Here is a 72089-nt window from a genome sequence, read left to right as displayed (position 1 = left end):
AAATATTAAAGAAGAGGGTGCCTAATGAATGGATTACACAAGATGAAAGGAGGAAAAACAAGGGATGGGTTTCAGGGGAATTAAGGTGGAAAAGGAAGAAAATAACATTCTCCATTTCACGGGTGCTATGAGAGCTCCAGGCGCACGGCAGGCTTTGAAAGACCAAGTACCTTGGGGACATAACACGAAAGTAAACATACAGGAAACTAAAATCCTTGCACGCGAAGGGGAGAATCTGCAGATAGAAGCTGCCTCACGGGAAGAGAAAGGAGGACAAGTGTAATCTTTCGCCGAATTCACAAATAGCAAAATATGGGGTGGAAGAAGTACAACGGATGTCAAGCGAAAATTGGCTCAAGGTAAGTTCACCAGCAAAAAGAAACTAGTATTCTCAGTGGAAATGGGCTAATAAGCAAGTTAGCCATCCGTATAAGCTTCTGAGTAGAATATGAAACTATGTATCAGAGATATAACCTGTAGAAAAAGCATATCAGGCGAGAACAGCCTTTAAACATGATTCTGAAGGTAAACTTTGTTTTAAAAAAATATGAAGAAAGTGAAAGGTCAATAGTGTAGAAGGGGAAAGGAACAGTGAGTACGATAAGGAAAATAAGAGAAACATGAACTGAGCAAGCTTTTATTAAAAAAATATTTGAGTGAAAAACAGAAGGAAAAGCCCACATGGAAGAAAAAAGGACAATTTTTCCGGATACATTAAGAAACGTAGGATAACGATGCCAATAAGAGCAAATGGAAATTATTTATTGGAATGAAAGAAAAGGGCTTCAGTCACCTTATGATGCCCTAACCTTTCTATTTTCGTTGATCACTTAATCGCTTTTCTTCAACATATTTGATAATGATCAACCTGATTACCTGCATTACTTGATATCACTTTAAACACCTTTCTTCCTTATACCACTTTATTTTTTTAAATTTTAGATTACAAATACAAGTATCTTACAGTATGCAATATTGTGACAACAGTTTTTGCGATCAACCCATTTCTAATTTAAAGTACCATTTTAGAAAGTCCTTTTTGTAAACGAAACAATTTTAATGCCGTCTATGAGAAATATGTACTATTTCCCACTGAAATTGCTAGAAATTCGACGTGCACAGAATTATCATTGAATATAACCACCGAAAAAATTCATGTGTGTGATTTTAGTTTTCAGAATCTACTCAGAATTATGTAATGTTCATCATGGGAATTTGATTCGGTAAATTCCGCCAGTGAAAACTTCTACCTAAACCTTTAATGAAAACGGATTGCATAGTGCCCACGCAGCGGAGCGCTTCGAAACCTCGTATCGATCGATCCCCAAACTCCATTCATTGACTCTGTCCGAGAAGGGCCTCAGGTAAGTCACGAATTCGCCAATTTTGCCCGTTTATCGTCGCAACGGGTCAGGTTCTTCGTTTCGTGGAAGCTTGACATCGACGTCCTCTCCCAACTTCCCCCCTTATTTCTCTCCTCCTCCCTCACCACTCGCTGAGATAATTTCGTTTTCTCCGCTTTCCCCCGAACGCGAGGTAATTAGTTGCGGCGATCCGTCCCGCGAGTCATTTACCTCCATACAGGCAGAAAGGAGACGACATGGCTCCCCGCGCTATTACCGATCAAAGGGAGCGCTGTGACTCACCCCGCCATCTCCACCGGCCCGAAAGGATCCTCTTTTTTTCTTTTGCTCCGAGTACCCCCGATTTCGCTCACCCACTCCACACTACCGAACCGCCTCTCTTTTCCTCAAAGACAGAAATTCATCTTTCACAGTATAGTGCACAGCACTCCTCTCTATGGTCGTGTTTGATGATGCATCAGAATTTCCTCGTCGTTCGCTTGTAGCAAAGGACTCGCCCTCAGTTGTGCAATTAACATATTATTCTTTCCGTCGGGCAGTGTTATCTTAACAATTCATCGCCAATATTCTTCCAATGTAAGCTCGCTCGTAGTCTTTAAGGAAAGAGGATGAGTAAATTATAAGCCTTTGAGATGTGGGTATGACGAGGATTGGGGAAAATAAGCTGGATGAAGAGTACGGCATTGGTGAAGTTTTACCTATGATCGAAGAAGACGCTTGGAGAAATTCGAAGGGATGAAAAGTAGGAGGATATTGAGAAGTATATTATAATATTAAAGTCCGATATAAAAATGGAGAATAATCGGCAGACTGGGGAGAGGAAAGGAAAAGCATAGATATTATATTTCTGTGACTGCGGGATTGTATTAATGAATATTTTTCGGATGGAGATTTCATCAATGCATAAAGTTTATCCGAACAAACAATTTTCTCTGAAGTTCAGGCATAGATTAGACATTTTGCACGCATGGAATCTGACATAATGAATGCCAGATAAGACAGACATTAAAGTAATGTTTATTCGAGGAAAAACATGTGGTATTATTTCGTAATTACTGCCTGGAATTGTTATAAATGAACAACAGGACATGGGAAAACATCTAATATCACAATCAAGCGCAATTTTGAGCAAGCTACTCTAGCTAAAACAAATACAAATGTGGAAAATGATAAAAAAACCATTATAAGAAGTAAGAGGCAACAACTGTGGGTGTATGCGCATACAAAATAGAAGGAATATGCAATATGTTACCAGTAGAGGGTTGAGGTTTACACTGATTACTACAATTCGGTAAAGACAGAGAGGGAGGAGATCTATGCACTGGGACTTTGCGTTTTGGTGCCAAAAGATCGGATCACAGCTCGAGTGTTACCAGACAAAGAATAAAGATCGCGAATAAACCTGGAGTCATGGTTTTTAGCAAACTCTTGGTAAGCACTGGCCAGCCAACAATGGAAGCGTTGCGTATGAACGAACATCACGCAGAAGATGCCGTTAGACAGTAATTGCTATTTATTGATATTTTCACTCTCTTGGGATGTTTTCCTGCGCAACAATATTAATATGGTCATGAATTCATACACGAACTCACCACTAAAGTATCAAAAGAGAACCAAACAATAAATGGGACAAGACTGGTAATTTAACCAAGCATTCGAATTTTGCTACGAAAGTGTAGACAATAGACACTAGGTAGAGTGAAAATACGAGTGCTGTTCAGTCAGCAATCATTGTTTTCGTGTAGCGCGAGAAGTAGTGGAGGAAGCCTAAAGATTGATGAATTGACGCACACAGTAGATGAGTACATCTCGAACTGGAGTGTTTGTAAGGTCACACTGCTTGTCGTTTACTTACAATAACGAGTCGAAATGAACACTACAAGTTAAATTCTCGCCAAATTTGAAGTCCGTTCTTATGCTGAAGGAATTTGATAACTAGTTTAGAGATATGACGTATGTTTACATCTATTTGGCAAATATGTATAAAATAGTAAAGATGTATAGTTTTGAGATGAAAAAAATAACTTTTCTGTACCTATTCAAGTGTACTTTTGATAACATTAACGAAGGTTACTTTCTGCACAGCTCTCGTACATATTACCCATTGGATCAATATTATGAAATGGTTTTCGGAGTACATTATAATGTGACTTACAATGGTCATTTAAAATAATTTTAATTGCATCTATGACATAAGTGGTCATGTTTTCGATGTCTCTCCATCAATGCACATTTTAAGCATGGCAATAAATAATTTAAAAAGTCGAATAGTGAAAGGTATTTTGCCATTGCATACTAACATCAGGTGTATCACAGCGATACGGCACAATAAATGATTTGAGTGCTTCAGAATTCGGAACATCCGGATATGTTAATCTATTTATTTAATCCAAGTGCCATGCCATTTAAGTTCTCATATTAAAAATTCTAATGTCAGCAGAATATGAATGAAATTGGTATGGACTCCACAAGAGCACACCTAATGGATGGCGAATGTGGCAAACAATAATATTGACTCTTCTTTCTTTTTTTATTTGACTTTAATTTCCTTTGCCCACACCACCCGACCACCATGTCTCTTTTGTCTTTTAATAACGAGGGGGTGAAAATGGCGTAGAGACGAGTTTATCTTTCCCATATTCCCATCATCCCATTCCCTGTACCAGATGACCAAAGTGCCCCGCAGACCCTGTCGACTAGCTGCTGCGATAGCGGCTCTGCGGGAAACCAACTCGTCCACTTGTCTTCTTTAGACCGCGCGGGCCTATTTTCTTGCCGGGGTCATGGCATCCCACCGAGAACAAGCGACACAGGTCTATCTTGGTCAACCCCCGTTCCTCAATAAAAACTGGATAAGGAATTCACGAGCCACTGTGAAATGAATGGCGTTTAGACGAGAACAGTGGGGAGAAGCAGGTTCCATTCGCAATTCCAACAGAATCCACGCACCACGAAGAAATAAACGAAAACCTGGCATTACTTTGAAACCAAAGATGGAGAGACTTTTTGATTTGAAAACAATTGCAAATGATGAAAGTTAAAGATAATTCGAAAAATTAGTCTCTCAAATTCACACAAATTATATTCGAATTTTGATTATTCTTCAAGGATTTAAATTAGTTTTGAACGTGGTTTATTATTGGTTTAAACCAATTTAAAATTTTAACTTATACAAATATAAGCTTATAGTTCAGATACAAAGCAATAATAATTTCAGTGTTTTTGATTTTTATTAAAATTGGGTGAGATATTTTATGAGAGACGCCTATTACGCTGTTTGTAGTTGAGATAGCCGTTGTAATATATTTTACTTCCATTCATTCACATTAGATACGAGCCGGTTTTTTAGGTATAAAGTTTTTAATCTCCTTGAATGTAAATGCATTACGTAAAATATTGTGATCCAGTATTCCATAGGACAAGAATGTCTCTAAGAACGGCCAGAGAAATCTAGTCTATTTCCTCCCTATTTTTTTAAGGCTACCTATCTTCCAGTTCTAAAGAACTGCGTCCTCGGAAATCTACTTTCTAAACTATTTTTGGAGAGAGGGCACAACGTCGTTCGGGTTCTTCGGACCAGGAGACCCTCAGATCTGGAGTGCTTGTTTGCTTTAATGGGAAGGAGCTGTTGAATTATACGCTTGAGCCATATGAGTAGGTTACTCATCCCTGTGCTAGATACGAGAGGTCCTTGACTTGTTTTCCTACGGTCAGTGGTATTGACGCCTTGGAACGATTTCTTTAAGAAATGGGATGTCTGCGATTGAAGTAACATTAGGGTTATTGAGCTATTCAACACTTGAATCTATACACTGATCTTTCCTAACTTAGGATCAAACGATCTTTGGCTCAAATTCTAGGAATCTATGAAGTATTTATCTATTGATTAATTAAAAGTACGTATGGATAATGATTAATGAATTGAACGAATATTCGACGCGGAACTTGATCGTTAGCGATAGAATCATTCGATCCGAAGGTGGAAACTATGAGACAAAAGCCATCAAGCCTGGGTTTCTCCGAAGCAAAGAGAATACGAAACGATGACACGCCTTTGCCTGTTTTGATTCGAAGGGAAGGGGAAAGCAATTCTGGGCCGTCTCCTCTTTCTTGGGTTAAATTTCCTTCAAGGGCCGTGTAGTACTCCGTTAAATGTGGAAATACCAACTATTCATCTCCATTGTGGTTCCATCACTCATCTTTTTCCCCTTTCCTTTCTCTTCACTCATATTCCCTCCTTTCCTTCCTCCCCACTCACACAACCTCTCTCTCTCTCGCGTCACCCTTCTTCCTCTTTTTCTCCTTCGCTCCCTCCCGCAGCAACATCACTCAGCCGGCGGATAACTTCCTTCCCTCCTTATTCCTCCCTCCCTCTCTTCATCCCCCTTCCACCTAAGCCTCATTTCTTTTGCACGAGTGTGAAGTCCACGCTTATCCCTTACAGTCCCACCCTTCTACCTCTATGGTCAACTCTACGGCATGGAGGAAAGATTAATGGTCATGTCAAGATTATGCACTGATCGTAACGCCTCAACTGGATGCAGTTATCTCGGCAAAGGCTAATGAAAGGGGAAGGCGCTTACGTACTCTATTGTCTTTTGTGGAGTTTCAAATAAACTGAGGAATATATGAGAATGGTTAGCATAAGAGGATGGTAAATGCAGAAGACTTTAACATTTTGAGGCGCCTATTGAGGATTTAGTCGCATGAAAACCTTTAAATTCCGTTGAATTGAATACTCTTTATGCAATTGATTTGTTTCAGATTTCAGAGCTATTCAGCGAACTTTATACTTGAAATGACCATATTATCGATAAAAATTAATAAGTAATTAAATGGGTCCTGTCTAAAAGTGTTAAAAAATTCAGAGTGTGTTTAGGATTTCTATTTATAACGAAATTTACTACAGCTATTATACTATATGTTTTTCAAATGCTCAGTATTTGATATACCTTTGATCTTTGAAAACTATACCTTACTTTTAAATGCGGAAAAAATTGCCGAGGGTCGATGAAAACTTATGTAAAATTTGGAAATGTGTGGTACATGATACGGAAAAAAACACGTTAATATAAATGGATGGAGGAGTAAAAGCCTTGTCAAAGACTTAGTCATGGAGGGAACAAAAGTATGTAGGAAACAACCTTCTGAGACAATGAAAGAACAATTGGCATTTTCAATATGAAGGCAATTAAGAGGCATTGGATGTGGAAAACTCAAAAGGATTTTATTACATTTTCTATGGGGAGAAAGTTCTGCGAGTGACAATAATATCATTTGTTAAAATAAGAGAACAGATGAAATAAATTTAGGTTGATCAATCGATGTGTTGATAAAAAATCAAATGGAATAATGAAATTATAAAAGAAGTACAAAGAAAAGTAAAGAAGGAAAAAAAGAGCGCGATAAGGAGAACAAGAAACAGACGGATTGGGCAACAAATCACACACACCTCGTAGCACGCAGACCTCACACAACACTATTTAACGAGCGTAAACAAGAAGATATTAATATTCTTCTGCGTGGAAGAGAGCAGCTGAAGGTAAATTTTACAATTGAGGAGTAAAACTAGGGCAAAAGGTATTATTTGGCATACCTTGGCAGGAAAATAAGTTGGGATGGAAGAAGTTCAAGTGACAAGGGAGGGATAACTCAAGCTAAGGAATTCATGAAGAAGTGGTAACCACTATGTTCAAATAACCTATTGGTGCAAAGAAGGAAGCCGTTGGTCAAATCGTTCATATAAAGCACTACAATGTGTGGTTCAAAGACATGGAACATTTTGAAAGAGGACCAACGAAGGGTATAAATCTTTGAATCATGAGATTGGAGGAAAATGATGTAGATTAAATGGAGAGACAAAGTGAGGACCGGAAGGATACAAAATAACAGATGAGGAAAGGAGAATATGGTGAACCCTAACGGCAAAGAAGAATTAGAGGAACTACGGTATCCCATCTACTTCCATGGCCAAAAGATAGAATTCCCAAGGAATTGCACGTGGGAGTCTATCAGGTGCCGTGCTCATGCGGAAGTTCGTACATAGGCGAGACATGCCGAGCAGTGAAAAACGCTTAAAAGAGCACGAAAGGGCTACTAGGAACAAGCAGTTCATTTATCAGCCATTGCTGGACACGCTTGGCCATGAAATCAAATTTGACGAGACCAAGATAATATCCAAAGAGAGAAAATATTATCCCAGGATAATAAGAGAATCGATCGAGATACTCAAAGAAAAAGATAAAATCAACAGATAATATGGCTAGCGCCTATCATGGGGCCTGGAAAAGGATTTGGCGGGAAACCCCCGACCAATCACAGAGCAGGGAGGTAGAGGTGAAAAATATATAAACGCGGTCAAAACAACGTCCCGGCACTTCGACCTGAAAACGCTCGTTGAAACACGGGCGAAACTGTTGTCAGAAAAACAACCTATGCGGTGAAATCCCGAGAATGGAGAGCCTTTCTTCTGTACGCCGCGAAAATCTACGCTCCCATATTATTTTTTATTTATTCTTAAAATTTAATTTTATTAGTGTAATAATATTTGTACGCACGAATCCCTTTTATCGCCACTTATTTGACTAATGTATACATTATTCCCATCGAGTCTCATTCTAGGTAATGCGGGGTAAACGTACCAAAAAATATGTTTGTTTCGTTTAAGAATGATTGCTCACAGAACGGAGTAAACGCTGCAACCGAGTTCCCACAATTTTCCATGGCGGAGGTCGCCCGCTTACTCTTTTTAAAAGCTAATTGTTAATCATCCTATGAATTCTATAAAATCCTATGACTGCTAATCGTATTTGAAAGGCTCTCTCTCAGCTGTCAGTTGGTTCCTATGAACCCACGTACAAGCTCGCCTAGTTGGGGAATAAATGAGGCGAGAATGAAGCCTTATGCTAGAAATCCTTCCAAATCCCACCATTTCATTGGACGACCTGGGAGATAATTCTACTTCCTCTCGCTATTTCTAGAGGCTCCCTCCATTTGAATTGGTATTTACCTACGCCGGTCACTGCCCCCAGTGGGACTTAATCTGAAGCGGTTGGATATACAGGAGCTTTACAAATTATCGCTTATTTTTAGAAGATTTATGCAGCAAATCGAGTCTCTTGGGTGCGAGGGAAGCCCAAAGCTAAGTGCACAGTATTGCTATATCAAGCTTGATTGGCTAAAACATTTCTGGTATAGCAAAGTGTAGTTATCTCCAAAGAGCATGAAATTTACCTCCAAATAGCATAAAATTTACCTCCAAATCGATAATATCTTTGCAGTTTAGGAATGGAATGCACCTTAGAGTGTCAAGGTAATATACTCATTAAAGGTAGGTATAAGACGTCACATAACGACTACGTATCACGATATCTTACATTTTTTGACCTACATTGTTTCTTTTTTCAGTTATTTGTTACCTATTACTTTTTTCTGCTCTCTAAAAAGCACATTCTCATCCTTTATTTACCCACTCACTCACTTATCACCCTTCTAACGCGCCTTTTATTATTCCACTAACTTTTAATATTCCCTTTTCTCACTTTTTCTAATCTTCTGGAATTCCCAAATCAACCAACTCTCTTCTTCCTCCATTTTTAACAATCTCAATCGACCAATTCTCCCTCCATTTTTAAAACTTTATTCCTCGTTTTCCTCTCTGTTCAATCAACTTCCTTAATCATCTCCATACTCATTTCTCAAAAGTTTAGAATCTAGGCTTATCCTCTTGCCTCAAAGAGTAGTTTTCACACACATGCATCGCTCCGACAGTTATTAGTAAGTCACTAATCATGTCCTACAATCTTTAATTAGTATAAATGTTGTACATTTTATTCACCTCATACTGCTTTCGCTAAAACTATAAAATAAATACAAATACTAAATTACAGTCAGACACTAATAAGGACGTTATTCAACATCAAAATAATTTAACTATACTTGTTATAAATTGCAGAAGCCTCAAGAACAAATCAGCGGATCTAGAACACATAATCCAAACTCATTCCGCTGATATAGTATTAGGCACAGAGAGTTGGCTGTGCAATGATATTAATGACCAAGAAATTTTCCCAATAGATTTCAAAGTTTACCGACACGATAGAGATACAAGACCCGGAGGAGGGGTTTTCGTGGCAGTTAAAAGTCATTTTGAAAGCAGGCAAGTTTCATTTGAAAATAATAACATAGAAAGTGTTTGGTGCACCTTACTACGGACCAATCAACCCAACATAAATTTATGCTCTTTCTACAGACCTCCAGACTCAGATTTGAAAACACTTCACACCCTCAACGATCAAATTCACAAGTTTACACGTAAATATAATAACAGCATAAACATAATTGGTGGCGACTTTAACCTCCCTGGTATAGATTGGGACAGCAATATCGTTAAATCTGGGACCCGCGATCGCGAATCTTGCAATTCCATGATAAAATTGGTTCAAAGAAACTCCCTCCATCAAGCAGTACGCATGCCCACCCGTGGAAAAAACATATTGGATCTATTTCTTACAAACACGCCGGAACGTATTATTAGTGTATCAACTGATGAGGGCTTGAGTGACCATAAAGCAATTAATGTCCATTTGGACATAGCAATAAAAAAGATTGTTAAACCAAAAAGAAAAATTTATAATTACCATAAAGCAGACTTTGAATCTTTTGCCAATCAATTAAACTCTTCACTACCCGAGTTCAAAACCCGCTTAAGTCATGCCAACGTGGAAGAAACTTGGACAGAATTTGTCAATATCATGCAAAAAGGAATCGTAGATTTCATACCTATAAAATACGTTAAAGCAAATCGCGACCCCAGGTGGTACAATAAAGACGTTAGAAAAGCCCTTCGAAAGCAGAGAATGCTACACTCTAGGGTAAAGAGGGCAGGCGTGAACACATCATCTCCTGAGAATACACAATTATGGGACACATATAGATCCTCTAAAATTGAAACCAAAAAACAATTACGTAGCGCCTTACTGGAATTTAAACGCAAAGTACTTTGCGAGCACTTGGACACTGACCCCAAAGCTTTCTGGTCATATGTTAGGGAAGTAAATGGGAGTAAACAAACCGTGGCTTGCTTAAGGGATTGTAGCAATGTAATTCATACAGACAGCGAGGTTAAAGCTAACATCTTAAATTCATTCTTCCAAAGCGTTTTCTCGAATGATGTTGCCACCGCATATCTCCAAGAAACAATACATACTCCACCCATGGAAAAAATAACAGTGGACCAACAAGGAATTCTAAAATTACTTAATGAGATTAAACCCAACAAATCCCCGGGTCCCGAAAATATACCAGCTAGGGTGATAAAACATTTAGCTCCAAACATTGCCCCGTACCTTGAATTTATATTTAACAAATCCCTCACAGAGTGCAAAGTACCTAAGATTTGGAAAACCGCGCAAATAACGCCTATTTTTAAAAGTGGTGACAGGGAGGATCCCAGTAATTACAGACCTATATCTCTCACTTCTATCTGTTGTAAAATATTAGAGCACATAATTGTCAGTTCAATAATGAGACACCTTGACAACATTAACTTTTTAAGTGACAATCAACACGGATTCAGGAAAACCCGCTCCTGCGAAACCCAATTAGGATTATTTACACATGATTTACTTGTATCTGGTGAGAGAGGTAGGCAAGTGGATGCCATCTTCTTAGATTTTCAAAAGGCATTTGATAAGGTCCCACATGGTAAACTCATTCATAAATTAAAGGTCGCGGGTATAAACAAGGGCGCTATAAGTTGGGTTAAAGATTTTCTTTCAGAGCGGGAACAGAGGGTAGTCCTTGATGGCGCTAGTTCCGACAGCGTTCGAGTCACGTCGGGGGTACCTCAGGGAAGTGTGATCGGGCCGTTACTTTTCTTGATTTTTGTTAACGATTTGAACCGCGAAGTGAAAAGTAACATTAGGATGTTTGCGGATGACACGGTGATCTATCGGGAGATATCTGGGGATGAGGATCGTTTTATTCTAGCGCAGGATTTAGATTGCATTACTAAATGGTGTTCTAACTGGGGATTGACTCTAAATTATAATAAATGTTCAGTGGTAAATTTCTTTAAAAGATCAACGGGATTTGCTTACAAATTAGCTGGAGGTGACCTAGCAGTAGTTGATACGGTAAAATACCTAGGTGTCACATTCACTAAAGACTTAACTTGGGGGACTCACATACGTAAAGTCTGCGGTCAAGCAAATAAAAAATTGGGATTCATTAGACGCATTGTCGGCAAAAGTGACTCAAAGGTCAAGGAACGTTGTTACCACGCTCTTGTAAGGCCTCATTTAGAATACGCATGCAGCGTGTGGGACCCGAGTGAAAAAGGTCTCATTCGGGAAATTGAGAAGGTTCAACGCCGGGCAGCCCGTTTTGTAAAAAATTCCTACGATAAAACGCAAAGCGTTACCGAAATGCTCATGGATTTGGGGTGGGAATCATTAGAAGAGAGACGATTCAATGCAAGACTGAAATTATTAAATAAATTCAGATCCGCATGTTTCAGCACCGAGGTCTCGCAGATTATTCGTACTCCTACATACATTGGTCGCTTGGATCATGCATATAAAATTCGGGAAATAGATGCCAGGACTAGCCGACTCAAGGACTCCTTCTTCCCACGGACAATACGGGATAGCAACTGTAGGATTATAGATAGTAAAAATTCCACTTGCCACCCTCAGTGTCTAAAAAATAATTAGTTCTACTTAAATGCATGCTCCTCCACTAACCTTATGTGTTTTGTTATAATAACCCATTCTTTCCGAATGACCTCATTCGTGTTCTGTTCATCTGTTTTTAAGTTTCCCTTTCAATCCCTCGTCCCTCTCCGCGGGGGGAAATTCCTGCTACCTGCAACGTTGGGTCGAATTCCCTTCCTTTTACTGTCTCTTTGGGGGGTTGAGTGTTTTGTGGTGCATTTTCATGTGGTAGTGATGTTTCACATTCTTGCTTGTTGTGTCCTGGCTTGCGTGTTTTAGGATGGCTTTCGTGCTGTATCCTGGGGTGCAGTTTTTTGTTGTTTTGCGGTGTATGTGTTTGCATGAGTATTGGATGGAGGGAGTTTTGCATGAGTGTGTGCGCTGCTGGGGTGTAATTTTCCGTGTTGTTTTTTGCATGTGGTATTTTTCGTTTTTACGGTTGGTGACCTAACACCCCCCGCCACACGCCCTTGCGGCGGCTTGCGGGGTATTATGTAGATGTAGATAGATGAAAACACTGGAGAACTGATGTTTTCTCCTGGTTCAGGAACAAACTGAATTGAAAATGCATAATTCCTAATATAAAGGGAATAACGAGAATATAGAAGTATGGCGGCAATATAAAAAAATAATAATTTATAATTAAGAACAAATGCACTAGTATTTTATTCTATTATATTTGAAAAAATGATACTTAACGAAAGCTGGGAGAAGGGCTTTCGTCGGCAAAAGATGATTTTTACATGGGAGAAGGAAAGGATGAAGTCTCCCCGCTTATGCAAATACGCAAATGAGGATTAATAATACTTGACACGGAGTTTTGGGTTGTATGGAACAGAAACACGACCTTGATGCTAGAGGTAAGAGGATAGCCATAAATTGGTAACACTTGAGATGTGGATGGGTTCGGAGAAGAGTGGAGAAAATGAGCTCGAGAGAGAATGACGGAATGAGGATGTCCTAGATGTGTTCGGGTAGTAGAGAACAACGGGAAGACATTAAAGATCAGGAAAGACATTAAAATAGGACAAACTAAGGGTGATGGTATAACAGTACTTAATCACTATACCAAATAGGCTCTAAGGAGTCGTCGAAACCTAGTGCAGAGAACGTCCATAAACTCACCATATCAACTTCCGCGCTATTTTTTGGGTGGAACAATATTGTGATATCGTGGAACGATGTAGGCCATGTACATATGACCATGTCTCGAGTATATATCTTATGCATGCACGAGACTGTAACATCTCGTGTAAAAAAATTCCTATCCTTGATCAGGAAAATATACTAATATGCTTACGTGCTAACCTAAGTCAATGCTTTCCGGGTACCTTAAGATATTTTTCCCAATCTGTTTGTTCCACAGACCTCGAAAGGAAATTAAGCCCCGGAGTCCTTATCTGGCCAACAGATAAGGACTCCAGGGTAAATTTCCAAGGAAAATATTTTTTGATTTAAGAATTGAAATGATATTATTCTGATATAAATTCATTTCAAACCTTCTTTTCCGACAGAAGCGCATCAAATGTTCACAAAATTAAGAAGTAGGTTTATAAAAATTTGAAAAGAAAATTACCACATACTTACCCACCTGACATTGGTTAACCGAACAGATAGGGCTTATCGAGCTGGATTAAGGCATTGAATGACAGCATTGCCACTACACTAAAGTACTGTGTTGGTCCCTTCAAAGCAAAGCAGTTTTGCCATAAAATGACATCATCATCCAAGGATTTAGAGTGGAGAATTTTCTCAATCTAATCGACTGACCAACTTACCTGCCATTTTATTAGATCCGAATGTTATAATCCAATATGCGGTTTTGTATAGCATTACGATGCATTTGGCGAACATTTCTTGGCGGATTTAAAAATTGTATGTATCCTTCCATCGAATGTGCTTCCGTCTAAGATACTCAGAAGATCCAAATAATTGAGCAATTATAACGACATTTGTATATTATAAACTATGCCTCGAGGTTAGATATAAAGTTGGAAAACAAAGGTTTATCAATTTTTGCCGTTGATTCCATTTTCAGGAAAAAAACATAAAATTGCCAATCCAAAGTTGCTTTCTAATTTCAATGGCTAGAGTAATTGGATGATATTACGGAGTCTAACAAGATAATTTTTTACGATCATGCGCCGTAGTTTAAATTTTAATGGAAATATTAATAAATAGTTGAATGAAGTGGGTCGCAGTAGTCCAGAGATAGAGCATTGGACTAGTGACGGGAGGGCCCGGGTTTCCCGGGCAAGCTTCCCTGAGCACCCTCAGCTCCACCCCAGCTATGTGATTATATGGGTACCAGATCTTCCCGGGAAACGACAATCGGCACAGGGAAAGGAACGGACCACCCTGCACTGTCATGTGAATTTCACACGTGATCAGGCTTCGTACTGGGCGAACCATCACCTACCAAATCGACCTTCGGTTTGATTACTGTGTTTATTATTTTTAGTTGGACGAATTAAAGGAGTGAGTGTCATTTATAGTCCAGTAGTTGGAACAAAAAAATCAAAGGAAATTAACATTTTTCCCTTTTTTTGACAAATTTTCGTATTTACTGAACCAGAATTTGATTGGAAAATAAATAATTACGGAATTAATGAAATTATCCATGTTATTAGAACGATAGTTATCCGTTGGCGGATAATAAGGTTACTGAACCTGATGCAAACAGAAACTATTTCTTGAGAGACAGTCAATTTATTTTCTCCCTCCCTCGACTTTCACACATCACGCAAATCTTATTATTAGCTAACCGCATTACTCTGGGTAGACCCCTGGAGGAAATTAAGCTGAGTTCCTCCTTTGTCATACTATCCACTACGTTACTTTTACTAATTAAAGCTTGAATGCCTAGCTGAATCTGATTGAGGAAAATTCATTTATGTGCCGAGAGTTGGCATTAAACTCAAAGAGGGTATAGCGAAAACATTCTGAAAGACAAATTCTTTCCACTCTCGAGTCCTCTTGGCCCCAACCCCCTCAAGATTCATCCCAACGCCTTGTGTTGTTACTTTTCCGTGACGTTTTTTTTTAACATTCTAATTATTTTTCCTTTATTCTTGTAATGTCCCCGCTGAATGGCCACGAGACGAGAAATAATTTATCATGCCGCGAATTGCTATACGTTTATTTTTTGCTGAAAAGAGGAGTAAAAAAGAAAACTATTCTCTCTCAAAGACAAACACGTTCCCTTTCACTTGACTGCACTTTCAGAAAACGTGGTTCATCTTAGGACAGAGAGAAAAAAAGCAATCGCCGCAAGAAACGCCTCCTCAGTTTCTCCTTCGGAGCGATCAAAAAGTTTCCCATTCCCATGAGCCCGCGGAGCAAAGACTCGCACGCACGCACGTGCGTACTCCTTCCCTCTTTTATGCGGAGGTTCACATAAAGTAGCCGTTCCTTGAGGACTGGGAGGAGTGGAAGGAGACTCGAGCCCTGTCGGCGGCATGTGGGGGCAGAAACGGGGGATGAGGGTCCATATTTCATCTCGCGGCTGCACTCCCCCTTTCCTTTCTCCTCCCCCTTCACCTCCTAACGTCTCCGAAAAAGGCGGGAGGAGAGATGTAGCAGATACGGTCGATAATGGGGAAGATAACGGGACCAGGAGCTTTGCTTCATCTCCAAAGTCTTCCTTCCTTCGTCAACCATACTTCGAACCGTATTAAGTAGGGAGTACAACGATCAACACGAAACGAAGGGTTCGAATCCCAGATGCACTATATTTTTCCGCGGGGGTTGAATAGTGCGTCTCTGGATTATTTGAATATTTGGCTCCAGCCGCAATTTTACATATTCCCAAGTTGTCCTTATGTGGTCTATGCTTGAGTGTTTGTCTGTGTCTATCTGCGGGCATTGTATTTCTTTCTCATACCTTTCTCCAACTTTTTCTGACATATTCAAATATGTATGGTATCCATTCCTTTGTTTTCCTTTCCGTCCATTTGACCTATTCCTACCTATTCCACATATACATTCTAAAACATCCAGTACACTCTAATCATCTTGCTCCAATGACCAATTTTCCTCGATGCACAAAACCACGATCCACACCAAAGGTTCCACTTCATCTTTTCTTAACATCCCTACTCAACGTCCCTGATATCAACTTCTTCCTCCAAGGGACGGATTATTTACCTAACGCATTTCTTCTTCTGATGTCCGAACTACATGGACCATCCTACTTTAAAGACTTAAATTAACTCTCAGTATATATTGATAAAAAACCAGTGATAGTGGGCAGACATCTGCCTAGAATTTTTCATCCCGACTTTCCATCCCCCATTCCCACCTGAGCAGTCTGAGGCGTACAGGTTTCAAATGTGTCACCTATTCCTCCAATCTGCTCCTATCATTTATCATACACTCATCAATTCTACCGAACGCCTACTCGAAGTATGCAAAGCGAACAATTATATCCTAAAGAAACACAAATTGAAAAAATTAATCTCGACTTCCATCACACGCAAAAAAGACGCAGCAAAGAAATACATTTAATTACCCTTTTATCCGCAGTTAACCAGAGGTATCGAAAAAATTTTCAAGGCTGTTGACACGAAAATATCCTACACCGACAACAGCAAACTAAAACAGCTCCTGACAAAACACCTACAACTGAGAAGTCTGGTATTTACCAAATCAACTGTGGGACTTGCCAAGCTTCTTATATAGGCCAAACGCGCAGAAACATTCTTACTAGATATTAAGAACACTACGCTCACTCCAAACGCAATAAACCAGACAAATCCAGTATGGCACGGAATTTAATTGAAACAGGACACCACATGACAAAAGACAATTTAAATCTCCTAAAACAAACAACGAATAATTTACTTGATGCTTATGAGAGCATTTTGATTTTCAAAGACAGAGACAACGTCGTAAACAGCGACACAGGACCTATTTCATATTCCTCGCTTTTCTCCCTGTTAAATTTAAAATGGCCCTTAGTTCATTGTGAACCTACAGTCTCTTCAACGTTTGGGCTTCTCATCCCTTCATCTTTCCCTTTCCCAAACTGTCAATTCTCTGTTTTTGAGGTATGCCCTCCATTCTCTGTAACGTTTTTCCCCCACATCCTCAACGGTCATATTTCTGTTGGTTGCCTTTCACTTCTCCCTCCCCACTTATGTACGCCCAACGTTTGTGCTAAGCTTCCCCTTCACTTCTCCCCTCCCCCCTCTTTGCAACGGTCATTTTCGTAATAGTGCAATTCCCCCTCCCTTTTCACTACATAACCTATCTTTTCAAACTCCTCAACTATCAGCTTAGTCTATTGGCTCCCGTCCCTGTGACCCACCCCAAAACACCCTCCCCCCACATTTTACACTTAGTATACTTCGGATTACCCTTGCCCTTTCTCACTTCGATTTGTGTTGTCTTGACGATTCACCTTCAGTACGCTGAAGTGGGCTACTTCGTGGCCGAAATACGCGATTCGTATTCACCTTTCTTATCCCTTCCCTTTTTAGTCTTTACCCCATCCTTGACTTGTGGCGTTAGCCAACTAATCTCATTTGTACTTGGTTTAGAAAGGTAAACTGTTTACGGAAATTAGAGTTTTTCATTTATCCAATTACATCCTGGTTATGCCTTTCTAATAGTGAACGAATTAACGTTATGGCATCAGTCGGAAATCTCTCTGGAGTGGCTCTCAATTCTCTTAATAATAATCCTAGGTAACACCTTATCTGCGTGTATTATTGATATATTTGTTGTTTAGTTCTCACGTGTCTGCAAATCCTTCATACATTTTAGGAGTTTGCCATTAAAAACTCTTAAAGGCTCTTCCACCACATAAAGGCTGTAGTAGACGGGAAGGGATAACTTAAAAAAAGGAACACTTTCACAATTAAAGTTGAAATTAATTGCAAGCACATCAATTAAAAATTTCAGCCCAAAAGCTACTTTAAGCGCGTCCTCCGGGTTTTGGATGTATATTAGTTTAGATACAGAGGTTAGATGCGGAACAAGGCGATGGAAAATTAAATGCTGACATAAGGAAAGGAACTGGCCTTTCTATCCCGAATTTCACATGCATTAAGGCCTCGGGATGAGGTCTCCCCCACCAATAAAAAATCAAACCTCAGTTTGATTACAGTGGATGTAAGGATGGGCGTACTGGGACTACTAGAGGGGCAAATTGGCATTTAAATATTAATAATTTGAGGATCACGTATAAGTTCGGACGTGATGAACATTCGGAAAGGAAAATAATATTTTGCCGCAGTATATCAGCGAAAGGGGAAACATGATGATAATAGGGAGGCCGTTGGAGCCAAGGCTACTTCATTATTTACATACGAAGTACAACTGAAGTAGACCTGGGAATAATTTTTTGGAAGAGTCATAGATTTACTGAAGATACCTGCTGTGTATAGAAAGTATCGTTATAATGAGAATAAAAACTACATCAAAGCACATCTTTGCTCCGAACGTATATCTACAACAAATTATGAAGGACAAGTGTAAATCGTCTACCAATAAATAGCGATATTGATAAGGAGTGTCGTGAAAGAAATAAACCATAATCCCTTTTAACTGCAGTAGCCATGTTAAATAGGGCTAAGGTGGAAAGTTAGTGAAACAAATGAAAAGCTAAATGTTAGAGGGGATAGACTGATTGAAATACGTACACATAACAGGCCAAGGAAATTTGTTGAGAATCACCATGGAAGAACATACACATGAGGAATGTTAAGTGAGAGCACAGTATTTTAGCTTCGCTATATGAAGCTGAAAAATAAGTTACAAAACCAAGTCAAAGATAATAAGGGGTGATCCCGAACAAGCAGGGCTTTCAAAGGATGAAAATGAAGCTTTACGACAAAGGAATTAATTGGAGGTACCCGTAAAATGTTGACATATAGGGAAAAAAAGCGGAATTTGAAAGCTGTATAGCAGAACCTATCGATAACAGCCAAAATTATATTTAATGAAGTTAAAAGTTAAATATAAAAATGCAAATAACTAAAAAGGGCAGCATGATGATCACAAATATAATTAATAGGAAAACAAATTATGCTGAAATAGACAAGATGGAAAATTTATTGAAAATAATATCGGATGATATGTACCATTGCAAGAAAAGTAAAAAAAATTGACCTTCAAAGACTCACTTCATATAGCTACATTTTAAACATTATGCTGATTGGAATGTTAAGCTTTTAATGTTTCTGAAAAAAGAAAGATTGAACAGATAGAAGCTTCATCTGAAGAAAATTGATGATCGAAAATAATTATATGAAAGGATTTCTGAGGATGACGATGCTGTGAATGAAGCTGATAACAGCCTTATATATTGGTATTATAATCTGAAGCTATATTGGAGGATTTATGCCATAGTAAGGCCTCAAAGATTTACTGAATCCCATCAGAAACGTTAAATTTAAAACGAACGTTAGAAACAGTGACAACGAACCTATTCCTTACCCATCCATTTTCTCTATTTTAAATTACGTCTTTCAAATTCTCTTTATTTTTTGAAAGTTCCCTCTCTTGCCTCATCTCACTTCTTTTCACCTCCCCCCGCCTCCAACTTCCCTTTTATTCCCCCCCCTACAACGCCCCCAAAGGGGGACGTTTTTGGGGATGGGTTAATCATTGGTTCCTCCAATTTTTTCTTCCCCCCCTTCTTTGACTTAGTGCATATATTGAAAGTTAGTCCGTGCACCTTCTGTGGCAAGTGCCTATTTTCCTTCAGTTCGCTGAGGATGGCCACTCTGTGGCGGAAATATGTGTATCCGACGCACACTCTCTTCTGTCCCTGTTTGTTGCCATCTCTTGACGTTGCTTAATTTGAGCAATATTCTCCCAGTAGTTAGGCCCTTTTTCAATGTGCGAGTGAGTGCTTTCCTGAATTCCTGTGAGTGTGACAGCTCTGTGGCTGTCCCTCGCGCGATTTATTCCCGAAAAGAGCCACGAATAGTGTGTATGTGTTAATAAACCCAGGTATCCTTAACGGAGTTCTTTTAACTCTGTGAAGGATTCCATAGGGTTTAGTGTTAGTTACTGTAGTTGGTCACTGGCGAGGAAGTAACATTCCCGCAAACTACTACAAAAAAGTATTCTGGTTGAGAGTTTGTGGTTCGTCACTGTTGTGGAATTTCTTTTCCCAGAAAACATTACAAAAAAATGAGTTTTCTTTGCAGGACGATCGGTGCTAATTTATTACGGATATTGGAGTTGTGCTTTAATTTGTTATTTTACGAGGCCGTAGAGCTCAATTTTCCTAGATGTCATACCTTAATCAAGTAGGGATATGGCACTTTTCCACAAAATAAAACTTAATGGTGTGACGCGCGTTTCGACTCACAGAGCCAACATGAGGTACAAGACTAGAGTTACATCAGGTTATCAGGTCTTGTACCTGATGATGGCTCAATGAGTCGAAAGACGACTCGTAGAATAGAGTTTTATTTCGTGTAAAAGTTGTGTACAATAACTTTATTATAAGAACCTCTGACTCTATCAACTAATGAACTGTTTATCTTAATAATCCTTAAAATACACTAATTTAAATGATATCAGTACTCATACTGTATTACGCTAAAGCTCGGAAGGCAGAATCAGAAACCCAACCCGGAGGGTGTCTTTCTGCTGACTATGGTTTTGCAGTGCAGATAAGTGGTATACAGATGGATAACGGAGATGTGACAACATATCCTCGGGATCGAATGCTGCGATGTAATATTATCCTAAGACATCTTGTTTGGCAATAGATGAACAAACATTACTATTCCCCATAGGTCTTCGCTTCTATAGGGCGTAGTGAGGGGGTTTCAAATCGTGGATTTTTCAACAGCCAATTTACGTATATATATAATCGTTACGTATATATCTCGTATATAAATGTATCTATTTGGTTTCCTAGAAGTCCAACAGCATCCTAGAAGTTCAATAAAAAAGTCACTAACAAAATCTCGATTATACTTTTCACCAATAGAAAATAAAGTATAAAATTAAGGAATATTTAAGACATTTTTAGTTTCTTACGGAAGAGTGGATTAGTGCAAAAGTAAGTGGTGGATAAATAACGGAATAAAAGGGAAGAGTGGATGGATTTAGAGGTGACAGGGAAACTTTTGGTCTTCTCTTTAACACCCTCACCATTCTCATCACCTGTCCCCTTTGGAATCTCCTTCCTTTTCGCCCGTTTCTCCCTTATCTTTTTCTCTATATTTCCATCTCCTCCCCCTCTCCTCCCATCTGTTACTCTTCTTGTACATCTTAGCTCGCATCTCCAGCTACACCATTTCCTCCCAGTAGATTTAAGACCTTATGGCAAAGTTTCTTCCCAGCCATTTCTCCCTGGCCACATTTTCAACCTACAGTTGCCCGATTCTTCTACTGTTAGTCTCTCTCTCTCCCACGTAAAGCGGTCTTTTTTTCGGCTCCAATTTTCAGCCAGGTAAATACCTCGGCGAATCGAAACGTTTTGGTTAACTCGCTTGAGAGACGAGGCTATCGCATGCGCAAGATTTTTATCACCAGGAGATTTTTGTTCTCCATCCGATAAATGGTTGGGTTTTGCATTAGTAGAAGGAAATGCTGAAAACTAATGGAATTTTCGTGCACTGTATTACGCGTGATCTTGGATGCTAGTAAGATAAATTATATATTTTTTCATTTGTTTTAGTGCAGGTTTTTATCTACATCATTTTGGTGACTACAAGGCTTATTTGTTGAACGTACCACGTCGAAACTCTGCGGCAAAATTCAATAAGAGATTATACATCACATAAGTTATATATGGAACCAGTACCTGAATTAATTTTTATGGAGCGATTTATGTCTCACGTTGAAGTTAGATGTAACGCTATGGGTTATTGTTTACAATTATATCTTATTTAACTTTCTACGATATTAATTTTAGATCAAGATAGCTGATGCTTACTTCCTGTCACTTAATGGAAATACTTCGAAAATAATCTGCAAAATTCCAGGAGCTTAGAAATTCGATAGTTAACTCTCCTACGAATGTGAGACGTCGGTAATGGGAAGAACATAGAGAATAAAAGGTTGAAAATAGCATAGATATTTTAAACGATTTAAACGTTGAGAGAAACAAGAGATAGGACCATAAAACAAATTCAGTTAGTATTAAATCAATTAGTCATTTGAGGCACTTAGAAAGAAAAAACGGATTTGAGGAAGAGGAAAAAATATTTTTGCAAATTATGAGGTAGGATAATGAGCTGAATACAGAAATGAAAAAACCTTGGAGAGGAAGAAGCTCAGAGGAAAACCATTTGGTAACTTCGACACATGTAACGGAGAGTAAGGGTTCACAAACTAAGAAATGAAGACATCCAAGGTAAGCCGAGTAATTTGAGTATCTAATACCAATCAATCTTATTATTGAAGACTCAAGAGGGCGATAAATTTAGGTGAAAAAATGTGTACATAAAACATTGATGCATATTAAATTTTAATATTTTTATAAACGATAATGAGGTATAATTCTCTAAGATACTATATGCTGGTTGAAGCATCGAAAAAGAGTGAATTTATTTTTTTATTTCCCTAAATGTCCCGACTGATTAGTGACATAGCACCTTGAGCATAGAATACTACAAGTAAGTTTCCTGGAAATGAACCATCTATGGCCATCGCATCATGCGGACAATTAATTTTCATGCCATCATACGACCGCCTTGAAAATGGCCTTCTCGGAGTGTCTACTTCTCAGATATTCTCATTCGAGCAAGCATTTTTTACATAATGGCATGTGACGTGTATCTGATTACTTGCTCGGAAGAGGATATTTTCATAAGATATGAGAGAAGTTTCAACTCATTGCGATTTAAAAAATTAATAATTTAAATTAAGATTGGTATAAGGCATGGAAATTACATTTACGCAGGAAAAGGCACAAAAAACGGAAAGGTAGTAAAAATATTTCATATTTTTCATCGCTGCTTCTTTCTAACAACCAATGTTTACTTGCCGACCAATGTTCATTCGTAGATATTGATAATTACCCTACAATCAAGTCGGACCATAAAAAGAGTGGATCTATCGCAAATGTTGTGCTCTAAAGAGAAAAATAACCCTTCGGTTTCCTGGCATAAAGTTTAAACATCCGATTTCTATTTAGGTCACAGTTAATATGCTAATCAAGTGAATTTACGAATCAACTCCTAAGAATTTAAATTAGAGTATTCTATTTTTCTTCCACACGACGTATGCTAAGTTCCGATGGAAGTTTCCAATCCTAACCAATACTTCAAATGATACTCCACTGGATTTCACACGCATTTTAAAGAGTGGCGTTTACTAAAACCTCGAGTGAGGATTAACTGGACGCTCCATCGATGAAAATCCACATTCAGCAATCGAGAGCCAAGTACGCTCTCCGCCACCACTCAACCCGTCCGCATTCCCTCTCTCGCCCGACCGCACCGTGACCCACGCCCGGAGGGTGGGTAGCGTTGATGAGCCCTCTCAGTTAACTGCCTCACGGATATTTTGGTCCCATGTTCTCTCTCATTCCGAGGTTGGGGGATAGAATACGGACGCCGCGGGATAAGTGGTGGTCAAGGGGCGGGTCATTTGCATCGTCATCGTTGAGTGCGAAGTTTCATCGTCCTCTCACGCATTCCTCCCTTCAAGTCTCGACCGCTGAAAGCTTTTTTACTCTCTTTTCTAAAAGAGGGTAAGGTTTTTTTAACGAATTTCGCACACGTATTTTCTTCTCCCGGGAAATTTCCTCGACTATCTGGTAAAATTCTTTTCTTCAACTCTCGCCGTTTCGGAAAGCCTGACCAGAAAAAATATCAACCGCATTCCTTGGAGAGATTTCGTCGACGGAATCTCTCGATTTTATCTTTTGGCCTTAGTTTGGAATGTCTTTCAGCTAATTTCGGGGCTTTCTCGCAATGTTTTTCACAGGCTTAACCTTATATTCCTACCTTTGGTGGTTCCCGCGAGTGATTCGTCGAGACTTTTTTTCGTCGAAAAGGACGTACATATGAATTTTGATGCTTAATGCGGCTTCAAATTCAAGGAGAAACTTTCTGAGAATTTGAAACGAGGTTCTATACTTACATCATGCTTTCTATTTATTAGGTAAACTTCCAAAAATAGTTTTCCTAGTTCAGCATCTAAAATTTAATGCGTTATATCCAATGAGAGACCATTGAATTTCTACCGAAAGCCAACGAACTTTCTCTGTACCAAAATGAAATTTTATCATAATATGAATAATAAAAAAAACGAAAAAATATAGCTCAATATAATTAGAAGAAGCATTGCATTATGTGAGCAAATGGTAAGTTTCTGATAGTAGAAGTGATTAATATCTTTCATTGGGCAAGGTATTCTTTAAATATCCTTTGGTTTGCTTTAACTCCAGAAAAAATAAAACCAATAGGCTATTTAAATACAAAATTCCACAGTATTTTGGCTAAAATAACTTATATAGTGGAATATTGAAAATAATTATATCGGTTTAAGAGTAAAAGATCTTAAATTTTCGTGTTGTGAAAAATTTACAAACACCTATTTGTCACATGATGCGGATTTGTCGGGAAAGATCAGTTTAAGTACGTAATTCTGGCTGCGAATTTCGGAAGCGAACAAGACCGCTTTTAAATCTGAAATAAAACGTATTTATAGAGAACGGAATACCCCTGTACATGTAAAATGCATCATTCTTTCACCTGGGGAAAGCGACAAAAGTTAATGAACAATAATATGCTCCATCCCAGGGATCAGACTCTACACGTAATAGCGTGGGGAGTGATGTTTTCAGCGAAATTGTTGTTCCATTTTCACGAACTCACTCTCCACGTCGTCCACCACTTTGTCACTTTCTATGCTCCGCGGTAGAAGAGGAAAGCTTTCCAATGCACTTTCATCGTTCACCATTCGCACCCTCTTCAACTTTTTCACGAATTTTCTTCCCACTTTTCACTTTTTATCTCTTCCGCAACCCACTCTCGCCTGCCGTAGGCGCACGGAGGAGAGTGTTTGCGAGCTTATTTCCCCTAACGAAAAATATCTCTCGATCCATCTCGCACTTTAGAGGGAGAAGGGGGGCCTTTTCCCCCCTCCCCATACACCGTCACCCGTCTCACTCTCTTCCCAGTCCTCCTCCGACGTTCCCCGCCCGCCTGTCGCCGTTTCCCGAGGCCTTAAGCCACACGCGCGCGTCGGCCTCTCTTGCCTCCTCCTCTTCCACGTTTATCTCACATTTTCCGGGACTCATCCAATTCCTGCCTCTCTCGGCGCCCACGCAAGATTTCCCCCCTTTCACTCTATCTTTGTTTCCTTGCCGGTGAAATGAAAAGGACAGGGCAGTATTAATACAGGGCAATCAACAGGAGGCCATGCGGTTTCAGATGTCCAGGAATTTACAAATGATGTCGTAACAGTCCGTGTCTACTCACCATTGGCGCGAAGGGTATTCCCTTCCCCTTTCCAAGTTTCCCCGTAAAGTAAAATGTTTTTCGCTTTTTAGAACTGTCCGAAGATCTTGATGGAGGAATAGAAATATAAGTTCAAAGACAAGAAAATTCAAAGGTATAGCAGGCCCATCGCCAGTATCCATATATATCTCCGTCTGCATCTACGATTAAAGAGATATCAGTAAGTTAATTGTAAATATCTTCACAAGCTCTAATAAGATTATTAGAATTAATTTCATACCAAAAGGCATCAAATTGCTGCTATACTTAGAAGTGGCTATACCTAATTACCTCCGAGCCATTTGATGCTGATATGAATATTTCTGATGAAACTACTGACGATAGTCTAAGAAGTTTATTTTTTCATTCCCAGGTTAAGATTGATGGAAATAACAAATTTGTTGCAAAAAAGAAAGGAAATAATGGCAATATCAATGAACCTTATCAATGAACAAATTGTCAATGAAAGTTGTGATTTTAAGGAAACACAAAAATTGTTCCGTCTAGTATTTCTCTTCACTTAGAATATACATTTTACCTTAATGTATTCCTCGTGGTTCCTAGGCTTCAATTATCCTTTTGTTAATAAAGAATCTAAAATTGATGCAATGAGGAGATAGGAAACTAAATAGAAGGAAATTGATAAAAGGTGAGAAATGAGAACTTGAGAGTGAGGGGTGAATGTTATGTTGGCCCCCGATGCAGAGATCCACACACAATTCTACCTGCACACACGAGACCTCGCGCTTAAGGCCTATAAATGACGGGGCGCTACTACTTAATAGAGTGAATGAGGAAAGCAGGAAGGATTTATCCCCACGTTTTTGCCACGAGAAGAAATTTCCATAAAATGCATCAGCAGTTTAATATACAGTATAATTTGCGCTGGAAACGACATGTGCATTCGTGACCCATTTGAAGGGCTCCTGAATTTTCAGGAAATTCCTCCAGCGATGAAGGGGCACTGCCATCTAAATATTGTACGATGTGGTGGAATATCACAGTTAATTAGATTAAAAAGTGAAAAACTTACGCGAAACGTTTTCTATTGGAACTCATTGATCCTCATCTCACAATTTGCCTAGCAAATGCTGCAAAGGTATGATCGGAGATAAATACACATAAAAATTACTTCTTCCCACTCCATAGCTGTGAATAAACAAATTGATGAGTGAAAAATAAATGATGATTTTAATTTTAGCCTTTCAATTTATCTTCACATGTTCAACATAAATTTGTGATCCACGAGCTTTCAATGTGTCATTTGACCGAACTGGTTATCGTTGATAAGGCGAAATCGAAAAGTGCGCTAGATTTAAATATCAATAAAAACACTGTGTTAAGCGTTACTTAGTGGAAGTTTTTCATGCTAGGCTTAAATGAGAGAAGACTAACTTTGCTAACTCAACTAGAATTTTTATTTTCACGACCAATGTTTCGTCGGAATCCCCATCATCAGGTGTAACGAAACTATAGTCGCAAAAAATAAATATTCCGGTGAAATATGCCAAGTTAGTCTTCCTTAATTTACGCCTACTTATACACTGATATTTTGATAATCACTTCTTGAATTGAAATAATAAGAAAAATCAATAGACCATTTATGTTAAATCGAGCTGATCTTAATGCTCTCAAGCTTCAGGAGGGTCAGGAAATCCGCGAAGAATGCAAATAAAAGTTGCTTCAACTGCATGTATTGCAAATAGAAATGATAAATCTAATGCAAAGTAATACATTACGTAGCAAAATAAGCATAATTTTACAATCCGAGTAAAAATTCAAATAATGAGTACGAAAATAATTATAGGAGTTTGGCAAGGATGCAGTCTTTCACCAACGATATTCAGTATATTTGAAGGTCAATCAAAAATTGGAACAGAATAGAATTAATAAAAGAATAAAAAGGGGAAGAATTGAAAGCATTATGATTCGGAGATGAAATTACATAAGTAGAAAGAATAGAAGTCTTTGAAACCCATGCAACGGGTGGATTTTGAATATCAAATGAATAAAAAAATGAGAAACGAGGAAGTTACTGAAGGGTAGAGGAGGAAAAGGCAATATGTAGCTCGATAAGGGAGAGAAGGAAGAGATAGATGAAATGATCACGCTTCGAGGCTAAATGGATTTGATACTAACATAATAATTATGTCAAGAGCAAATTTAGGCCAAGTAAAGGACAATGCTAGAAACATGAGCTATGAGGGCAAAAGAAAGTTAAGTGTACAAAAGGAATAACGGAGAAGAGGTGCACACCGATATTCATATTGACGCAGTAATGATGCTGATGATTACATTTTACGATTCTGAATATTCTCTTACCGGGGGGATCGCATTATGCGAGTACATGAGAGGCGTTTCAAACTTCACATCAGGTACAATAATTTAGTATTTAACGCTTTTTTTCAAGTCGAACGAGAAAACAAACCTAAATAATAAAACACTCTCACGACTAAATTTTCAAGCTGCATTGTCAATTTACATGCACTATTTTAGATTTGTTATTGATAAGTCTTGAGCGCATTTTATGCGCATGATTTTTATCTGGATTCAAATCCTATAGGTATGATACTTTAAGCGAGTTCTTTGAAAGTACATTTTTTTATTTATAAATTACGTGGAAAATTTTTCTCGAGTTCCATTCGGAGAGTGGATGAACGCTAAAACCTTTGAAGCAACAAGCTGATTCCGTCCGTGCCTTATAAAGTATGGTTCCTCGCTGGAGTAACTCATTTTAATTCAGAATATATTCTCCAAATTTATTCTTCCGACGGGCGAATCCATTAAGTCTTTTAAGATCCTTATTTCCCACATTCTTCCTCCAATATCATTTTAAAGAAAAAATGAAGTTCAAGCACGCTCCCTACCTCCATTCCCTTCCAAACATTCCTGACGCTTATTAAACACATAAATTTAAGTCCCTGCCCGGCCTAGGCTTCCAGCTCTTTCCATTCCAATTTCTTCCCCTCTGTATCCCCGCTACGCCACCAAGTCCATTTGCCCCAGATTCTTATGATATCGCACCAAAGGTATGGAGATATCTCTTCTTGCACTGATCTAGGGTTTTTAAGTAATATTTAACGTCACCGGATCGAACTGAATCTTTAATATAGGCTCAACACTAAGCTCTCCTTATCTTAAACAAGGTCGAGTTGTGGTGTGTCTAATACCTGTGTCTTGTAGACCTTGTTCCGTTTCGTTCCACTGGCGAAAAAATGTCGGTAATGTATTCCGATGAGTGGTTGTTTTCACCCGAAAAGTATTTGAGATCATATTCCTTGCCAATTATTTAGATCTAATCCACAGTTCAAAGTAATAGAATCGAGACATTTATTTTCGCGTCTAAACCTGAAAGTTATTACCGAAATATTATCCCGGTTTTACCGATCTTTGGTTGATATGCTGTAAAATAATAATTCATCGCAACTCATCAAAGTTATTGCTTACTAATAATGGCAGGGATGGATCAAAAGAAGGCGGGGAAAGGATACCCCACCTATTGGGAAATATTTTCGGCTTTAATAAAATTCAAAATGAATATTTCTTATTATCCGACAAGACCTATGAACAATTTTTGCTTCTTAACCACGAAAATATCTACTGCAGGGTGTGTTGCGGCCTGTAAATTAGCGAGAGTACTCGTATTTTACAGGTTAACGCAATTCTTAATTTCCTATGTTTCCGATGATATATTATTTTATAGATTATAATATTAAATTATTATTATAATTAATATAGATTCACCACTGCACACGAGTCATCTATATTTAAGGATTTGTCTTGATTGGCACATTCGTAGTCATTATTACAACACATCGCTATTAATTAATATTTGATTTTAAACAATATACCGCTCAAAGAGGAAAATTTCAGTAACATGGCAAGGGTTGTAGTAGGGTGAAACAAAATTATTACCTTTCATGCTCAAATTATCCTATTCGTTAGACTTATATAAAAAACTACTGTAATCAACCCGAAGATAGATTTGGTAGGTGCTGGGGTGAGTTCACCCAATAAAAAGCCCGACGTGAAATACAAACATCAGGGTAGGGAGGGTATATCCATTCCCTGTGCCACCTATGGCTTTCCAGGAAGTTCTGGTGCTTGAGAAATGACATGGAAGAAGTAGAGGGTGCTCAGAAGTCTCAAAAGGAATCGAACTCATGCTCTCGAGTTAGTGGCCCGTTGTTCCACCAACTAAACTTCCACATCTCCAACATTCATATGGATAACTAAAAAAACTGCCTGTTTATAATAGGATCCAGGAGAACAAAATTATAATTCTTTTACATTTTGATACCTTTTTGTGAACATCACTTTTACTACGGTGATTAAGTACTGTTTCATAAGGTTTGATTAACTCAAGGAATATGATACATTTATAATATAACAAATTATTGTTAATGCGAGGTTATATTATAAACTTTTAAATATTTGTTCGGAAATAAATTTGGAATGGAATATGCCAATTTTTTTAAAGCTAGCAACTGAAATCACTGCACCTGAGTTGATGGTACATACATACATTTACCTTACCCCCAAGAAGAACAGTAGGGCGTTTGGAATTACGCGTCAGGTTACCGCTTTGGGCTCTCCTTACCTAAAATAGATAATAAATTGCCATAAATTATAGTTCCCAGAGATATAAATTTAACTATAATCAAAACGAGCTTTTACATTTTAATAAATTTATGTCTACGATCGCTGGCAATGACACTATAATGGTGAATTGATCGGAATATAAATCAAAATCATGATACAAGGGAGTACTGGGGCTCATTGAGTACGTACATTATGATCAAATTAAATACTTTCCACAGATATCTCTGAAGACGATTAAGGTTCTAGAGTCATTTATTCTAAGAAATATTGTCCATGCTCCTTAAATTGCTATACTTACATTTAAAATTGTTTGAAGCACAAATTGTAAGGATTTGAATTTTAAGTGAATATTGGGCATTAAAATTCTTGGATCAGTTCATTCTAAGAGGTCTTTCAGTTTTATACTCTTCAATAAGAATTTTAGATATTTTGACGAGAATTTTTCATGTAATTTTCGAAAACTGTAAACAAACATTTTGTTTACAACATTGTAACATACGTTTAAATCGTTTCTCAGTACATCCAAATATGTTTACAGCTGCCGATAATCTTCAAGATATTTTTGAATCCCTTCAAAGTATTCTCCCGATTATAGGTTGGTTTTGGACGGTCAATTACAACCTACCTTTTACGTACCACACAAACTTCCCCTCGTACACACTATATAATTTCCTTCTTGAGGTCTTGTTATATTTATAATATTTCATGTTCTTTTCAGAGCATTTCTCTTCCTCCTTCTACCCGCTTACCATTCCGCTTATTCTCTCATTTATCAAGATCTATTTGAATCTCATGTTGAATTTCAATACTTTTCAGTATTCCCTTGACCCACTTTTCTGCCTTGGGGAGTACCTGAGTACTCAAGAGTTTCATATTGTTACGGCCTTTCCTCAAAGAAATTTTTCTACTCACTATATTGTCGCGATCTATTTTTACCGTTAACTCCCCCCTCTCTCTATCCCTCTTACTTATAACTTTTACGGCTCGTCACTCCTGTCCTTGACGCGCACTGCCTCTCCCACGCCATTTTTCTTCGGTTGAAAAAACAGGCTCCGAAAGAAATCACTTCTCGTAAATGTTGACGATGATGTGAAGGAACCACTGCGTGAAAATATGACGGCGTAAATAAACCACAGTTGGTCATAAAAAAGATATTTCGGCCGACGAATTCCTCCAACGCCCTCCTAACGCTTAGGGAGATATTTGCATCCGAAAACTCGGTGATGCAATAGAAATGCCATGTTGAACGGCATCGTAAACACAAGTGTAGTCTTAGAACAAAACCTACTTACATTCGTAATATGTATAAGTCATGACTAGATCGATTTGCGAGTTGAGGTGGAATTCCACTAAAGGTATTCATCAAATAATTTCCGCCCAAGGCTGAGGTGTATTTCGCTTTAATCTCCGTTAATAATTTTTGTGTTTCACCAAAATGTTTTCTTTGATCTATTGAGTTTTTAATTGTTTGGAATATTGTCAAACGTATTTTTTTCGCCGTCTAGAAATATTATCAATATCGCAGCCTTTGTAAAATGAGAAAGACTTGAGTGCGAAAGAATGGGCACCTAAATGTAACGGCACTTTTTCTCGCAAAACAAACGATCACACGCATATAGGTAATTAAATTTTACCAATAGCCCTTTCTTTCACTAAAATAAATTGACACCTAGTTTTCGTATCGAAAAAGACAAAATGAATTAATTTATAATTTTAACGTAAGATAATAATTAATTAAGTGACCATCGTCTACTTTTCTCCAAAACGTAAATCATTTAAAACGTATTATTCAAAAGATATATTTGATGAAACTTATTGTCATACCATATTATTAAACATAATTTGTAGATGTTGTGGTCATAAGTCTACATATTTATAGTTAACAAAAGATAATATTCCTCCTCAACTGAATTATTGTTTTATATTTCAAATTTGACACAGTTCATTTATGTTATTTAACACAACTATATTCAAGTCGTGGTTACCATATTTATTCAGAACCTGTTAAAAATTGAAAAATGAAATTTCAATACACCTTAGTTTGTCACGCATATTAATTTACGAATAGGGAAAGGAACTGGTCCCCTTTAAAGCTTTAGTTTGCCAATCAGCCAAATGTTTGTGATCTTTCTCAGCACATTAGACGGTCAGTGTGATATGTATTAAATGAGAATAAATGTAAATATAAAAAAGGTCATGCGGTTCTCGAGAAGGAGGATAGTAAATTTAAATAGGGAGTCATAAAATAGAGCAGGCAGAACGTTTGAACTATCACAGAGAGATTTTGGATCAAAATGGTCAAAGTAGTTGAGGCATACGAAGGAAAATGCGTTAGGCAAAGGAACACCAGGAGGGGGGATTTGATGATAGGGACCCTGAATAAAGTTGTTGAGAAAAGGCTCGTTTAAACTTTGAAATGGAGAATGGTTTTATACGAAGCGGAAACATGGCCATTAAAGTAGGATGATAGGAGTAATTTAGAGGCCTTTGAAATGCAGGTGTGGAGGGGGATGGAAAAGGTGAAATGGATATAGGGGAAAACAACGGGGTAATTCTAGGCGTGGTTGGAGAGGATAGGGTGCGAGTTGGAGAAAATCCGTAGGAGGCAGGAAAGAAGAATTGAGAGTGTTTTGATTGGTAATTGGTTGTTAAAAACTGTAATAGAGGTGAGAACGTTAGCCAAGCCACAAAGATGTAGGAATAGAATAAATATGTCGGACGGAATGAAAGGAGAAGGGATGTTTGAAGAATTGAAGGGTTTAATGAAATGTCAGATGTCAGATTCTGTTTTTTTATGTCGAGGTAAAGAAATTAATTTTTTCGATTTGTATAGCGAGTGTCCGTCAAAACCCTACCTTAGCTCACTAGTATTAATAGTTTATATTTTGTCTTTGACCATATTTCAATTATCACATTTAAAAATTATCTTTCAATTGAGAAAAAATGACTTATCTGATTTTTCATGAAATCATTGACATGACTCAAAATTAATTTTTTAATTTACCTCTCATGCCAGTTTAAAAAATTTAATGTGTGGACGTCAATAAGGTATCAGCATACTGCAATATGCCATGGTATATTAAATGATCTGCTTGCTGTTACATGAAGATGCACCTACGGTAGCAACATATGGAAACTGGCAGAATACTGAGAACAATGCCGACCTTTATAGGTATTTGAATAGACAATGCTATGCAATTATAACCTCTATTATTCAAAATCGGAGAATTAGAAAAGTTTATGGAAGTTGCCAGCAAAATAATAGATGCTTATTGACTTCTTTTATCAAGAGTAAATTAATTCAACAAGCAGTTCATCCTATAAGAATACAATATAAAAATAGCTTTGCACGACAGGATGAATTAGTAGATGTGCTACGCAATATACGAACATAGAAGGAAACTAGCATTGGAGAGTGAATGGGAAGGACCAAGGGAACCAAAGGCAATGTACGTCCAACATGGACCGTAGTAGCACAGAAAAAACAAGTTAGGTGAACCCCGTTCTGTAAAACAGTTTAATATTACAAGATGAAAGGGAAATCTAACTATAAAATACAACGAATGATTGGTTAAAAATGGTCCAGGAAATCATATTAATGATTAGAAAGAATAATTTAGGGACACATGTACGCTCTGAATGAGGTACTTAATACCCGCATATCCTTGATTGAAACCGACAAGGATAAATCTGCTCTTGATTGTGGGCGTGGGTAAGGCATGGCTTATATCCTACAAATTCATATCGACGATTTAAATGCAAGTCCATCCATTCGACAGGCTAAATCTCCACAATGGAGAGAAAATTACTATTAAAGTCCGAAAGAACCCATATCCGAGGCCTGTGATGTCGGATAAATGATTAAAGCAATTGAAATGTCGCTTAGTGACATTAAAAATTGAATTATCATATAAAATTTAAAAAAGAGGAATAATAAGAGCGGAAAGGGTTGTATCATTGGAAATACTTTGAGGCAAAGCAGTTCACTGTGGAAAACAGTAGAAGGGCGACCAAGAAGCGAGTGATCAAAGATAAAAGAACAGAGTTAAATGCCAGGGTGGAAGATCTCTAGTGAGGTACGGGAAACAATAAATCGGAGACGTAAAAGTGAATAAATCAAAAGTCTTGGATAGGTTACCAGATTGGGGTTGAGTCGGTTTGTATGCGGAGCCAATTACAGGATGTCTACAGATAGTAACAAATCTAGCGAGAGGAAATAAGGGACCAGTTTCCACGAAAGTCATAATATTCAAAGTTACCAGCGACTGCCCTCACTCCATTTGCATCTAACGTCTTCGAGCCCTCCTGTGTCCTCCTGATTTTTCCATCTCCTTGCCTGTATACGTTTTTTCAACCATCTCCCGCCTGTATTCACGTCTCCTTCTTCACCAAAAAAACAAACATTAGAGACGACATCTCACCCTTCATCTCCTCCCTCCCTATTCTCTCGTTTCTCTTTCTCTCTCTCTCGCTCCCATCAAACTCCCACACGTCCATTCCATCTATCTCACGACAGCCCACGCATCACAAAACTTTTGCCACGCACACACTATCCAAATTCTTTCCCCATACATCCTCTCCATCAGCGCACCTCATCCCACTCCTCTCCCTCCTTGTTCTTTTAGTCAAAGGTAGACTCCTGAGCGAGTGCGCCTTCCCACCATGCTAGTCTTCCTGCCCGTTGAACAAGTCGAGAGCTGGGCAGAAAACAGGTAAGGAGGGCTCCCTCACCCAACCTCCGTCGTCTCTTAACCACACATTACCTCCGGGCCAATCTCCCACGCGTTTGAAACTTGCACACCTTCCGCTAATTCCCGTGAAAAACTTGACGCTATTAATCATGAGGGCATTTGTTACGGACTGAAAAATGCTGGCGGCACGACTTAGAAGCGTTTGGCAAAAAAATTATGATGCCGATGGAATTTATACGAATCCGTAGAGAAAGATTTTAATGTCTTCCGCAAAATAAATTTCAAACTAACGTCAAATTTAAAAGAAGAATGACTAGAGGAGATGAATAACCATATGTAATATTCCCAAACATGGAAACTGAAAGTTCTAAGAGATTTAGGAACAACAATAGAAATACAACTGTAGGTTTGTAGCATATTATTGGGAAGAGATTGTACTAAATTTTATTGGTAATGTCAATAAGCGACGCTGAGACAATAAGGACAATGAGAACGCTTAATTTCTAACTATAACGCTGAGGTAAAAATATATATGAATATTTCTAATAAAAGATACTAAAATCTCAATGCATTTTACCACTATTAATACACAACTATAATGAAACTCGAAAACTATTTAAGGGATTGGATCAAAATGTGAAAATGGCATACATTATTTTTTAAAGTCATGTTTAAAAATACTATTGCAAAAAATAAAATCTAAGGTGGGAATCCTACCATTTTTATATTAGAGTCTTGCTTCTTGTCCACATAATTACGCACCCTAAATTTTTACATCTAATCCTTAAGTTTCTAAATTTGTTGTTGGTCCAACTTTTTGCCAATTTTGATTGATTCAGTAAAAGCTTGATATATATAAAAATGACTAAAATAGCGTGGTTAAATACCATTTATATTTCCTCATGTATACATCTACCAAGACTAATAAGTAAAAGTAAAGAAACGTAAAATAGAAGTAAGGAAAATTACATCTATTTGGAGATTCTGATTGCTACTTATGTATCAGTTGGTCCAATTATATATTTGTCTTAGAGTCGCTTCTTTAAAAGATTTCATTGTCACTCTGCATTGAATTTCCAACAATAAATTAATGTATTTTTAGCAATATTTGGTGAATCTCCAAATGTTCTAGAAGTGGCGTGCATGAAAAGGAAGAGAAATAGAAGTATGCAGCGCAACAATTTTAAAGCGTAAAAATCATTTGCCTTGACCGGGATCCCTCCGTTCCAAGTTACTGACGCGGCTTCTCCCGCAGGTCCTTTTGAATTTGAACTCATACATATCATACAAGCCTCGTACTAAAGGCCTCCACTGGTACATTTTCATTAGTTTATTGGGTGAAGAACTAAGTACTAACATAACATGCAATTTTGAAAAATTAATTATTGCATTAGATGCTCAGGAAACTATCACTCCGAAATTATTTTTTTAATATTTAAGAACTTGATGTGGAGATAATTCCATCGACATTAAATTCACAACTGCATAATTATTTAGCTGTAAATTCGGAGTACTTAAGTAAAGGAAAAATTTCAGAAGTATAGGGAGATCAAGTAAAAAATTGGTGGCATCAAATTCAAAGATGTCTGTTTAGGAGAATTTATAATTTAATTAATTTCTATAATGAAATGTTATGAAAAGCATCATACCACCAAAATAATAAATATTGAATACCAGCAATTTTAAATACAGCTTTGAATTGAAGGGGCTTTAAGCTATTGGGAAGGCCACTATATTTGACATGTGGTGGCAAGGGTAGGGTGCAAAGGCGAAAACATACAGGTATAAAGGAAACTGATATAGATAGATAATTCCAGACATAAAGTCTTCCATAGTGGCACATCAAAGAGCAACTCTCGCTTCAAACAGTGGCCTAATATTTGAAAGCGAAGGAAGAGGAACTCAGGGGTTAGATAAGAGGAAACATATTAATTCAAAGAAATTCAATTTCAGTGTGTTTTCTAAAATACGTATAATGAGGGGGACTGTACGAAAAATCTGACACAGAATCTGGACTCACAACGTCGTGCTTTTCTATTCAAGCGATTTACCAAAGGCTTAAATGAATCAACCTCAGTATCTAAATCATGGCAACCTGGAATAAAACAAGGCTGGTCATTAAACTTCCGAGAAAAAACCAATAAATCGTCGGAGGAAGATTAAGATGCAGCCTTTAACTAATTGGTTAAATGATGAACACCTTCGTGAGATTTTTTGAGAAGTTGTCTCTAAACTTTCCATCCGCATACGACTCGATAATTGTTATTTTCTCTACCCGCTAGAAAAATATGAACCCCTAACTTCCATACATTTAATTCTCACCTTTTTATTTTCTTGAAAATATCAAAGATGATAAGTAATGGGGAGGATTTAGCTAATTACCATTGATTAAATAGCAAATTTTTTTGAATTAGGCAAATATTGGCTCATATAAGCTGTATTTCTTCAAAATTTATGGATAGATAATTATGAGACAAGTTGATAAAAATATATAAACATTACGTGCCCACCAAAAAGGGGTGAATTCAACCATCCTTTTTCCTCGATGACTCGATGATCTTGAGCAAGTATGCCACCGAAAGAAGTTGTGTCCTAAAATTGACGATTTAATTCCAGTAGATATCTCCTTTTTACCGGAAACATTGCTGTGAAAACATTATTTTTTCGAGGTATTTTAGAAATCAGCTTTCAATGAAAACAGAAGAAATGCGCATGCAGTTATGTATCCAAATGATGATTTCCATTGGTGAGGGAAGAGTTCACCCGGAGCTCTTCCTTAAGTTAAGTAAACATCACGCATTCACGGTAGTAGAAGCCAGTTAAATTTCCCTCTCCCACCGGTTGGACTACTGACCGGCCCTCCGATCAGTAGGCCAAAGCTAATCTTACCCGCTCGACAACGACGCCTCTATTAATATAGATTACTATATAATATTAATATGAGCATATTTTGAACATGCCTAATTTAAGTGATAGAATTATGTTGAAGTATTTTAATATGAGGGTGTGGAAATGAGTGTTGGAAAAGATGAAATTTACTTAAGTCCAATGAAAGGAAAACAAACGTGGAAGTGGTAGGCATGGTGGGGAAGGAATTTTTGGGAGTAATCCAAAGGAGGCAAGAAAGGTGGATGAAGAGTCTTTTGATTAGCAATGGGGTGTTAAATACTATGATAGGGGGGAGAGCTTTAGGAAAGCGAGAAAAGGGTAGGAAAAGAACAGGAATGTTGGACGTTCTAAAATTAGAGAGAGAAAGTATGCGGCATTGAAGAGGGGCTTATTACAATGTTGGATGTCTGGCTGTGTTTCGTTAGACGAGGCAATGGAATGTTTCAGTGTACTGTTGGGTAGATAGTACAACGCCATCCGAAGACAACCTTAACTGGTAGAATAATAATAATAATAATAACAATAATAATAATAATAATAATAATAATAATAATAATAATAATAATAATAATAATAATAATAATAATAATAATAATAATAATAATAATAATAATAATAATAATAATAATAATAATAATAATAATAATAATAATAACAATAATAATAATAATTTCTATTTATAATCATCAGTATAATAGCAGAATGCAATAATTCTCTAGTTATTCTTTACTAACATACTCCGAAAGCTCAAATTTCCTCATTATTTATTAATGCAAAAAAATTAATCTTTTACAAACTTCAGTCTTTTGCTGATGCATTTAATCTATTCTCTTCGTACATATCTGCTCTTGAAGATTTTTCATTATCGCCGAAAGGGAGATACGCAAATGTTTCTGGCGGCCCTTGCCACAAAGAAACTCTCATTTCCCAGCTGATTACGATATGGAACACTCCTAAACGGAAACTTAATGACGACGTCGAGTCTGTCATTCTCTCCCTCCTTCCAGCATCCTCATCTACGCCCGAGAATAGGCAAGGAGAAGGTATCATCGGAAGAGAAAGGGAGCCGGGAGGGTTCGAACCCTAGGGATCACTAGACAGGACCCTCCCAGCCTACTTTGGGCACTTGCTCAAAATTGTTGTCCGCGAAGCGTAGGGCTGCAAGACGTCTCGCCTCTTAAGTCTCCCTGCCCAAGGGACTTTTAAGTAATTGCTCGGCCTCGTCGAGGGGTGGTTCGTGGGGAGGGGTTTGGTGTCTGTGCCAGGCGTTCCTTCTCCCGCTTCCTCCACCCCACCCTTCTCTTAGGGCTCCGCACCGATCGGGTCATGGTGGCATCTTGTCCTGTCCGACACAGCCTCTAACTCCCTTGTTTACGCTTGTTTTCCTTCCTCTTTCGCCTCATTCGTGTCTCCAACTCGAGCCCACCTCCTTCCAGTAGACCCCTTCTGAGCTGCACTCAAAAGACTAGTCACGGACTTCATAATAAATAATTGAATTTAATTGCCATTTTTTAATAGCACCGTTAACTATTTTATATGTAATCACTTGCATACTTCTTACTATTTTGCAAGTAGAATGAAACAGACGAAGGCAGTAATTTTCTTTGAGGTGAAGACTATTTTTATTATCATTCTGTCATCACCAAATTAGTTTTTCTGTCACCATAGGCATTTTTAATGAAATGTTACGAATTAGCAATTTTTATCATCTATACTTAATTGACTTAATATCACTGATTCAAATCACTTACTTACTATAATAAATCACAGTTTCATCAAAATGGTTTTTACAATGTCAATGATTTCTATGGTTTAGTCATTTCGAGTTTGTTTCCTATGCTCATGATAATATATAGGAGATTGATCACATTATTGCATTTGAATAATTATGTAATATCTAATTATAATACAATTATTAACAATACATTATTCTCTCCGTGTTTATCTAAATATTTCAACGTGTCTCCCTTAATTGTCAGAATTCACGTATTTATTACTTTTTATATTTCAACCATCATTACAAAGTTGGGTTTTCATTCTATTGTATCTCTTTTTATTTCCATTAATAATAATATTCAGCAATTTCTGTAATTTCCTAAGCACTATTAAACCGTCCTTAAAATGTTCATATGGAATCAATTATTGAATTGTGCAGCAAGATCTTAATTTTAAGTGAAACAATTGGAAAAAATCCCTTGCAAATTCCTCTTTCACTAATTTTTCTGTTAACACCCATTTTAAACGATGAAATGCGATTGTTGCTGCATTAAAGTTCGTATATAAAAATCAAATGTCTTTGCCTCTTCAATCATAGTCTCCTTAAGACTATTATGGTTTGAACAATTTGAGTAACTTCAGGCGTGATGTGGTGGAAATCTTGAAATAAAATTTTATCAAGTGGAATACGATCAGATTTAAAGGGAATATCAACAACAGATGTACCAATTTAACAAAAAAAACAGAACTCAAATCGGAACGATGGGAGCGCCACACGGTGGTTATTCCGGGAACTTTTTGATCAAGGTAGTATCCAAACTACATATGATACTTGATTTAAATGCTGGTTTTGTTGAGAACCATCCTTTCAATGACAATTATTTCATACAATATTCCTCTTACAAAAATGATAATTATTTATGGGTCTTACATCTTACACTTGCAAGATAAAGATCACTTTCAGGCGCAGGCGTATTCAGGAGCAAGGAATAAGTGACCCGGAATTGAGGCTTAAATGAAATTCAAATTATAAGCTCTTGTGATACAAGATTAAGGAATTAACTAATGAAATAGAGCTTGAAAATATTTTTGAAAATCGACACCCAATAAAACGAAGAGTTATTTTAAGTGTGGTGAGAGCCTTATATCATTTCATCGTGTAGAAAGTGTTTACAATTAACATATATATGGTATGAAAATATTATATTCAGCGTTGAGTATACTATATGTGCTTGTACAAATATTCAGATGTATTTACGGAAATAGGTCCGTAGTTGCTAATATTTTATGAAAAATTTTTATGGACAATAATTTGCCTATACATGTTGATTGATATGAACATATAACGTGAAATACACATGTGCAATCTACTGTATATATTAAAAAAACATTAGTTTTTAGGATTTAACTTAATGCATGCTCAGAGATTCAAATAAAAATTTATAATATGACCTATGAATTTCTTCTCAGGCATTATAAGGAAATATAACACGCAATATGCTCTACAAACAATTTTTGTGTGATGGCGTCGCAATGACTTAGTGAGTGGTAATTAGCTAGTAATCATTTGATACCTGAATGAATATATTTAAAGATTTCTGACGAAAAGGCAGAAAGAAATGCCAACGGCAGTTTGGAACCTGGTTGATGGCAACCCCCGTATCAGGGATACTTTTAGTCAGAGGCAATTCGTCCAAAATTCAAATCTTTTTTGTCTATTCCCCGCAAAGCCTCCCACCGCCTACTACCTTGCTCCGAGGCTAACAACTCCACTAACACTGAGTGGAGCGAGAACTTTACCATCTTTTTTTCTTCTTGTTCAGCATCCCTCTCATCCCCTCTCCACTTCACTCCACTTTGGGTTTTTGTTAGCTTATAATACGCCAATGTACAGGAACATGCTAAAGGAAATAACAAATCTCTATTTGGCATTATGATGCCACTCGACGGATATAGTATTAATTCAAACACACAGAGCCTTACCGTTTAGAACGCCTAGAATATTTAGGTGTATCCTTTGATATGCTTTCCCAACTCTTCCAATAGCAAAGTGTGTCTTTAGCATGTTAATTTCCATACCCACAATTCCTCTGGGATTAAGTATCCTTGGCTTCACAAATCGCTTTCATCCCCATCCGATTAGTAATGAGACACATCTAATTCCTAGAGTATAAAATTCTATGCAAACTTAAAAACGAATAAGGGTGATGATAAAATGTCACCCTTCTTGAAACCAATCGAATAAATGCTCACATGAAAACTTTTGCAGCAACCCCCTCCATCAAATGGCATCACAAATGTTTCAAAAGGTATGTCTAATAATTTTGCATGAAACTTTTTTTAAATATGGAAATTGCTTTTAAAAATGGGGCTAATCACAACAAAAATGTATTCTTCATACTTTTATTTCATAGTGACGGTGATTATTTACTTGATTTGAATAGCTGCCTCGGAGCAGAGTATGTTATCGATAATTAAATAGTAATGTTAGGGCTTGAGTTCATTTTAACGATGTATCTTAAAACTCGGAATCATATCAATGTTAAATAGCTGATGATAATACCATACTCTAAATTAGTAAATTACAGTTTAATTTTTTCGTAACCAGAGCAAAAATGAATTAAAATAAAGAAAAGATAATAAACTATAATGAAAATGAACCATCTATAGCAAAGAGGGATAAAACTTCTCCATTCCGAGCAACTTGGCAGTAAGGTTCCTTCCCCGTCAATGCAAAGGACTTCAATATGGGGCGTGACTGCCATTTCCCATCATTGGCGCGGTGGAGTCAAATATACTTACAGAACAAATATGATCACAGCTGCCGAACCAAAAAAAGGGATCTACAAATCCTTTGTAACAGTGACGTTTACCCTTCCTTTGTCAACAGGTTACGAAGTATTTTTGCTGACATTTATTTCCACCGTTGGTTGAAACTACTGCTCCGTCAACATGCCAAGAATTTGTTCAATATACTACGTGAGTCTGTTTTTTGGGCAAATCTGATGATTTCCTTTTCCGTTGACGTCTCCTTTTTCCAATCCCGGATGTTCGATGGACTCGGCGTTCCTTTCTCCCGGTTCTGTCGCTCACTCTGACCGCCAGACTCCCCTTCATCCCACTCGCTCCCCCCTCCATGCAGTAGACTTCCCCCCTTCCCCCAAACCTCCCACCCACGCACGCGCGCTCCTGCCCCTACTCATTTCTGCCTCTCGCCTACTTCTCCCAGACTTCTCCCTGCAGTAGTATCACCGTCCGCCTGATGGTTTTGGTCCTTTCCCTTCTGTCTCTGCATTAGTCCCACCCTTTCACAGAATTCTCTAAATCCATCACACGTCCGTATGAAATGGGTCTACTCTGCAAGCCCCCGGCAGAAGGAAGCCGAAGAGCCATAAGGGATAAAAGGGTTACGAAAACGGACAGGAAATCGGTCAAAAGAAAACAGCATCATGTAAGAGGTTGCACCAAACTTAGGAAAAATGTCGGGGTTCATCGGTCAAAATCTGCATCTTCGAGAACGTTTCTAATTAAAACAGAGTCTCATAAGGGTGGTTATAAGGGCAAGAGGACAAGAAATGACGTCCTTTTCAGAATTGCGAATATGAAGGCAAAGGAATCTTTAGCTTCTTCTTTTTTATACTGTGATGCGGTAGAAAAACAATTCGGTATTAGCCTGCAATTAATGAAAGGCGCGAAGAAATTCAAAGCGTACTGCTCGGTGCGTAATTGGAGAGATTTCCACAGGTCATCGCAAAAGAAGATGTCAAAATACCACTGAAAAATCTCTCATCAACAGGATTCGAATCTGCTTAGTTAGCCAGCTAGGAAAGCCAACGCGTTGAATTTTGGAGGATTGCTCATTTAAAATAAATTTAGGGCTAAGAACACGGGCGCGATACATCTAAAATCTTGCATGATAAATAATGATCTAAAATTTAAGACAATACTTTTTGTTGCTTTGTAAACATTTCAAATAATGCTGCATTTTCTGAAGAACTTCAAACATCTTAATTCATAAGACTACGTGTTACATAACAATGTCTAGTTTGCCAAGATTCAATGAAAAAAATCGTAATGTATCCATTCTATTTTCTCATTAAATATCCAGAACATACGTATTGACCATAGAACATTGAGCATTTTTTGTAGAGAATTTCATATGAAAGTGTTCACTAGTGTGATCAAGTAAAAAAATCCAATGAGAATATGCATTACTTTACATTGCCCTGAAAAACTCCGCACTGGTGTGATGCAGGTGACATTATATCATCAGAAATTATGGAAAATTGCTCATTGTTCATATTTAGGACGTAAATATTAATGTTATTTTTTAGTATTTTAAATGATTGTTTACATTGCTTTCTACCACAATTATCCTAATTTGTGTATTGGAATAAAAGGTCCCTTACTAACGCGATTCCCAAAAAGTGGTCGTCCTAGTAATTTAATATCAGGTTAGAATAATTCCAATATATTAGTAATAGCATTTTTCAAATAGATTAGTCGTTAACATTACTTCCTAAGAAGTGATAAGCATAGTGGTGAGGATTTAGAAGGAGAGTGAAGTGATAGTTAAACTTGACACCCACTCCTACGTAATTACGTACTTTAAATCATTTTATAAGCATAATTTACTTCACGTGATGTTCATTAAGGTGTATTATCGGGCTTTTCTTTGATGGCGGCCATGTTAAGGTTTTCCTATGTGACTTTCCTTTTTAACTTTTCCCTGTTTTCATCAGAGACCATCGTGTCACAAATTGTGTCCGATAAGGTCATCTATCCTACATTTAAGATCCTATGTTCTTTTCGGAGCTTTTATTAGAATTAACTATTCTTCCTCTCTTATGAATACTTCTTACTCAATTATTTGGCCTATCCATCAAATATATTTTTATTTAACTCTACTCTGAAAACATTGCATTGCATCTTCATTTTATTTAACCTGAACCTCATTTTCAATGCTTCTAATCTTCCCTTTTCTGTTAATGATAGTTTTCATACTCCTTGAAAAATCACTACAGAGAAACATGCCCCATATACACAAGTTTTAATGGAGTTAACTTACTGCCAGACTCGTATTATCAGCTGTCACCAGACTTTACCAATCGCTTCATGAACATAGCCGACCCAAAATGAAATGGGATGGATTGATGGGACAACAGTAATTTTGTTTTGAAAATGGATCATAGGCTCTTTACCGAAGAATTCCTTCTTAAATCCACTTAAGGACTTGCCTGTAAACGTTCATGTCTCTTGCTTCGGAACTGCAGCCAAGAGGTGTCACAACCCATGTCATCAGCGAAACCTATTAGCCAGAGTAGTCGAGGGGGATTAAGTTACTTTTTAATGATTCCAGGGTTTGAAAGTTTAACTTTTTAATGTTTACCACAGAGGAATAATTAGAAGGTACCTTTCTGTGAAAAATCACCGGAAACAACTCAGTGTATGCCTGCCTCAGCTAGGCCTGACAAAATGAAATTATCAACATGCTAACTCAAATATTGAAGTAAATATTAAAAGAAAAGAAGTATTATATTTTTTAAAATTTCACGTACCTTTTTTAAAAACTAATTATTTCTCATGCCTCCAAATCGAGAGTGAGACTTCATACACATAATAATTGTCATTCAAAGATAGATCTTAGGGCGTTATTAAAGTTTATAAATACAATATTTACTTCAGTTTTATGAAATCTTATGATTCTAAAAGCCACATGTACCTGCTCATACAGTTTCATCCCTCTCATCCGGCGCTCAGCCTGCATACGCAGTTTCGTATCTATTCCCTTGACTTTGCGCCAAGACCGAAGTCACACTAAGCCCTCGACGAAGCATGTAAGTAAATAATAGAATAAAGCAAAAGAACTCTTGTAAATAGCCTGGATTCTGAATTTGGTTTTGATAAACCCGCCAGGGACTTGGAGTTGGGTCTTTAGCCTGCAAATACTTCCCCAATCCACAACTTTCGGAGGGAAGCGTTAACCCGTCCGAAGTTTCTCCTCTTCAAGCGAACTATCCAATTAATGAATATATATATAGTTAAAGGGTTCAATGCAATCACTACTCTTCACTTGCCAAGCCACAAAAACATTATCAGGAAGACATTCTGTCAACTCCGGGGAAATTCCGCTTTGTTCTCACCTCCGCAGATTCACTGAGTTGAATATTAATGACTCACTGCCGCAATAGAGTACTAGAATCTTTGTCGACGCTGCAGGTTAAATCCCAAGTCAAAGGATGAAAAATATCTTGTCGATAGCGAGTTAATTTTAACATGTTAATGGTATTAAAGAGAAACTCATAATACATTTTCATTTGACGTTACAATATTATATTCCCATAAAACTAATCGAATGAATCAAACAGCACTAAAGCCCAGAGAAATTAATTTCCCTTCATTTTTCGCGTCTTCGGCGCGTTCAACCAAGGTTCCACTGATATTCCAACCAGCGTCTTCATTTTGGTGACATTGAATGGAAGTTTTGACCATCATAGGGCCGCCGCAAACATACTTCTTTTTGACGAAGCAAAAATCATTGCAAAGGAGAAAATATACTATCCCAGGTGCCAATATAGGAAACCTTTGAACTTATTAAAACATGAATAGAGAAGACGAATACCTTTTTCATAGTGCCTGGAAGAGATTTCTTCAAGAAAGAACCAATCGGGACGTAGAAGGTGCGCGGTATATCCTATATAAATACGTCTAAAACTTCAAATCGATACCTTCAACCTGGTTGGAACACGACAGTGTTCTCAATAACGTCAACGCCCAAGTCGAAGGCCCGAAAGGTAAAGATGATTTCTACTGATCAAATCCACGGGAATATAAAAAACATTCAAATAAATAATCATCAACTTCTTTTCAATAATATAATCAGTTCAAAGATTTAATGTAAACTCCTGGTCCATTTCCAATTCTCTCAACACTTGATATCTCTTCTTTTCACGTTCTTCTTTATCTGGCCAACGAACCTACTTTTCTCTTGTATTATTTTTCTTCTTCTCGAGGCTTTCTTTTCCTTCAACTTCCCATCATATTATCTTGTTAAAAAACCCTTTGAGTTTCAAGACGATCGAAATCCAGCTGGTTATGTTTTCCTTTATATCTCTCGTGCCATTTTCCCTGTGGACTCAACTGTTTCTCATGTTCTCTCTCGGTTTGGTGTTCAGTTCCACCTCCAGCGCAAAATTTCTAAGGGATCTAATATTTCTTAGATCACTTCTTCAATGGTCCACATCGCGCCACAGAAAATTTTAAATGAAGAGTATTTCTTTTTTAAGTGTTTTATATTTTCCTTTTGTCTCGTCTGTGGGTGGAAATTTTATAGAGAATGCACATAAAAATACCTGGCAACTTATTTCTTCTAACGCTATTTTTCTATATAAATATCTATAACAAACTCTTTCAAACCCAACAAGTTATCTATATAGTGTATTAATTGAATCTTCTATAATTAAAATAAAGCCAAGTTAGGCGTTTGAAATATACTCCATTACATACCCTGTTTGTACGTACAGTACTCTTGTTCAGGTTTAGTTCTTAGGGGATTAAAAATCTTAATGAGAGCCTGTGCAAATCCTCAAAGAAGGTGCACATTACTAATTAGGTGATTAATGTTAATCTTCCATCTTCTTCTCGATTTATAATTTGACAGTCTCACTGGACTTTATTATGTTTCAATGAATATCCATCCTTAATCGCGCATAGCTTTAAAATTCTATTCGAAATCATTTCGAAAATTTTCATGGTTGTTTAAACTTTTTCTTTCAAAAAGAATATCCTCAATCCAGTCTTCTCCAGCCTTTTATTCTATTCCACTTTAAGCGCACAGCAGAGAAACCATTTTTCCTTAAAGGAGATGTAGGTATTCAGAATTTTACCTTCTTTTATAATCAATTTCGCCTTTGAAAAATGCCCACATTCTGTTCATGCGTTTAGGATGGTAAAGTGGAAATTACAATTATTTAAGACATATGTTTGTAAAATATATACATATATAAGAACAATGCAAGGAAATAAACAGAAAGAAATGGATGATCCATTATATATATATATATGTATATATATATATATATATGTATATATATATATATATATATATATATATATATAAATGGTTCATCCATTTCTTTCTGTTTATTTCCTTGCATTGTTCTTTGAATTAAGATTTTAACGATCGATAACGAAGTAAAAAATTCAGTGTGTGCCAATTACATAAACGAATTAAAGTATAAGTATATATTTTGATACTTTACAGAATGGGCAGCAAGGCCGGAGGCTTCAGGGTTGCTTTTTAACCGTGAATTTCAACAGCAAGAACACAAAATGGAAAAAAAGAGAAAATAAACTGACTTAAAGGAATTTCGTCGAGTCCAGTCGATCCCACTTCTTCTTGCATTAGTATTGTGATACTTTTCGTTTCCTTTAGCTTTATGTGTATCAATAAAATAGTCATTTTTGGAGATTTTTTATCATCATCTATTGAAATAATTTTTGCGTTATAACCATTGTAAGAATCCATGAACTTTCCGGGCCAATGCCTCACACCAATCACTTTGGCCGAGTTATGAGAGTTCAAATGTGAATTAACATATTAAATGTATTTGCGGTAAACCATTAAAAAATTATCGAAAACCTAATTAAAAGATAAGCTTCAGTGGCTAAAAGTCTAATTTACATGCCTACACCCTTCGAGAAGCAACATTTTAAAACTAAACATAATATGAAATTTTAATAAAAATAATGAACGTTTTGGATATTAAGCAATACCTAAGGAGTAATATTCAAGTATTTGTGATGATGGAACAGAAGCAAGGTCTTTGCGTATTTTTATAAATAATTGGTTTTATATTATTGGTAAGTAAACGTAATAAAGTGAAGAAAATGAATAGTGCACTTGTCATGTTAGGAAACCTTAAAGTGTAGAGGCAAAAACGAATTCAAATTGAAAAGTATTTTTTGGATTTTGCGAATATTAATAATTAAATGATCCAGAAGCAATACTTAAAAGGCCACAAAGAATCAATATAGACTAGATTAATTTTATGTCACACTTGGAAAGAAAAATACCATGCGAATGCCTAAAAGATGATACTCATGTGTGCTAGTCTTATGTCAGAAGTTATATGACAGGTTCTGGCATGTTAAATTACTCAGGCACTATATTAATGATAGGGCCACAGCAGGAAAGGCGAATGTTTTCAACGAACTTCCTCTAATTAAACGGATTGAATGACCGCTTCTACATAACAAACAAGGGTTATTCTTGGATCACATAAGGGGGTAATTTGGGAACTCTCTTGAATTAAAGAAAACAGGTCTCCATAACAAAGGGGGTAACGTAAAGGGTTTTCAAAGAGATCAAACCTGACGTTGAACGTTTCTCAGAACACGTGTATAGAGACTTCATGTGTCTTTATTTTCCGGAAATGAACGATAGTGAACATTACCTGTCTTTGAAGATGGGGATAATTAACAATTCTGGCAATCACCAAGTAAACTCTCTTTACTCAGTCTAATGATGGACGAAATTTCAAGCAAAATTATCATATTACTCATTGATAGAAACGTAAAAGACTAAACTGATTTTTAAATAGAAAGTACGATAAATAACTACCTAGCCTTTATTAAAATTATATTGTAGCAGAAAAAGGATGAAAAAAACAAGTTAGAGCGATCTTATTGGATGCTAAGATAAATATCGCTCACAAAATTGCGTAAAAATGATATCTGCCATTCCTGAAGGATACGTATTCGAATAACTGAGATCATATATAAATATTACAATAAACCTAAAATTAGCCAAAAGATATAAATTCGGGATAATTCATTTTGTAAAAATACCTTATGAATAACGTAATCGACGGAAACTATATTCATTACAGTTGAAATATGCATACACAAATGGAATAAATTTTAATACAAAATGAGAACACTTCTATGGAATATTTGAAATACAATTGCTTAGGGAAAAGTATATTCGGCAACTCTTTTAGAGTTAATCATATACCATCTGGATTGCCATCGCCATTCGAGTGTTATCTAAAAAGTAGACCTGATATAAAGCATTGAAAAAGTGATTAGAGGCACTTAACGAGAGATACCTTTCAGTAACAGTCTAACCAAATCTTTTGTTACGTAAGAAAAACACACAATTCATTATAGATTTTGAATTTAGCAGACTAACAATGAAAATATCGCGTGGATCTAACAAATGTAGTTTTGCATAAATAGTTTAGGGTAGAAGCAAGTGCAAACTGCCTGCGCAGGGCTTTTGTCGCATGAGGCTACGGCATACGATGAATATAGTGAAAATGAAATGAAACTACAGGATTTCTGGTAGGATTCCATGCGCAAAGATACGAGAAGGAGCAGTTGGTCTAAACTAAAACTATCAAGGATAAACTTCAGTGAATGCCTCGCCTTGTTTTCAGCGCCAAGCTAGTTTGTATCTAGGCACTGGAGCCTAGGGCGTGTTCCTTGTGGACCAAAGTGGCCCCATAACAATGTGGTCGCTCGGTGAGCCGAGACCCTTATATCTCATCTCCTCTCTCCACTCAGAAGTCCCTTCAAGCTAGGCCCCTAGAGGTCCCTCTCCTCTGGGCCAAGATGTGTCTTCCCTTTTTATTTCCATTCCTTCTCTTCCGGAAAGCTAGGTATTTCTTCCTCGTTTTCCCTGGGAAATAAATTCGCCTGACTCTCCCTACTTCACCCGCGACCCCTATTCCTTGTCCTCCCCCAAATTCCTCTGCTTCCACTTAGCTTGCCCTATCTTAATCGTGCTTTAGGGGATACCTGAGAAATGGAATACGATATAGAAATAGAGTAACTACGAAAGATATAGTGGTAGTCGATTATATCAAATGTAATCAATACCCTTGTTTTTACGATTGCATACGATATAGGATTCGTTATTTTTTCTAGGGCTAGGTCCTGATGCGTGCATTATCACAGATGAAAAATCTGAAGAGAAGTAAGTAACCCGAAGGCTGGTATGATATGATCCGAAATTATTTAATGATTTTTAGAGCTAAAGGGACTTCAACACAAGATTCCATATGCATTTGTCCTTTACTGAGACTCAGTGATGTATATTGTAACAATAACTGCAAGTATATACGTATTGCATAGGAATATATAATTTTGAACGTAAAAACTGTTACACGTAGCCCATTGATTAGGAGATAAATTTATAAATACAATGCACTTATTACGGCAGTAATTAAAAGTAGTAGAAGCTATTCATTCCTTTAATGCATTGAATTCCCATCTAGCAGTACAAGGTCGATCCAAAAGTAGTACGACTGAGTTGATTATAAACTTTATGACTAGAATTGATGCAATCACTCAAAAATCTTGGAAGTAGCCCCCTTGTGCGTCCACACACCGCTGCCAGTGGGTTTTCCACGCCTCGTACGCCTTCTGGAAGGCGGTGCCCGGAATGCTGCTAAGCTCCCTCGTCAAGCCCCGTTGTAACGTTTCTACGGAGCCGTGGTGACATCCTTTTTAGGCGGGGAAGAGGAAGAAGTGTAATGGGGCATTTTATAAAAAAATTGGATCCTCAATCACATGGTCGACAATCTCTTAGCAGATCCGCATGCGAATTTCCTTTTGTTCGTCAGAGAGCACTCGTGGCACCAACTTCGTACACACCTTTCGCACGCCCATATTTTCGGTCTCAAGTCAATGCACATCACTTTAAGGATGCCAAATTCATCAGAAACAACATTAATACTTAATCTGCGATCCCTGTTCAACATAGTCTTAACTTGTGCAAGATTTTCGTCAATTTTTGAGGTCGAAGGGTGTCTTCAATGTTTGAAGTCTTCAACAACTCTCTACCCTCCAGAAACAACTAGTGCTACTTAAAAACACCCATATACCCATGGAGTTATCAACCTAAGCATGAGATGAGTCTCTTTCCCGGTTTTGCCCAGTTTCACGCAAAATTTGATGGCGTAGCACTGTTCAAATAATCAGTTCATGACGAGCATAACGTCTTCATGTTATAGTAGAGGTTGTTTTGTCAGTTAAATTTTTGTTATTTTAGTAGTCTACGTTTTTAGATAGGAGAGACAAACTGAAGAACGATATAGTTTTTGCTTTCATAACATAGTGCAATCTAACATTTTAAACTAATTTTCCATTCTGTATAATTCCATCTTTCATTCCATCCAACAGCCTTTTTCGACAAATACTACCGCCACCAGATAGTATTTTGCAGATTTTGTGCAGTCTATGACCAGACAGTATTTTTCGACGAATGACATTTTTCACGACACTAGCTTTTACTTCTGATTAACCCTTGGGCCATATTTTCCTTGATTTTTTAACGATAGTCATAACACTTTACTATTATCTTAATATTTCAAAAGTATAGTACAACATATATGCAATATAAAGAAAAGGCTTTGGAAGATTATCTAATTTAAAATATATAAAAACACAGCTAACAACATCAGCATATTCAGCAATGGATGTTTCTTAAGTCTCTCATTATATTTAACCCTGTGAGGTAGATCTGGTACTTATCGCATTCCGTGGCCATGTTCGACTGGAAAGAGGGGTTAGGAGGCATTCAGGATCTTTAGTGCAAGAGAGTGGAATTTAGCCACGAGGTATTTTGTGGAAAGCCACCCAAGCTTGCGGAAATATGGGGAGATATTTCGTCATATATTCCGTTCAACATGGAAACGTATTCCTCCTCATAGGGACGGGGAACGAGAATTCAATGGGGTTTTGAGGGACCCCGACACGGTCTCGCCCTCATCCTTATTCCCGATTCTTCGACCTTCTCCCTCATTCCTCTTGGAGTCCTTGCCCCAACGACACAACGCCACCCATCCGCTCGCGTATCGTGGAGCTTTTGTCGCTTTTGAACATGTGGGGGAAGCAGATAAAGTGAGGAGAGACGTGATAAAGAAGATATTACCCACCTAACACATCGACTATTCCTTCCTTTTGCTGTATGCTATCCTTCTGCTGTCGTAAACGGAAGGATAAGAAGGGGTTGACCCGAAAAATGGGACGACAATTCGGCGTCCTGGAGAACTGATAAAGCACGGATATGTTGAAAGGTTATGTGGATAAGTGCAATTTAAATCCTTCACATCGATGATTTGGATCAACGATATATTCGCATCATTCATTTACTTTGGATTAACCTAATGTGATGGACGAAATATATTTGCTAAGATATTTTCCGATATGGGCAAACTATTAATTATACCAGGTTTCTTTATTTCGCCTAGCCAATAGGATACTGTTTGGATTTGGTCAGCGAAAGGTTTCAGTCACACCAGTTTGACGATACCATTTAAATATGAGGTAACATTTTGCGTTAATAACCGCAGAGGGCTCATTTAAAGTACATGTGCTTCACCATTCATTGGAACTTAACAGACACTCCGAATATTTTAAGTACCAGCACAAAACTGTTCACATGGCAGTTTATGGCTATTTCATTTATTCAGGAATTAAAAATGTGGCAATCCATTTTACTTCTATCTAAATTTCCTGACAGAAACAACGGAAACAAGTTCGCAATAGGTTCGAGGGATGGAATTTTGTCACATTATGACATTTATTTTTGGTGAGTTTTACGTATGATGTGACTTCAGCAAAATTTCATATTTAAATTTCAAGGAATGGCTCTCACATGCATCACTCGTGGTATTTAAAAACGGACACTCCGGAAAAAAGTGGACTTAAACTATGCTTCAATATTTTACCCCTGAGGCGCTCCTAACACGTCCCTCGTACGGCACTTCCAAAGCTAATGGCGTGAACTCTTTTTCATAGGTTGCAATGACTGCATGACGGAAGTGATACAGGTTGCGTCATTGCTTCCCCTCAATTCTATCCTTGTCCAAACGAGAAGCAATGCGAGAAAACAATTGCGGCCTTTCCTTGTAGCATCCCTTTCGATAAAAGTAATGTTGAGGAATTGTAAATCAACCGGTTAAGGTCATTATAGACTTATCATTGGGTTTTATGAAAATAGGCAACAATACAAAACGTTGGTTGATTAATAAATCGGATTAGGACAACCAAAATTACGGAGTTGGTCCCTAAAGGATTGTCTCCAATTTTTTAGGCATAAAAAACGTTTATTTTTAATAAATTATATGTATTAATCTAGAGAATTCTTATATTTTTTTACTTTTGACTTTTTACTTTTGACTTTTCGATTTTTCTAGGCGGTTGGGCAGTTCATGCAAACTCATGTCATATCTTAGAGACCTTAATTGAGGATAACCCTCATGATACAAGTTACTAATTACAGAAAAATGCGTTTTTATTTTACGCTGCTTTAGTGCACGACTGTGAAGTTACTGATCGTAGATTTTCGATAAATATATTGCCAAATAACATGAAAGTGAAAATAACATTTCAGCGGGGTCTTTATAAATATTTTAACATGAAAGTGACCTTTAAGAATGAAAGGTCGAGAATTGTCAAGATTGCCGGATTTGTAGCACTTAGCTGTCAAGTTTCTGAGTGCTCATGCTTCACTCCGACTAAAATGCGAGTAGTCTAGATGATCGAACATCGTTAAAGCAAAGCAATCTAATCTTTAAACTGCCATAGTTTTGTCAACTGTTTCCTTTTGTTAGGAACCCGACTCCCACGCCTCGTGTGAGGCGCTCTTACACTTTCACTCCCTTCCCTTTGACTTCTCCGCCTCGCTAACCTTGCTCAACTTTCCATCTCGTCTATTCGACCACCTTCGTCACTAAAGTCCTCCGCGGGAGTTGAAATATTCATGGGGCTGGATGGCTGAGGTTCGCAACCTCCATTTAGTACGCCGTTCATCTTTCACTTTGTGGAGAGAGAGAGAGAGCTTCTCGTTTCGCTTCTATCGCTCCAGCGGTTTTCTTGAAATTCCGTTTATAGGAAAGCGGTATCTGAATTGAAAGAAATTAAATTAAGCTACATTTCATACACAGATATATTGAATCGGTGCGTCATCTGATGATATTCATCTCCTCGTTGAGTGCCCAAGTTCAAATCCCAGGGGAAGTACTTAGTACTAGATATTATTTAGTGTTATCGAGATTGTCCTTAGCAGGGAAAACCGGAAAGGTATCGTCCTTGAATGACTCCGTTGTATTTATCCATTATAAAATTTGATACTGATACTCTGGATATGACTGGGAAAAAATTATTGGACTTCTTTAAACAAAAAATAAAATTAATTAAAAATATAAATATCAAATATCAATTGGGTGAGACCAAATTATTATAGTAACATTCACCGCTAATTATTTGACATTTCTCCGAAGACCATTAAAACATTCTTATGGACCATTGGTTGGTGACCGCTGAATTATAAAATCAAATGAGAAATAAAAATAAGATGGTTTTACAAGCCTTGAGGCAAACTGAATTAATTGTAAACATGATACAGTGTAAAATGGAAAAGCACTTCGTGTGCAGGACTTCAGACCCTTCAGAAGTTAATACTGCTGTTAGCCATGTGTTTTCCTCTGCTCACTCCCCCGTATTAAACACCTTTCCATGTGGCACAAAATGACACGACAGTACTTTATCATGCCAACTACATCTAAAAAAGGTCAAAGGTTTCATTCCTAGCGGTATTTGGCAATGGGAGTATCCTATATCATTGGCTGCTCAATCATTGTCACCCACCTTTCTCACGCCTATCCCTCTCCACCAACTTTTCTGGCCTTCACGTGATGCTCTTCCCTTTCTGTCTCCTTTCTAGGCGTTCAATTCATTTTCTTTCCCTCCATTCACATTCTTTCATCGAGCTCCACAAAGGAATTCCTTTCAGAGAAAATATTGTATTAGCATCAGAGCTCTCGATAGAAGATAGAAGGGACCGACTAGCCAACATACACCATGATTCCGACTTCAGAAAGAAGTGGAGAACGTTCCCCATTATTGGAACTGGGAACCACAGAGGAAGTGCCTCTGAAGGAACAGTTAATGGAGAACGACTCAGGAGCATCTCTACGTGAGTAAAACGAAACGGAAAGCTGATTCGCCAAGCATAAAAGTTATATGGCGCAAACGCCATTTTCCATTTAGTTATATCGCTTTTCTTTAAAAGGTAAACACTAAAAAACGTATGAACAAATAATTACTATCTTAGACTGTTAGTTTCAAAATTAATTAAATAGGTAAACACGTGAATAAGTAATAAATATCTTAAGTAGTAGATAAGTGAATCTTAGTAGTGACTAAATGAATTGCTTAGAATTAGTTAATGAACTAAAGTAATCATTATGGTGAAATAGCGACTATCACTACTCACGCTTATTCAGCTACTAAACATCAAAATGATTGGAAAGAGACTTAATTAGATGATGACAAGTTTATCGGAATCTTCAGTCAACATGTAACAGGAACTACTCCTGGCGCAAGACACCTCGAATGATATGCAGGAAAGCAGTAATTGTAGATGGATAAATTTCTATTATAAACTATTTGTGACTATTTATAAACGGAATTTGAATTCGGATCCCTTGATTTTCATCCAATTGAATTTTATCTAGTTAACTCACCAAAGCGTTCATTGTTACGGTACATCTTCAAGGAATTTAAAAGGAAAAAGATATTATAACGACTTAGTATCTTCCATGACAGTTCAGCACCTAGATCCACCTAAGAAATCCTTTAAAGTCAAGTTAAAAGACGGGGTTTTTGTAGGCAAATACTTTATGGTGGAGTACGCCTCATTAGATTATTTATTACCTAAAATACCTCCGGAGACTTTTAGAGCCTGACTTTGAGCCTCCGAGTGGGTGAGTGGTGAATTTTTCTACTCTGATGTTCTCCAATTTTCTAGACAACTCGCCTAATTTTAAGAGTAAGGGGAGAGAACACGATGATTCCATTTAGGCGAAGGAAATATTAACCCTAAAATGGGAAGGTAAAAGGGAAAATTACCGTACCCATCCTCGCAGTTTACACATTTAAAACCTTAAGTGTTTTCAGGAACTCCATTTCGTTGAGCACCACTCATATCGCGAGGGATATTTTAGCTCAACCCTCATAAAATAACTCGTCTTTTGTTCATTGAGAGAGGAGAAACTCTGAGATAGGGAGGAAACGGAAGGAGGAAGAGTAAGCGAGACGATGGGATTGGTCTCTTCTCTCATCCTGTTTTTCTCCAAAATCATCTCCTTGCCTCCTCTAAATTCACCCAACAGCAGCCTCTTCCTAAGACACATACCCCTCCGCTTCCGTCACATCCTCCGCACTACTGCGAAGCGAGCGGAGTCGATACGGATTGTATTTCCCCGGAGACCTACCGTCCTTTTCCAGATTGAGGTTGGTTTCGAGTATCACATTTTTTCATCGCCACTTTCCCACGCTTCCAGATGGAGTCGAGGATAATAATATATCCATTCATTTCTTCCCTCCGCCCATTCATCGGTACGTTACCCTCGTCGCCGCTTGTCAGTAGGTAGGCCCTTTGCGTTCTGCGCGTGGGCTAGGAAACGCACCTCGAGAAAAGATATTTAGCGACTGCGACTTATTCTCTGACTTTAACGTCCCTCTCTATCTAGCTTAATTTTCTTTTCTATTCACTAGGTTTCCCCCTCCTACTCAAGAGGTCTTACGTAAAGGAGGAAAGGCCGCTGTATGCCGTTTCAGAGAAAATGTAATATGAGAGATCTCCAAGCCTGCATGTTTTTTTTTAAGGGAGCTGATAAATGCGTAGCAATAATAAACAATTAGAGCCGGCAAAAAACGACCAGGAAAAGAAAAGTGTGCATCCTTCCTTCTCACTAATTTTGCACGTATTTTTGGAATATGTCAAATGTTTAACTTTCTGCACTTCATGCGATGTGAGAATATTATTATCGAGCAGAGGTGAAGTTTGATGACGCGGAAATATTTCTTTTGAATGTTTGGAACAATACAAATTTTACTTTTTTAGAAATCTTTCGTTCTAGTCTTGTGAATTATTTTTAAAATGAAATAAGAGCCAAAGCCAGTTGGATTACCGTTCAATTGTATGCCATTTCTTTCCAAAATGTGGTTCATTGCTTGGTTCATTTTGGTGCCTGCACACCATTTCCACCTAATTAACTGCGCAATTTCTTACAGATAATTGTTAGATAATGTATGTGAATTTAATTAGATGCATAAATGAAGCGAATAATGAATAGTATAAGGAACTGTTTATAATGATCCGACGGAGCAGCTAAACAGGTTCAGCAGTACTTAGATTTCTAGAAACTCTGTAAACAAGGTAGGATAGCTCTTGAACTGCTTATACAAATACGATAGGCATTTGACGCAATATTCATTTTAAGTTCTCGAAAATTTTATCTTTCTATACTCTCTTAAATATCAAATTTGATGTTTGATCTTCTCCTGAACTTCAAGCGTCGTGATTTCTGCCTACTAAATTTGAATTTGTTGCTGCAAATAACTTAACTATTTTCATATCAACGCATAAAAATAGAAAAATAATATTCAACTCAATTTTTATGATTTTATAAATGAATAATGACGAAATAAAAAATTAGGGTAAGGTGGGCGAAGATAAATGAGGTTCAAATATAGTCATAAGCATATTACATATAGCAGTGAAATTAGTAATGAAAAAAATACGTCAGGAGTGGGCAAAATCAACAAAAAAAGCATCAAAATTCGTGAGGCAAAACTAAGGATGTCCTAATTGAAATTATCAAAGAGAACTATGAAAGTGACAGACTACCGGAGGACTTCGAGAAGAGTATTGCGATTGCAGATCCAAAGAAAACGACAAGCGACAAATGTGAGAGACATCGAACCTTGATGCTAATTTCACACGCATCTAAAATGATAACAAGAATAATTAGGCGACGGATGAAGCATACATATGATGAAGGTAAACCGCCGGAAAAACCATTTCAGATTCAGTGAGAAAATACAACGGGAGGGACTACACTTAGCCTTTAATTTATGATTGAGAAAAAATATTGTAATTAACCGTGCACTTATATGAAGCAATAGCGAAAGCACAATTAATCGATATTAAAAGGAGTAGGGCGAACGGAGAAGATATTAACATGGATCGCTTCACGGATGACATCGATAACATTGAAGAGGATACTGTAGACTTGCAAGAATTCTGGAACTTAATGAATTTAGCGATTCATAAATACAAAATGAAAATAAATGAAAATAACACAAACATCCTTATTTGCGAAAACGAAAAGTTTAAGACAAGTATTGCGCAGGGAAAATGTGTAGAAGACAGAAACAGCATAAGCATTTAAATACCTCGGAATCACCATAAAGTGGGTTGGAAGAACCTGAATGGATATCAAGTGCAGAATATAATAAACTTAAAAAGCGCTTGTGTTGGAAAGGCAACTTCATGCTAAATAAAGGTATGGCTTTAAACAAGAAAGCATCTTGTGAAGACACTCGGACCGTGGCATTGTATAGTTCAGAGACATGTGCCATGGGAAAAATTGACTAAGTGAATATATAAGATTTTGAAATAGGATAGAAGCCTTTCAACATGGTACTGGGGATAAACGCTGAATATTTAATGGATATATACTCGTATCTTAAGAAATGAAAAATACAGAAGAATAAAAGAGGGACAGATCTAGTGGATCACTTTAAGAAAAAAGAGAACCAGATGGATTAGACACACTTCGTAGCACAACGAATCTATTTAGTATATAATATAACGAAAAATGGATTGAAATATCCCGCAAGGAAGCACAAGGGAAAAGCATATCCGCCAAACAAAGAGTGATAGTTACAGGCAGTTTGAGGGTAGACAGAAGAGTTACCAGGGCATTAGAGAACTAGTGTGAGATGGGGAAGAATAGAGTGCTGCAGCCAATCGCTCTTGGGAATAGTGTGACGATGATTTTATACCGATCGTAATGGTCTATAGAAACGTACTTATGGGATAGAATTACGTTCATAATTTCAATTATCGGCCCATATTCCATTGTATGATGTTCTTTTCCTTTCAACAACACCTATCAATATAGTCACGCCCAAATAAATACCTCTATCTATCTATCTATCTATCTATCAATAAAGCGTCTGAATCAAATCATTAAAATCGAGATAAAACCAAACACATCAATATGGCACAACAAGTAATCATGTTGCTATGCTAGAGCATAATAACGGCTGTTTAATCTCCAATTTAAAACCATCATTACCGAGTGATACGAGATTATTAAAAGTCTATTCAACGTTAACTCAAAGTTTTTATATTTCTCTTTTCTTTTCCTGCCAGTCTTCATATTCTCTTTAACATTTATTAGTCTCAAACGTAATTTTGTAGAAATTATGTATCCATATTCATGAAACTGGAAAACAATAATTTATAAATTTCCCTTGCACTTTCTCGTAACACTTCTATCTGAATAACAATTACTGTTAATGAAATTAAGAATACAAAGTAACTTTCCACTGTCCTTTATTAGCGTACAACCGGTTTCAACGCTAAAGCGTCATCATCAGGTACAAAATAAATCAGCGTTGAGCGTTGAAACCGGGTGTACGCTAATAAAGGACAGTGGAAAGTTACTTTGTATTCTTAATTTCATTAAAATGAATTTACCCAAGGTTGAGCCACGAACAATTGAACAATTACTGTTCTCCACATATTCGTAAAAGTAGAAAATATTTTTAAAATGAATGTAAAAACAGTCATTAATTGTGCAAAAACAAAAATTTAGAAAAACACCACGATTTATACAGCTCTGTCCATCTATACGTACTTATGAACGCAAAATTAACGATAGTCCTGTTTAAAATACTACGGATGCACGGAAATATAGCAGATAGTTATTTGATAGTCTAGCGCGTAGAGTAGGCTTTGGATTTACATGATGACTAACCATTACTACAGTCCTAAGCCTCGCCTAAAAAGACAGATCCTTTATTTATGTAAACCTTCCTTCAGTTATGTATATATTCTATCACCCTTATTTTCATTTAACATAGTTGTTCTCTTCCCGCTCTTCGCATAATTAAAGTTTACCTTTTATAAAAGTCTTCAAAATTTCATCTCTCACTAAAAACTTCCCGCATTTACCCTTCCTTTCGATTTCTCTATCTCGTACACCATTTTTGCACTTATTTCTTCAGTCTCTCAGGTTTAAACTCACCCACGGTTCCCATTGGAGTTTGGTAGCGAATCAAGCAATGAATGGGGGATAGGCTGGCCAAATTCTTTCCAATATCATATTTATCTTAGCAAAGGTGCGATATACTAGGTAAATATTAGGGCTTTGTGTTCTTTACCTCTTCATTCCTAATGGACATAGTTATCGATTTGAAGCATAACTGTTGGAAACCATCTAGTGGCTCATTTTATACCCTGATCTCCATAGGGTGTGATCATTATCGCGCTGTTAAACTCCGCCTCAGATAGTCCTGATGATAGCGCTTTTGATCTAAACAAATCGGTAAGTGCTTAGGTCACAGTGTCCACATAATCTCACTCCCGTGTGATAGGGTGGTTGACCCCGGAAACTCTCACCACTCCTCTTTCAATTTTACGCTCAGACTACCGATAATGGCCTCACAACTCTCTCTCTTATATACCTCATGTAACTTTCGCCCTTTTGTCTCCCTTTGTGGCACCTGGAACGCACCCGTCCGTCCGTAGCCTTAGGTATTCTTTCGCGCTTATCCGTCAACAAAACGACCGTACTAAACGGGCGTTGCTGATAATGTCGTTTAAACCTACTCTCTGTCATCCGGAGAAATACGACATATCTCTCCCCACGTTTCCTTCTCCCTTTGTCCTTTCCAGTTTTGCACTCTCTTACTCCAAAAACTTCTGGAAGTTTTAGATAATATATGTAACAGCAACTAATGTAATGCTTAAATAGAAACCACAGATGATCCATATAACCCTCAAATTATCTTCATTAGAGTTTGAAAAAATTTAATAAAATATGCCGAAGGCCAACTTCTCCCTTGTGCAATTTATGAATCTGATGGTTCGAAAATATTTTGATACTCATGCTTAATGTGTGAGATTTCCTTCTGCATAACTATCCATGTCTAATGAAATCCAAACTATTAAAAGTTTACTAAAATTACAGCAGCTTTTTATCGAGTCACCATGGATATTAGTTCATCAATCATATCAAAATTATTTCTATTATCCATGGGACTTATGCTTATTCTCGATCGAACAGATTTTTCCGATTGTACGACCTTGGTCTCTTTTGAGTATCTTAACACCAGATGGGTAGGATAAAAATGAAAGTAACTGAGGGCGTAGGAAAAAGTACTGTGAAAAACTTAAAGAGATTAACTTTAAATTATACTAAATTTAAATCGTTATCTATGAGAAAAACATTTTGAGATGAATAACGATAAATGCATTATTTAGTTTTTCTTTACTGGTAAGCTATTGCTACATAGTTTTCTATTAATAACGAAACTGGTGGTGTGGTATTGTAGTGAGCATAGCGATCCCCTACCGATTGAAAATTCTTGAACTCAATTCCGGGAAATATATTAGAACAAAGCTAGTTCAATGTTTTTGGTTTCCTTAAAACGGTTTATCCTTATCCTGGGGGTTCCAGGAAGGACAAGGGAAGAAAATTCTCCCTTAACCTGAATAAGTAATTTGGACGTGGTGTTAGCCTTTGGTATAACCCACTAGTTTGTCCATCTGTTTGGTAATAGCAGTGTATTGAAAATTGCGCCCTAATTACTATTTTAGCCCTTTGATTCGATATTAGCATTGCTTATTACTCCATTAGTATCATTTAAATGAAATGTGTGTTCCACTAATTTTTCGGTTAATAAATTAAGTAATGTGGCTTGGACTATTGTAGTTATTGCCAGGAATCAACACCCACTTTTCAATTTTCGGAAAATTCAAAATCATCTATGATAAGCTTGAAATCATGAATAAAAAAGTAAATATTCATAATTATTTCATCAGCATCATTACAGTGTCGTAATGACTGGCATTTCCATGCATTAATCAATGGTGTTTATGGGATCAGAGGATGCACATACGATGGCTGACGATACCGTTGATACTGACGTCATAGCATACTATAATCTAGTATTAAGTAGAGTGAAGGAAGAAGGACGTGGACCACAGAGTCTGCCCTTGAAGTTAAAAGAACCCTGCGTTCCTTGAAGGCTTTATACAACTCAGAGGTGTGAGGATTTTAATACACTGGCAGTTTTCTGGTTGAAAAATCTCTCGGCAACTCCATTCATTTTGAATATTCTATTCATAATATAATCCTGCACTAATAAAAGTCTTATGTAAATGCCATTTCATTAGTATTAAAATATATCAGGTTTCATTTGAGCCTTTAGGAAGGTTAATTATTACAATTTTGAACCAACACCTTAAAATACTCAGTTTTTGGCAGTATTTTCTTTGAATCTGAGGAAATAATTTACCACTTTAAAAAAAAAACTAATTTCAACCAAGAAAAACAGGATACACAGTCTTCCTATCGATAACGACAATTACTAAATGGCCTGAAAAGTTTTTTCAAATTTGATAAATGGTTTCCATTTACGCTCAACTTGACTTGCATGGGGTCGAACCTAAATGATTTAAGCACTAACTGAGAATGGTTGATTGGTCTTAGTGATACTTTTCAAGAGGTGGCTGACCCTCAAAGAGAACACTCCATTGAGCCTGTCAAACAAACTAAACATGTAGAATAATGCAATTTCTTTTCGCTGGTTCTTTTGTTTTGTAGGATTTATAATTCGCAGTTTTTGGAATTTATCCCTTGGTAAAAACTGGATTCATTATTAAAAGTTTCACATATCCAATCATCAATTATTTTACACGCTAAGAGATTAGATATTTTAATCTCTGTGTCTGAATGATCAATGATCGATCGTGTCCGAATGGGGAAGTGGAGACCAAAAATATTTTTCAAACACTTTTTGGCAAGCTAATGTCTCTTTTTTTTAGTTTCAACTCTTTATGCTGAAATTACGCTGGACTTAAAATACTCAATGATGCTTAGATGTGACGGGTACAGCTTCATGAAGAACTTCAGATTCGAGCGCTTGGTGATAATCCTTAACAAAAAATCTTTTTTATTTATGTTAGGTGAAATATTATACGTTTCTAGGACATATTAGTTTTTAAAGTATTAGTACTTGTTCTAAGAAAATGCGTAGGGTATTTTCCACCATATTTGAACCTTAATTTCGACGATGAAAGCATTTCTTTACGAATGCACAATTTAAAATTTAAGTCCAAAAATATTCATGCAAATGGAGTTTCTTGACTTAACTTAGACTTAAATAATCGCTCAAATCAATCGTCGAGTAACTTTCAGGGAAAAATCGTCGTTTAAATATCACTGAAAAGTTGGCAAACAAAATTTAACAGCATAACTATCAAACAATTTCTCTAATACTCTGCATAAATAAATAATTTCACCTAACTGTATGTGTGTGGGTGGTCTTAAGAAGCCAGAGTACAAGCACAAATACTAATCTGAAATGATCGCTTCTAATTCAATTTACGGCTTCAAATGCATAATATTTAATGTACTTAGACAACTTAGACGCTAACGTGGTACGACATAATTTTGTGCATGTTTAATAACATGTATCCTGATATCTATGCTTTTCTCCAAGACAATAAGTAAAGAAATAACCAACTCCTCAGGATAAAAAAATACCCGTAATTCACAAGTTGGGAGAAATAATGCTCCCCCGTGCATTTGAATTCTACAAATGTTTATCTACATTTCGAAGAAGAAAGGGAGGAAAGCATTTAACAAACCATATTTTTACCACAATAAAAACAAAAGAAGAGGTACTCGGTGTGTGGGGGGGAGGAGAGGGATTGTTCGGAAAAATCGAGGCAATAAAAGGTTGAAGCATGGGATTCTGAAGGTTAATATAGAGGGGATAATGGAGGGGAGGAATTTGGGCCAGCGAGGCATGGGGATGAAAAAAATAGGCATGCTGATAGAAATGAAAGAAGTTAGAATGCATGATGCATTTATGAGTTTAGTGTCGTGTGGGGTATCACTATGTCTTACTAAGAGAGGTCAAGAAATGTAGGGGTGTTAGTTTAAGACCATCCAAAACCTACCTTCAACGCTAGATTACATATTTATAACAATATTATTTCAAACACACTTTAAATACGCCACCCTCCAATACGGTATGGTAGAGTAGCTAGGGAAATATGAGAGGAATTTTGATCGAAGTCGTATATTTACGGGAAGAAGCCAATCTGACAAAATTACATACAATTGGGCTAGAATCGAAGGAAAATGAACGAGGAGTAAGAGTTCACTAAGATTATGGTAATTGGGAATTCAAAATAAATTAGTTAAAAAACCGAAGTCAACATATGTTCACCTTGGACCGCCGACCTGATGGAAGTAATGCGCAGAAAACTATTTTTATTTTCAAGTACATGTAATCATTTGGAAGCAAGTATTTAAGGTCTAGGTTCCCTAAGTGCATAGAACTCTGCATCAGTCAAAGCTAGTAGACGAATAGCTTTAGGGCTATCTTGATTTGTAGGCAAGGCGCTCATGTAGGAAGACAGCAATATTTTCTACCCTTACTATAGTATCGTACCAATCTTAAGAAGACATTTGGTGCGTTTCCCAAATGCTAACATAGGACGGCAAATGAAAAGGATCCTTTCAGTTTAGCATTGGAGAAAGCAAATTTTGGTACATATTGTCATAATAAGGACGGCGAAAACTTGTCATGTCTTCATTGCGAACTGTAATTGTCAATGATTCCCTTAAGGCACCATTGAAAATTACGGTTCGCAAAATAATCATGAAATTGTTTCACTATGTAATCTTATTATCCCTATAATATTCTTATATTCATTAACGCCTTCATCAAGAGGACTTATAATTAATATAATATGGTCTAATTTGAAAAGAACAGTGAAGTAAAATATTTAGTTTAGCATTCAGAATTTTAACTTCAAAATATTGAAACCTATAGCTGTGACTATAATTGAGTAGAATTCCTTCATATTTCTTATTCCCGCGTCATGCTTCTAAAAGCTTATATTATCTTTAATGGGTGCTTTTGACCGCCAAAAAGTCAATGTGGGAGCATATAAAACTCCACATTTCATCATTATTATCTCCGTACCAGTATTTACGCATTAGATACAAGACTTTAAAGATACTTTTAACTTAAATAAAATTCTATTATCTCTTTGACGAACTATCCGTTATTATCAATAGTATGCAATCGTTATTGATCATATTTCTTAAAATGATTTTATTTAGATCTTTTCAATGATATTAGATATTCAAAATACGGAGTTTTGTAGAAAAATGCTGGGAAGGACATAATAATTATTCGGCGAAAGCAAAGATTTCTGGATAGCAATTAATGCAGACTAATACACGGATTCAGTTCTAAAAGGTGTGGCCAGAGTTACCCGATGGAATGTAATATGTTCAAACATGATATAAAGTTAATACACCTGTCAATCTATATAATATATCATTAAATCTGTTAATGGCATATTTTTGATGGAATTGTGTGTGGCATAACGTTTTAAAAAGTGAACAACTACTAGCAAGAGTGGTAGCATTAGTTAAAAAATTATGATTAAAACATTGAATACACTACTACGTCTGCTAATAAACTACAAGTCTAATCTGGGATCATAATAGTAAAATAACCGGCTAAAATGAAGGAACTTGAAATTTGTATTTAAAATCGTAAGTAGTTTTAATAAATTTAAGGTATAATGTAGCATTGCTTTGTAATTCAAAATTTACGTATAAAGTCTTGTCTTCCCTATATTTTTTCTGGATACATCTATCTTTAGATATATTGTTGTGACTCTTAACCGTCCGTTACGTCATTGACTCGAAGGACGGAAATGTAAAAGACCACATGAAATCCTGGTGGAACCATGTACCATACGTTTAATCTTCCTCTTCAGAGTAATTCTATAGCAACCAAAATTACGCAAAACTTTAATTTGCATTGCTGTTCATTCTTGGGGATAATTAATTTTGAACACCTCATTACGCAAGATTGTTGCATGAAGGATTTCACTTGTTACTTAAAACATTTATTAACTTTCTCCAATAAATTAATTATTTTAAGTTCTTCGGTCGTTTTCCATGCATCATGCCTCCACCTCTCCTCAACCACTATTTCCAAAATCATTACCCCCCCCCTCCCAAGGGGTGAGTGGGAGTAAATGAATTAACAGGGGTATTCTGTCTCTTCCATCACTCAAAACCGTCCTGCCCACCCTTCTACTTCCACAGTCACCCCTCGTGCACCCGAGAGTAAACTTAGTTACCTCAACGGCTTTTATTCTCGGAGGAGTGCACTCTCTACGCTTCCATACCACCTCCTCCCAATAATGAGCTTAATATCTATCACCAGGTCCTCTTCGTTCTATTCCTATTCATTTTAAACCCGTCATTCACTCTTCCCCTCTCCATTACCTCTCCAATTTTTACCCTTACACTCTCGTAAACTCGTAAATTGCATCCGAGTAATAAGGAACATTAATATTAAAAGAATAGAAACTCACTTCATATATATGTCTATATATATATATATATATATATATATATATATATATATATATTTCATAAATATATATACATATATATATATATAATTATATTTCATATATATATATGTTCTAATGCATATGCGTAATCTCATATTTTTGCGAGGAAAATTGTATTAATTTGTTCTGATCCTGTAAAATAATGTTGAAAACAACGCATGCCTATAAAAATGATGGAAAGATACCGCACTGCGACAAATTTAACTTTAATATTTCAATTAGTCAATTTTTTTATGTCAAACCTTTAGTCTATTTCCTTTTTTTCTCATACACCTCTCCCCAATTAAGTGATTTTTGAGAGCATAATTTTTATCAAAGAGCTCCATGTTTTCTACTGAGGTGGGCAAATTACCATCACACTGGATTTAAATTGTTTTCCTCGTTTAAATTAAACAGGTTTTTAAACATATGAAATTTTTCTCTTTATAACTGAGGTATTGCTCAGCGCCAAGAAAGAAAAAAACTACCAGTACTTCAATTTCCCGCAATTTCACAAACAATACTGAATTTTATTTTTTAAATTTTTTTCAAACTAATTTTTTATGTGTATTCTGACATTTAAACTATGTAGAATATTTCAGAATATATTTTAATTCCTCCCGAAAATTTACGCAAGATCGGCTCAATTTAAATTTAATTTTAATCTACAAAAATCGCCAGACGAGGCCCCTGTACTTTTAAAAAAGGCTTACAGGGAGTCTGGTCTTCCCAATAGCATAACTAAACGGTATTTTAAATGTATCAAATAAGAGAAAATCAATTTCAAAGAAATGTGTACCCGAAGCCCCGATCACTGTTTTCATGGTAGTAAACATTAACTCGGCTCCTACCATTGTTTGAGAGAATTGTAAAAGTACGCCAACATCACTATCAGAAATATTGAAAATTTGCTTGGTAGTAACCTACGCGTTGTTAATAGAAAAACAGCAATGGAAAAGTTCCGAGAATGCTCTTATCCAAACAACAAGATCTAAACTCACATATTTGTTTGTGACTAAATTTAATGTTTTAGGAAGACTAGAAGTTTCCTTCCAAAGTTATCTCTAAAAGTGAAACCTGGATGATTAATTTTGATCCTGAGAGAAAAAAAAGTGCTGACTGGAAATTTCAGGATTTTATGCAGGCATCACCAACACTAAAAAAAATCAGCTGGGAAAGTAATTGTCACATAAGAATTCGATATTCAGATAATGGTGTTTCAGCATATCGTAGCAGTACATGAAACTATAAAAGGAATACTTTTGGGATGCGCTGAAAATCCTCCAAGGCATATCAATCACAAAAGAACACATTTCAAAGCAACAGGCTGGATTTTGCATCACGGTAATTGCCGCCACTCTAATATAGAAGCAGCACTTAGCAAATTTTGCTCCTGAATTTCCACGAAAATTACTGTGGTGAATTGCGCTTCCCATCTCTACTTTAGTCCAGAGCTCCATATGACATTTTCTGTTGCTCAATGTGAAGAGGAACCTTCATAAAATCTTTCTTCATCTACATAATACCCTACAAGCCGTCGCAAGGATGCCAGGGAGTGATAAATCACCAGCCGAAAGCAGCCAGAATGCTGCTAATGTGAAGGAAATATCAAAACATTGCTTTCAGCTTATCTTTAAAGACGGAAAAAAGGTGGGGTAAGTAAATTGCATCCAATTGGGACTACTTCGAGAAGGACAAAATGTATCATAATTCCTTACAGAACAGCCGTTGTACGTGCGGAAGTTAGCTTTCGAGACGAAAACCTTTGATTTGTTCAGCAAACCATATTCACTATCTCATTATGGACCTCTTTCGTATATTATATCATTCCTATTATTTTACGAAGCCCACTGCGGTGTTGAACAGTTTCATGCATATTAAACTGCAACCACAACCACATGCAACTTAGAATGAAGTCGAAATTAATCCATTTACTTATAAACACGAATTTGAAAAGTAAGAAGGCGAAATATCACTACCACATGGGCAAGCAATGTACAATGATCTCCGCCCCCAAGGACACAGGTAGGGAATGCGATAAAATGCTGCAGGGAGCAGGATTTCCCCACACAGAGAAAGATAAAGCATAGAACGGGTCACTTAAAAACAAAAAAGAAATCAGAGTAAGCAATACTGTAACGAGCACTGCTTTCTTTAAGGGCAGCCCCATACGGTCATACGGGAAGGGTTTTTGACCACAAAATACATAAGATTAGTGAAAGTGCATGAATTTGAGTAACACTAAATATTCTCTAGGCGCTGAGGTTGGCAAGTAAAATTTTTTCCATCTAATAAGTTATCAGAAACAAGTTTACACAACTTTTATGCTTTTGAATTTTGATAATTATATGGAAATTTTTGAATGCCTGAAAAATCCTAATATACATTTAAAGTATGTTTCCTCGTAAAATAAGATACTCACAAATCCACCATAGTTATAAGGTTGTGGTTATGAAGATGATTAGATGTACTTTCCCGTGAAAAAAGTGCCAGCCGCTTCCTGCCCTTTCATCAGTGTGAATTCTACACACTAAAGCAAAGTTTAGTACTTTGATACGATGAAATGGTATTTTTCCTTTCTCGTACTACTCTTTACCTATATTATTTGCGCCAGGTAATAAGTACTTAACCCTTAGCATGTTTGTTATGATCCCCATAAAATCCGGAACGAAAGACAGCTTAATCACTCCGAATTATGTTTTCACTGGCTTCATAAATTCCTCCCACGCCTTCACCTCATTTTCCTTTCATATCGTCAAAATCCATGGTAAGAGGTATTATTATTTTCAGTTTTTGTTGTAAATCGCAAATCCTTTATTAAAAAATAATGACCCTTTCAATGCTAATTCTGTATTGTTTTCATAATTTGGGGAATTACGTTAATTAATTTTAAGTTTTTGTATCAGCAGAATGGGGAAATACGCTTAGAATTACCTCACTTTTTAGAAAAAGTTGGGGTGCCTTTTTAATGATGAATCCTATAGAAAGCCCATGCAATCATTGCTCTTAATGGAATTATTCCTTAGAACCCTTGAATTTTGGCATCCTTCCTTCGGCCGCCGTCCCATTCAACCTCAGAAATCCTTTTTTCGGTCAGTTCCGCCCCCTTGCGAGAGGGCCGTGTTTCCACTCTCACCCTCAGCCCGTCCGCGGGGAGAATACCCTCCTGCTGGAGAAAGGACAGCTCTGTCCGCCCATTGTATAACGTCCCCCACCACCCCGATCCTCTCCTCTCCTTCCCGGCGAAATAAGTCTCCCAGCCGCTGCCACAACCCCCGCCGTTAATGGAGGACAAGGGAAAGAGAGCGTTTTGCTAAACCTTTAGTGGATGGCAGAATATTAGATCAATTTAATCATGCAATGGAAGAAGGTTTGGTGTCCTGTATAAAGAAGGATTCAGCGTATAGAAATAAAATGTCAGGGATATGAAAACCTTTTGGAACAGTTTCTTAGCTCATTAGAATAAGCATGATTCGATTAAAATGTTTATTCAGCAATATAAGCGAATTAATTAACGCGCATAAAAATCGCCGCACTAAAATGGGAGTTTATAGAGTTAATACATATACAAGAATACCGGAACCTATTCAAAAATACTCTCATTCTCCTCTCTGATATAATGAAAGGAGAAACTTTGTAATTCCACATAGATTTATTCGACGGACGACCTAGGTTTCGACGTGGCACGTCATCATCAGGTACATTTTGTAAAGAAGACAGAGAATATATAGTCACACAAATTGGGGGGGTGGGTTGGGGGGGGGAAGGCGAGAAGAGAGACAACTCCCCGGTCTGAGGTGAGGGTTAGGGGGTGGAAGAGGGGAAAAAACCCAGGGGGGGTGTTGGCCCGGAGGTGGTTAAGGGGGTTGAGAGCAAGGGGCTAGAAGAAAGGAAAGGATTAGGAACTCCGTAAACTCAGGAAGGGGGAGGTGGTGAAGGGGACGCGTGGATCAGGAGGGAGAGGGGAAACCCAGAATATACGTAAAAACGCTGTATTAAGAGCCGGTAGGGGAGGAGGTAAGGTAGGTGGGGTGTCATTAGGTGTGGAAGGAAGGAAGGTCTAGAAGGGGGGAGTGGGAAGGGTACAAGATTTCGTTAACAATGGTAACCTTATTCTTAACACATTTCAAAATTTCAAATTGCTCTAGCGCGTCAAGCCTTTGTCCTTTCTTCTCAAAATGTAAGAACTCTGGCACAAAATCACTCCGATGATTCTCGTCCAGCAGATGTTTGGCAAAGAGAGACGCCGAGTCCTTATTTTTGACGCACGATTGGTGTTCCTTGATCCTCTCTTTAAACTTTCTCCCAGTCTGGCCGATGTATCCTGCTCCACATTGACAATTTAATTTATAAACACCACTTTTCTCACTTGTAGGGATTCTGTCTTTGGTATGAGAAATTAAATTCCTCATGCACTGTTTGTTATAAAACGCTAGTCTAATTTTGTCTTTGGGGATTTTTCTGCATACCCTCAGGGATAATGGGCCTAAATAGAGAAACCTTCTCCATTGAGCCCTTGATATATCGCTAGGTATAGACCCATAAATACTGTTTCTGGCTAACTTGGACATTTTCCTCTTATAAAGTTTGTCTATTAGTTTTTCCGGGTAGCCATTGTTTACTGCTATTGTCTTAATACAGTAAGTTGACTTATATATATATTATACTTATATATATACATATATATATATATATATATGTTGACTTATATACAGTATATTGACTTAATAAGTAATTAAGACAATAGCAGTAAACAATGGCTACCCGGAAAAACTAATAGACAAACTTTATAAGAGGAAAATGTCCAAGTTAGCCAGAAACAGTATTTATGGGTCTATACCTAATGATAATAATAGCCAGAAACAGTATTTATGGGCCTATTCCTTACTGTCGCATTTGAGTTTGGACGGGATGTACGTCTTCATTCCTTCGCGTAAAATATTTAAGAAATAATTCCAAGTGTTCTCTGTATTGGTTGTCAGTGTTTTTGTCTTGTATTCCGGTAATTTTATCTTTAAATATTCTCTTAGTCCGTTAAAATTTGCCTTGTTGTATAGGTATATTTTACGCTTTTCTTTGTTTATTTTGACGAACTTAGTTTTTAACTCCACAAGAATAGCCTTATGGTCACTGATTCCGTCTATTATTTCAATGTTAGTAATGATTTC

Source organism: Hetaerina americana, unplaced genomic scaffold (genome assembly GCF_022747635.1).
Source record: "Hetaerina americana unplaced genomic scaffold, ioHetAmer1.1.p SCAF_5, whole genome shotgun sequence".
Classification (NCBI taxonomy): domain Eukaryota; kingdom Metazoa; phylum Arthropoda; class Insecta; order Odonata; family Calopterygidae; genus Hetaerina; species Hetaerina americana.
Note: the sequence above shows the minus strand (reverse complement) of the source record.